This window comes from Manihot esculenta, chromosome 10 (assembly GCF_001659605.2).
Source record: "Manihot esculenta cultivar AM560-2 chromosome 10, M.esculenta_v8, whole genome shotgun sequence".
Taxonomy (NCBI): Eukaryota; Viridiplantae; Streptophyta; class Magnoliopsida; order Malpighiales; family Euphorbiaceae; genus Manihot; species Manihot esculenta.
The window spans coordinates 6,710,399-6,782,487 of NC_035170.2; the positions used below are offsets into that span (position 1 = coordinate 6,710,399).

At 35.8% G+C, this 72,089-nt stretch overlaps 2 protein-coding genes across 4 annotated transcripts; one reads left to right on the plus strand and one right to left on the minus strand.

The window, feature by feature from the left end:
- The first annotated feature begins 7,677 nt into the window (after positions 1-7,677).
- Positions 7,678-12,712, plus strand: LOC110624004 (mRNA cap guanine-N7 methyltransferase 2). Of its 3 annotated transcripts, none has more exons than XM_043961248.1 (12): positions 7,680-7,899; positions 8,010-8,255; positions 8,351-8,426; positions 8,949-9,043; positions 9,244-9,315; positions 9,451-9,560; positions 10,615-10,737; positions 10,838-10,927; positions 11,754-11,822; positions 11,939-12,027; positions 12,122-12,219; positions 12,355-12,712. In XM_043961248.1, exons 2-12 carry the CDS (start codon positions 8,106-8,108, stop codon positions 12,490-12,492), a joined length of 1,110 nt encoding a protein of 369 aa, XP_043817183.1. In that variant the 5' UTR covers positions 7,680-7,899; positions 8,010-8,105; the 3' UTR covers positions 12,493-12,712. The 3 variants fall into 3 exon arrangements, with proteins under 3 accessions (XP_043817185.1, XP_043817183.1, XP_043817184.1); XM_043961249.1 differs by having other exon boundaries at positions 7,680-7,844; XM_043961250.1 differs by having other exon boundaries at positions 7,678-8,255; positions 12,148-12,219; positions 12,355-12,489.
- An 844-nt stretch (positions 12,713-13,556) lies between these two features.
- On the minus strand, positions 13,557-49,307 carry LOC110625026 (pyruvate kinase 1, cytosolic). The gene is made up of 16 exons (XM_043961247.1): positions 49,136-49,307; positions 48,509-48,605; positions 46,396-46,493; positions 44,833-44,988; positions 43,463-43,540; positions 43,004-43,135; positions 41,436-41,516; positions 41,188-41,259; positions 40,994-41,083; positions 30,554-30,698; positions 30,235-30,323; positions 28,503-28,598; positions 28,311-28,378; positions 27,653-27,752; positions 15,103-15,162; positions 13,557-13,947 (listed from the first exon to the last, which is right to left on the minus strand). The coding sequence occupies exons 1-16, from the start codon at positions 49,202-49,204 to the stop codon at positions 13,795-13,797; spliced, it is 1,584 nt and encodes a 527-aa protein (XP_043817182.1). The 5' UTR covers positions 49,205-49,307; the 3' UTR covers positions 13,557-13,794.
- Positions 49,308-72,089: the final 22,782 nt, after the last annotated feature.

Sequence of the window (72,089 nt, forward strand, 5' to 3'; positions counted from 1 at the left end):
CCCTCCCTAGACCCTCCTGCCTCTCCCCCCTTTGAGTTTCCTGTAGTTAGAGAGGAGGATCCAGCTTTTGAGCCTTTTTCTCTCAGGTTTGTTCATCTTGGGAGAACAGTTCATGCTAATAGTGTTCAGCTCTTTCGCTCTCAGGGATTCCTTCAGCCCTTCAGAGCCCAGGGTTGGGAGCACCTTCTTATCACTCCATCAGACACCCATCCTAGGATTGTTAGAGAGTTCTATGCAAACCTACACACCTTTACCCGTCACACTCCCCCCCACCTGGTCAGTTTTGTAAATGGTCAGAGAGTTTTCCTTACTCCTGATATCATTGCTCGGCATCTAGGTGTCTCCAACTCTGGGGCTGTTGTCTCTACCACTCATAAGTGGATCACTGGTGAGGTCTCTTCCCTTCACCAGACTAGGATTGTTTCAGGAGACGTAGATCGTGAGGAGCCCTCTAGGCTTAAGGCCTGTGACCTCAACACTCTCCCTAAAGTTGTTCACCACATAGTCACCTATGAGATTCTCCCTAGATCGGGTCATAGGACTGCACTCTCCTACTCTGACATGTTTGTAGTGTCTTGTCTGCTAGAGGGTCGAGCCCTTAACTTGCCACATATTATGATTCACTCTATAGCAGACTCCCTTAGGCTGAGTCGAGGCTGTCTCCCCTTTGGTCGTCATCTTACTCTTCTTCTCCGAGCCCTAGGTGTTGACCCAGGTACCGAGTCGGCCTTACCTTTGTCTAGTGAGTACACCCCCTATACTGAGGCTACCCTCCACCACATGGGTTTGACTAAGAGAGGCAATGAATTTTATAATTCTAGGAGAGATTTTGCAGCTCGCAGAGCAGCACATGCAGCAGCACAGGCACATGATGGTTCTGATGAGGAGTCAGATAATGCTTCTCCTGCTGATCTTGAGACAGAGCGAGCTCCCCGAGGCGATGCTAGTACCGGGCGGTCCACCGAGCAGGGTACATCTTCACGGACTGCATCTGATCTGTATGATGCCATGGGTCGTCTAGAGCTGCAGGTTGCTCAGATGTTTGATCGCCAGGCTCAGATGTCTGATAACCAGACTCAGATATCTGATCGCCAGACTCAGATGGAGCAGCAGTTAACACGACTTACAGACCAGCAGCAGACCCTGATCGAGCAGCAGAGCCAGATTTTGCACCTTCTTCAGCAGTCATCTGGAGTGCCACCTCCTCAGCCTCCTCAGTGATCTTTTTGTTTATTTGGTTACTTTTGTTTTCCCCTTTTGTTATTGTGATATTTTTTTTTGTTTTTTATGATGTCAAAAGGGGGAGAATGGTATAATGGTATCATATATGTATATATTTGATGTTTTGGGTTTGGATATTGGCTATATTAGTTTAACTCTTTTGGTTTTATGGATTTTGATACATTGTGATATCTATTTTGACTCATGATTATTGTGTATAATTATAACTCTTCTTGAGATGCATTTTTTTGTTGGAACTCATTCATTCATATAGGATCCATCCATTGCATCTCATTGCATTGAGTCAAAACCTCCTTTATGTGCCTTCTCACATTTTAAATATGGCATAAAGTATTTTTGACAGGGGGAGCACATTAAGGGGGAGTAATTTTTAAAATGCACACACTACACCTATGATTATTATTTTATTGATTACCAATTGTTTGTCATCATCAAAAAGGGGGAGATTGTTAGACCTAAATGTCCTAATTCTTGTTTTGATGATTAATAAACAATTGGTGTGCTACTAATTATCTTCAAAGGTGTTTTGTATTGAGCTTGCAGGTCCCTTATTAAAATAAATGGAATTGCTTCAGTCACAAAAGTGAAAAGTGCTAATTATGGAAGCATACTACAAGAAATGGATTATAAAGTATTTTCTTTCTTATTATACATTGTCAATTTATTTATTGTGAATTTCAAGTAATTAATTGTGATGGCTCAAGGTTTCCTTCTTTTCTAAAAGTTTTTTAGATATGGCCATTTTTTTAAGTACTTGACTTTTAGGGACTAAAATGAAATTTTTCAAAAGAAGTGATTTTGAAATTATTCTTTATCAAAATGAAAGATCTAAAAATATACGTTACAAAAATTCAAACGGATTGAAAAATAGAATTTTATAGCCTAAGTTATGATTTTTCAAAGATTTAAAGAGGGATTTTTGTGCCCCCTAAACACAACCTTTGGCTTCCGAAAGTCAGGGACAGAAACGAAAGTCCCATATGTTCAGCCGCCGAACATTGACTTTCGGCCGCCGAAAGTGGATTTTCAACCAGTCCCCTAAAGTGCAACCTTCGGCTTCCGAAAGTGAGGGACAGAGACGAAAGTCCCGCACTTTCGGTCGCCGAACTTTTAACCTTCGGCCGCCGAAAGTATGTTTTAAGTCTGCCTCCGAAGCCAAAAGTTCGGCTTCCGAAAGAGAGGAACAGAGACGAAAGTCACCCAAGTTCGGCCGCCGAACTCTGACTTTAGGCCGCCGAAAGTTCTTTTTTAAAGGAATAGTTTCTTCACCTCAAATGGTTCGGCCGCCGAACTCTAAGCTTAGGCCGCCGAACCTGAGTTTTTCTGGACACGGTATAACGGTTATTTCTGAACATAAACGGCTCTATTTGCATTTAATGCATCCCCAACGGCCATATTTATGATAGAACTATAAATACAACTTGCTTTTGATGTTAAGATGTTACAACAACCATCTAAGCAAACATTTATTGAGATTACAGCGTTTTTCATTCTCTCTTTCTCTAAACCTTGAGCCAAAGCATTAATTTCTTGAAAGCTTATTTTTGAGTTGTAATTGGTTGGCTTTTCAGAGTGAGTAAAGGTTGTTGAGAGATTCTGTTGTTGTGAGTGTGGCATTGAGCAAAGAATTGCTCTTGAGTGAAAAAGAGATTTGTAAAGAGCAAAGACTTGCTCTAAGATTGTAAGGGTTTTAATCTTCACCCAAAGAAGATTTGATAGTGGAGTTGAACTCTCAAGGTGGACCATGAGGAGAGGACGTAGGCTTGGGATAGCTGAACCTCTATAAATCCTTGTGTTGATTATCCTCTTCCTTATTGCCTTCTAATTTGTTCTTTTGCCTTAATTTTGTTTATAAACCCAATTCACCCCCCCTCTTGGGTTGCCTCAAGGGACAACAGGTTGGTTCTGGGGTGGGTGAGCATAACTCGAGGCTTGAGCGTCTCCTTGTGACTCTCCCATACCCTCTTCTGACATACTCATGCCCAGACTACCATCTCTTCTCTGCTCATCCTCCTCTGATTCCCTCACATCAGCTGACATCCTTCCCGGATCCGTTCTCCTCCTATTTACATCAAAAGACCTTCTAGGGTCCCTTGATGTCCCTTCTCTGCTTGATCTACTTGACCTTGCCCTTGGTAGAGCAGGGGGAAGGGCATCCATGCCCTCATTCTCAGGTGGAACTCCAGTCAATCGTGCAGATCAACGAGTGCCTCGCATTCTATTTTCTGAGAAACAACATACATCACATAAACATTAGCATCATATGGTTCATGTGGAAACACATGAACCCACATCACATACATTACATATCATTAATGCACATGCATATAATCATGGCATTTCACATCATCATCAAGACAGGACTCTATATCCTATCCTAGTAGACATGAGTTTTGCTATTGTGCTAGCCCTTCTATAACCTCTATGAGCTCGACACTCTAGGTCTGACCATATGAACCTAGGGCTTTGATACCACTCTGTAACGACCCGGAAACCGGACCGCTACCGGCGCTAGGATTCAGATCGACTTAAGGTCGCCGGAATCCGTAGCAAGCCTAACATACATCCTGTTACCTGATAAAATCCCATACATGATCATACATTTTCATAAAAATTTTAAACTTTTCTTTTACCAAGCTTGACCTGTACATACATCATATTCTGAATACATAAAACCCCATACTAGAGCTCTCATCAAATGCTCTAGTAGGGTCAACATCTCATACATCAAGCTTGGTTCAACATTTATCATTAATAAAATATTTACATAAAGATCATGTACAAAAGGGATAACAACTTAACATCAGGGCCAAGCACAATTCTAATCCACAATACCTTACATGTCCACTACTAATCTATCACATAAACTATACCATCAACCTTGCTGACTTTCCCAGAGCTACCTATAATCCTGCAAACCTGGGGGTTAGGGGAAAAGGGTGAGCTACTAAAGCCCAGTGAGCAGAACAATAAAAACAGTTTAATAAACATATGCTTTCATGAAATGCATCACAACACAAACAATTCACATCAAGGATGGACTTGTCACTAGTAACCCTCTACATATCCAAGTAATGCCCGGCCCTTGACGGAGCTCCTCAGGACTTCCTCTTAACATAACATATCATTTCCAACTGTGCCAGGGGCGTAGTGCAGGCCACACCTGGTCTTTCCCTTACATATTGCCAGAGGCGTAGTGCATACCACACCTGGACTTCCATATCATATCATATCATATCATATCGAGGGCTAGTGGGTTATCCAATATCCATCCACATCAACAACAAATTATGTAATGTATCATATTCGTGAATTCTAATGCAAACAACCTATTATATAACATGGCATTCATGATGTATGAACATGCTTAAAAGTTTGATTGCTTTGAAAATAAAAGAAGTTCTGTTCTACTCACCTTTGGCTGGTACTTAACTGACTCTGAAGCAGCTATCTCACTGCTGGTCTCCTCGGTTCCTCGGGTCCGATCCTACACAGGTGGACTCAAATGAGAGACCAAACATACTCTATTAAGACTCTAAACAACTCCCCAAAAACCCCTTAAAACATCACAAAACATGCATAGAAAATGAGCAAAGGAAGGCTGGACAGGGGACTTTCGGCGGCAGGTTCGGCGGCTGAAGGTCCCTACAGATCCGAAAGTCAGGTACTTTCGGGGGCAAGATTCGGTGGCCGAAAGCCTTCACAGACCCGAAAGTCACCCACCTTCGGGAGCAGGTTCGGCGGCCGAAACTCCCCTCCAGAGCCGAAAGTCCATCTTTTGGAGGCGAGTTTAGGCGGCCAAAGCTGCCTCCCCTAGCAGGTTCGGCGGCCGAACCCTGCTTCGGCGGCCGAACCTGGGTCTTCCTGGGTGACAGAACCCGATTCTGCCTCGCCCATCCAGCCACCAAAACTCTCCAAAACACACATCTAACTATTCTAAAACATGCATACACATTCATTCATGCATAAGGGGTATAAAACTAGCCTAAACCCCTACAAGCATCAATATAGCATCACATTTATCATAAAGCTAGCATAAACCCTAACATAATATCCTACTAAAAAACATGCAATATATACCCTTAACCCCTTTTTAAAACTTACTTAAAACATAAGAATAGACGAGGATCTACACTTACCTCTTGAAGATCGAAGGTAGGCGTGACCCAAGCTTGGAGATGAGGAGGAAACAAGCTCCGGAGGTCTCCAAGCTTCAAAACTTTGGTCTTAACTTAAAATCTTCAAAACAAGGAAAAAACTTATCAAAACTTGAAGGATTTGAGGGAAAAACAGAAAATCGACCATGGAAGGGCAGAAACTCACCTATGCCCGTAAATGGAGAAGAAAACTCGCCCATTTTCGGACAGGGAGCCTTTTATAGGTGGCTGGCCAAACCACCTTCGGGGGCCAAAGGTGCTTCCGCAACCGCACCATGTTCGGCGGCCGAACCTGACTTTTCCCTCCAAGGCATTTTCTCTTCTCTTTTTAAACTTTAACTCAAAACCAACCATTAAAATCATGAAAATCATTTAGAAAAATATATTTTACCCTTCTAGGATGTTCTGACATCCGAGATTCCGGATTTCAATGGAGATTCCGCCGGAAAGTTGGAATTCCGATGCCGAGATCTAGCCGGGTATTACAGATTTATTTTCAGCTTAATATATATTTATATTGTTTTTGGGATAGCGCTTGATATACAGACAGCCTTTTGGGCGTATGTCAGTTGTCAGCCTTTATGACCAATATTTTATTAGTTTTTGAGCCAAAATTGTCATCGTAGAGCCTAAGATGCCAACATTACTCTCCGGCTGTCATTATTTTATCACACTTGAGATGCCAACATTATCTACATGGGACATGTTATGAGTGTATGCAGATTTTATTTTTCACAGTTATAATTTTTGGATTTATTATCTAGCAGTGAAATCTTAGCAATTTATATTCAGTTTATTTTATATTAATTGAATTAAACTGTATTTATCCAGCTGACTTATTTTAGCTAAATATTTGGTACTATTAAGTACCTAAACTTTATCTTTTTCCCTTTGTTATTTAATTATCCGCTCACTGAGTAGTTTGTACTCACCTCTTATACTTTTAATATTACATATCTTTTTTGGTGATTTACTCCTAGCAGTCTACATCTCCTAATTTTGTCATTTCTTCCACTTCGTCCGCTCAGAATCTAGTAGAGGTCGGGCCAATCCTAAGTCCCTTGTAACTTCTTTTGTAATTTTGAAAGATTATGTATATGTTGTATATTCAAGTGCTGAATGTATTTTGTTTAATGTAAATATATTATGAATTGACTAGATCAGCCATCGGTCCTCTTTTTTATGTTTAATATTTTTAAAATTATAGTAGGTTATATGTATTTATATGTATATTCAGAAGAAATTCTATCAGTTTTTCGAATCATATCCATCTCTATAAATTAGAAAATGGGTGTGACAGTTTTGATAGTTTCTCTTTAGCCACCGAGAAGGATTTTATTCAGATGTGATGTCAGTATTTTTGAAACCGCACCTCTACGTCCAGTAGCTCACGTTCCCGCGAGCCAATAATCGGCCATGAGCTCTGCGACGTCTCTTTCTCGCACGCTCTAGTTTCGTTTTGAGCTGTTTTTTTTCGATGTCCTCTTGGGTGTTCCTCTTTCATATGCATAACTTGTTTTTTTGATATTTCTTTCTCTTTTGGTGGTTGTTATGTGTATGTCGATGAGTTTTTGTTGCATTTTTACACTTATTAGTATGATGTCGGTGAAAGTTAGGAACTATTCTAATCATGCCGTGCATTGAGATTGTGGTTGGATTATGGGCTGAGCTGGGCTGTATGTTCTAAATTAGATTTGGATCGTTTTGTAGGTTAGGAGCTATTAGTTGAGTAATTTTTTTTGAAGTTTTTTTAAACTGAACATTGTTAATCTTTAGACCCTCTGTAATTAGTTTTCCTTTGGCTTTGAAATGTAATGATATGTTTGCAATATTAAAAAAAAAAATAAAATAGAGTATTTTATTAGTTAGGAATTAAGTTAAAGTCAAATGTACAAAATGGACCTTTTAGAATTTAATCAAAAGTTAAAGGGACTTATTTAGAATTTTTGCTAATTTTAATTGAAGAAAAAATTAAATTTAATGAAAACTCTTTAATTAGTTTTAATTTTAAAAAATATATTAAAAAATTTCTAAAATTTTAAAAATTATACTATTTAGTTATTTTATTAATTTTACTTATATTTTATTATTTAATTTCTATAATATAAAAAAATTTATTCATTATTCTTTTTATATTAAAAACATTTTAAATTTTTTACATATTTAATCATTAAAATTAATAATTTTTTTTTTAAAATATTAAAACATTTTAATATATTTTCAAAATCAACATGCTAATTAGTAAATTACATATATGACCATCGTTTAAACCATAAGATGCCTTTCTTTCCATGTCCTCGTCTTCCAGGACGGTGTGTATTTCCCTCTCTCGCCCCCATAAGCTCGTGAGCCTTTGTTGCTGCTGGTGTTTCTATCGCTTCTCACTCACAACTGCATGGTCCTCTCTAGCTGACCCAGAGTTTGAATGTGGCGGAAGAGGCTGAGGTATTAAGCGCAGTAGAGTCTATCGAGTCTTTGAGTTTCAGTTCCATCACTCAAGGTGTTTCCCTCTGTTCTGTATAGATTCATAGGATGTTTAGATTTTGATTGGCTTTCATTGTGCTGTAATTTTCTGGTTTAGCGAGAATTGGAAGTAAATTTGGGTTTCAGATGGGTTGGATTGTAAAACTGTGCGACAGATTCGGCTGAAATTTTGGGGCACACTACCGTTGCTATCCTTAGAAAAAATATAGTAATTGTGGAGAAATGAGTTTTCGAAATTTAGAAACTTGGAATGACCTTGGAACTTCCATGAGCAGTTCATTTGCGATTCCTAGGACCGAGTCGACTCACCATCGCCTGTATGAGTTCGCCAAATTGGCACTTATCAAGATCTTCGTCCATCCCTATGCCACCGTATGTGCTATTTTTCTTTATCTCTGTTTTTATATCGTACACACTCTCTATGTATATAAATGGTAATAATTAGGCTTTATTTTGGGGCTTTGAAGGTATGCGATTTGTATTGTGGAGGAGTGGACGCTGAGAAATGGGATGGTGCTCAAATTGGCCATTACATTGGAATAGGTACTGTATCAAATATACTCGGGTTACTTTCTAATTTGGTTCATCTTTGCATGGGAGTTCTAAGAATGACGAGAAAGACAAGTTAACATAGGTGGAGGAGGGGATAGATGGGATGTAATTTATCTTTTTATTGCACAATAAAGTTACTCTGAGATTATCAGTTCTAACTTCTATCTCTATTTGGAGTTGGAGTTTGGAGCCCGAGTAAAAAATGGGGATAGAGCTTAATTGCTATTTACATCCTACCCTTTAACTTTGTCTTTACTATTCACTTGTTTTAGGCAGATATGAACGACAAAATGTGATGTATTCCAAACTTTCCCTTTCTTTTTTTTTTTTTTTTTTTTTTTTTTTTGCGCTTTTTGTGATTCATAAGTGGCTTTTAAGTTTATATTCATGTTCACTATATGGTTAGACACCGCCCCACCAACTGCACATATCATTTTAGTCTTGACAGTAATATTTATTCTCTCTCTGACAGAGTATATAGAGATGATGGGATGTGATATGTGATTTTTATAGATGTATCATCTTCTGGAGTAAGTGAGATCAGAGAAGCATGGGAGAGTCGGAGGAAAAGTTACACTGCAGAGTTCTTTGAGGCTGATCCTTGCACAGTGAGCTGCTTTTGCCTATTCTAAACGATGCCATTTCCTTTTTTTTTTTTTTTTCCTTCTAATTTTTAGCTTTCAAATGAATGTTGTAAGATTTTGCAGGTCATGTTGCACTCAAACTTAGGAATGCTTGTAATTTTATTTTTGAATATTTTGTAGTACCATATATATACTCTTGACTTGACAAAGTATTTCCTCTTCAGGAAAATTTTGGAGTACAGCTACAGGAGAAGACCAACCAGGCTGATTTAGTTTGCTGTTTACAGAATTTGCAGGTGTATTTCGTGTTTTTATATCATATATTCTAAGCAGTTTTGACTCATCTACAGGAAAAAAAAATGATGAATTAATCACGTGTATATGTATTTTGTTTTTTAGTGTTCTAAGTGTAGTTGTGATTCCATTTGCAGTTGTGTTTTGAAAATGAGGAAAGTGCAAGGAAACTTCTACATAATGTGTCATCTTTGCTTAAACCAGGGGGTTATTTTTTCGGTATTACTCCTGACTCATCTACCATATGGTATGAATAAGAATCATCAAAGACATTTTTTTTCTTTTTGCCTTCTTTTTATCATGACTCTGGTCTGAGGTGCTAATGTGTATCAGAATCTGATTGTGCTCCATTCGGAGATTTATTTAGTACTTGTTAAAAGTTTATGCTATGCCTATGCATGTACTGACTATTATTTTTTATGTTATATTTAATACTTTTTACTATTATTATTTATTATGTAATTCTTTTATATAGTATCAAATTGTTTAATTATTTAATTTTTTTTCCAATATATATGTAGATGGAATTCAGATAAAATAGTTAAATTACACCACAGATAATTCTTATCATCATCATCATCATCATCATCATCATTATAAACGTAAATTATAACATGTGTTCTCAATAATTTTTACTATTTTCTTTTTCTTTACATGCTAAAGGATTTAACAAACGTGAGAATTGATAAAAAGTTAATTGGAATTATTTGTGAAGCAGTCACAACCACAATAAAGAAGCACATTTGTTATATATATATATATATTACCATAATTGTCCCTGATTTTATAATTAGTAATTACTGCAACGGATACATTAATTTAACTTTTACAATTACTATAATGAGTAGGTATATTAATGGGAGCCATAAAACTAATTAAGTAGCTTAGCAGGTCAGCTTTTCTTGGATGGTGTCAGTGTCACATGGCAGCACCAAGGGAAAGCTTAGTTCATTTCATTGTATCAGATGAGTTTCTTAGATATCTAGTTCATTTGTTTCTATTTGGTATGAAACAATTTGATTATTTGTTGAATGACTTGTGTGCATGTTTTAAGTAGCACATCATTGCACTAATGCACAGTACTGAATTCTTGATTGTGTATACATGACTATCGACATGTAATGTTCAAATTTTCTTGTGATTATTTATGAAGTCTTGATCTGATGTTTATTCCATTTTTTGTCATGTTTGTGCCTAAACATTTTTATATTTGAGATTCAATTTCTTTTTGGTTCTAATCAAGTCCCATATGCCTTTTGCTGAAAGGGGAGATGGTAATTTTAGCATTAATGACCATGCAGGGCAAAATACCAGAAGAATGTTGAAGCATACCACAACAGAAGTAGCAGCATGAAGCCAAATATAGTTCCCAATTGTATTCGGTCAGAGAGCTATATGATAACCTTTGAAGTTGAGGAAGAGAAGTACATAAGCATCTTATTTACTTTGGTATATTTGTGTATTCTCTTTTTAGATGATTTTGTGTAGATTCTGTTTTACATATTTTCCTCCTATTGAATTCAGGTTTCCATTATTTGGAAAGAAATACCAGTTAAAATTTGCTCATGACCCTGCTGAAACTCATTGCTTGGTTCATTTTCCTAGCTTGATCAGGTTCATGTCTTAAACTTATCATTAAATTATTGTGTTTTTCTTATTTAATTTCATGTCCATGCTGTTTTCTGATTTCTATTGTAACTCAACTGTTGTCCATGTTGAAGAGTGAAAGCTGCACAATGCTTTTTTCTTGTTGATTGACTTGACCGTAAAATTCTCTCAAGATTCATCTTCTTCGGAGACCAACAATAGTTCAAGATTCAGATTAGAGTTGCATTTTTTGGAACCATGCCTCCACAGAAGTGGGTTATGGAAGACATTTCTTTTTTGAACTTTTGATTGCACCCAATTGATATGTTTCCCTAATCACTAAACTGTGGTAACACTAATGCTCTCAATGAATTTTAATCATAGGTTCATAGTTTTAGTAAATCTTATTTTATTTCAACTCATTCTTAATGAAACATTTGGACTTATTTCAAATTTTCTTTTGTGTAGATTTTTAGCTAGTCTCACTAGCAAAGACTAAATAGAGTGATTAATAAAATGCAATTATGATGCAATGCAAGAGTACTGATCTATTCTTAGAAAATCCAAAAAGAAAAAAAGGGAAAACGAAGCAACTATGATTGGGATCAAGTGCAGCAGCCATTAGGTAGTAGCTGTAACAGTCACTGTCACAAGGCTCTTAAGTAACAGCACTATGGTGGTGATTTTGAGAGGGGCATTATGTAACACTTGAAAATGTAATTAACTTTAGAAGATTATGAACCTTTTTTTAACTCTATATAAAACATTTAGCAGGCTCTTTAGAATTCTTGCTAAATATTTTGCATGTTAATGTTACAAATGTTCTGATGTCTGTGTGACCATATGCAACTAGGTTGGCCCGGGAAGCTGGTTTGGAGTATGTGGAGATTCAGAATTTGACAGAGTTCTATGATGATAACAAGTATTTGATTGCATCTCTAACTTTGCCGTATACTTATTTCAAACTTTTTATTTATTTATTGGTTTTTGGAGACTAGCTATAGTCTATACTGATTTCTCTTCTTCGTTTGCTCAAAGAATGCATTTAGCAGGCATGCTATTGAATGCTGGTCCAAACCTGGTGGATCCCAGGGGAAGACTTCTTCCTCGGTCATTTGACGTGTTAGGTGCTCATTTTTCTCTTATTTCCTTTGATCCATTAATTGTGGACTTAGGCATATTGCTCAAATGTTCTTGCTTTTTTGGTCATTCCTTTTATAGGTCTGTATACTACTTTTATATTTCAGAAGCCAGACCCAGATGTTGCCCCGCCCCTTGCAACCCCATTATTGCAGGATGATAGTTTCAAGCACGATGAGGCAAGTATTTCTGATCTTACGAAGTCTATAATGGAAGAATCGCAATGCCGTGCTGCATGATTATGTCTTATACTTGTGGCCTTCTCTGTTTGCTTCGATGTTCAATTCAACTAGGATTTATTTTTGATGTTGCAGAGAGAGTGGCAGACAACTATATGGAGAGACGATGAAAAGCCTACAGAGCCACCACCTCTTGGACTGGGCAAGATTAGTGAACAGAAGGGGATATTAGGTCCTGGGCCAGCAGATTTACGTTTTGCAGAGGCTCTTTGACCTAATGATTGGAAGGAAGTAAAAAATGAACGTTGCACGCAAGACGGAAACACCTTAGAATGTGTTTATCTAACTTCATCATGGCTGATCATAGGATTAACTTGCATACATCCTTGTATTAATGATCTGGGAGATGTATGTTGTGCATGTAATTTAGACCAAATAAACAATATTTGGAACATTTCAATGGAAATAGTTTGCCTCAACCGGGTCATTTTTATTGACGGGTGTGAATATGTACTTCAATGCACTTATATGTTTCCGTTGAGCATTCAAATTGTCGACTCCTTTCCTCGAACTCTAGCCAGGACACCAAGTTATCATTCCTTCAGTCCTCAGAACTTGGGAAAAATTGAATATTATTATTTCTAAAATTTAGAGGAGGCTTGGTTTAATAGTTGTAGTCAGCTGTTAGCTGTCAATAGCCAGGGTTCAAATGCTAGCTGTTAATTACCAACGGTTAAGGACAAAAAGCTAATGGAAATCTCAATCTTGTATGGTCATAATTTTGAATTTATTAAAAATTTTGATAAACCGTTATAACCACAGTTTGCCGAGAGAGAGAGAGAGACTGTTATCATTGCTGAAAATTTCGATTCAATTATTGTGTTAGCAAACGCCTCCAACTAATTCAAACACTCTGCTTAAGAAGACTCGATTTATCAGTTGAAAATCTGAGGGCAGAAAGTTAGATATCTATCATATAAGAAAGTGGGCATTTGATATCCATTTAGTATTTTACTTTCCAATTCTATTTTTTATCAAAATTTTTTATACTGGCATAAATTTTTTAACAAATGTGATAAAATATACATGCACAAATTATATTTAACTGTTCACTTGCAAAAGCAAGACTTTATTTTGCTTCCAAGAATCCAAGGGTAGAAAGGGCCGCAATATTTGCACTCTCCTTCGATAATTAGTTGTATTAAATGGAGTTAACTCCTTGTCATAACTGATAAACTTAAGAGAGATGACCAAGTACAATGTTCACTGTCATAATGCAATGCATAGCTAACTTCACATTGAGCACCAATTCTATTATCCAAAACCTCAAGGAAAAAGACTCCAAGTTATTGAACATGTAATTTCCTTGCACCACAATTGGTACTTGTAAATGTCCTTTTCATTGGCTAAATATGTAACAAACATGTAGGACATGAGAATGATCTTCCATACAACCAATTAAGGCACAACAAAGAGAAATCTTCCCTTGTCTACTAGTTCAATTATTTAGTACCATAAAACGAGGAATACACATTCTCCAGGTTTCCTACCCACAACTTCGGCAAAGGCTTGCTTTTAATCTTCAAGCTCAAGGATCTTTACCACTGATGCATCACCAACCTTCTGGCAAACAACAACGCGATCATGTGACTTTATAACACCAATTGCCTTGCCATGATCTAAAGCAACCTTCAGAACTGATTCATTTGTCGCATTTGTAGATTCAGCCTGTAAAATCAAGTCATATCCATTTTATTTAATATAACATTCTATGATTGGATGTCCTTGTGCCATGAAACAAGAAATTAAACATGCTAAAGTAGATTATATCAGTCGTCGAAATGCTAGTGTGCCAACCAATTGAACAATTCATAGGCCACAGATGCATCCATGGCATTCTGCATATACTATTGCTATTACACTATATAGATATATGAAAATCCCCATTAAGAACATTTATTAAAGTGATCTAATTGATTATAATCATTTGAGGACAATGATTGTTTACTCCACAATCTAGAGCAATATACATCCCCATCTCTTCTATCCCATGCAAGGAGACTTCTGATTGACTTTCAATTGTGAAGATACCTCGAGACTGAAATTAGTTCTTAGGATTGCCATGGAAACACCCCAACGATTTGAACAGGAGAATTCTAAAAATGGAGAACTCAAGGTTCAAATCCCATGGATGTAAGAGAGGGAGGGGGGGAGGGTGGTTTACAAGGATGAGAGAGAGAAAGCCTCAACATATAGCCCAAGGCCTACTGAATTATATTTTACAGAGAAAGCTCGAATATCTAAATAAATAAAACTTTAGCATTTTGAATATGCAATGAAATTTAACTAGGATATGCAACATCAAAGTAACCTGAACTCTATTTAGATTCAAAGAATAAGGGTAAATTAAGCCAAGGTGTCAGCTGTTGGAAGAAAATTCCATACGCATTATACCTTTTGCATACTCATCTGAGATCTATATAGGATGAGAGCATCTTTTAACCCCTGACATTTACCTGAAAAGCTACCTCAACTTTCAAAAGTTGCATCCCATTTGAGAATTGAACTTTACGGAAGTCTAATGATCCAACATCCAACCCCTGTGATTGGTGTACTCATAGATACAACTTGGACAAGGGGTTTAAATACTACATTTATATAAAATTCGGGTATCAAACAAGATACAACTAAAATTAAGTGTCCTAATGACTTTTTGTGCAAAGCTCAGCGCAGCACGCACACACATATTTCAGTTAGAATTCCTCTCTTTCTGGTTTTGGTGATGACTTATGAATTTTTTTTTATCTTTTCTTTTTTAACATTTAAAATAGAATAAATAAAGGAAATGCATATATTGATATATATATATAAAGCAACACTTACTGGATGTCGAGGATCTGCGAGTAAGGGAAAAAGTCCTCTTACAATTAGTGACTGCCTTGCCTGCCACAAAATAATTAAGGGGCAACAAAGAGGAATAATGAGCTTCAGACCCAATCATGAAATAACAAAAAATGGATCCAAAACTGTTTTAGTTTTCAACAGAATTTGAAAAGAACAGAGACGAACACAAAGGAATAAGCAAATTGTTGGATGTTTCTCTCCTCAGAGAAAAAGAAACAGATTCCAAGAACTTTCTTTGTAGCTAATACATCTTTCCAGACATACAATTAGCATGACTTGTGAGTGTCCATCTACTTTCGTTTACATATTGCAAAAGCACTCCACAGTCCACATAGTCAAACTATTCACTGAATGCTCTTAACACAACCTGTATGTACATCATTAGCAAGTGAAAAATCATTGGCTTCCACAAAGCTACACCAGGCATGCATTAGGGAAGAGCAAAGCAACATCAGAGAAAATAGGGCAGTAACATTTTTCTATACTGAACTACATATTTTTGAATAGGTGAGACTTGAAAAGTGTATTACATTAAACCTGAGAAGAAGGGTCTTGATAATTAACCCTAAATGGAGCTTTCATGACAATTAGAAGCCACACTAGGAAGCATATACTTTTGCCATATCAACATGTATGCAGTCAGTTGCTTTTCATCATAATGAACATCTCAACCCTTTAATTTACCTTAGTATACCTCCGTTGAACTAGGACTTGGGCATTGATATGAAGTTAATCAAATTATTGGGAAAATAAATAAAAAGTTGGAAAATAGACAAGCCTGGCACATCATTTAAGTCAAACATACCAAAGGTAACAAGTGAAAATGGCTTCCGATATCCCCATTGAGGAAATTGATTCGCTTTATTAATGGTTAAATGTTTCCAAAAAGAGAGTGAATTATCCAAACCAATTATACAATTGCAAGAAGAATGAAATAGTCATAAAAAATCTTATTGGCCTTGTCTACGATCTAACTATAAGTTAACACAAAGACAACAAAAACACAATGATTATGGTTCCTTGTTCAGCATTAACCCAGAAATCAACATGAATTGAAGTGATGAAAATTGGTCTGATATCAAAGCTGTTAAATTTGGGGGCCAGGCCTAACTCACCACAAAAACTAGTTCAAGGGGAGGAGTGTATGGCTCATATAAGGGGCACATTACCCCTTTCCACAATTGACGTGGAATTCAACACACCCCCTCACGCCCAGAATTTTACTGGTGCGTAACAAATTTATGGGAAGCCCAACATTGGATGGGGAGGCTCTTATACCATGTTAAATTTGGGTTAGGCCTAACTCACTCCAAAAGCTAGCTCAAAGGGGAGGAGTGTCTATGGCTCATATAAGGGGCACATTACCCCTTTCTACAACCGATGTGGGATTCAACAAAAGCGATAAAGATGATTAGCCCCAAATATAGCTGACTGAAAGGAAAGAACCCATGCAGTCAACTCTAGCTATTTTGGACAGAAAACAAGAAACCACTTAATCTAAAAGCCCAAATTTGACAATAAGAATTTAAGAGTAGGTTATAAGTCTAATATCCTCCCTCATGTTAAACCATTTGGTCTTAGTGAGTGGGTAAGAACTCTTGCATTTTTAATTAACCAAAAAAACCTCAAGCTTGTACGTGAGTGCTCAAAAAATAGTTAAGAAAAAATTACAAAATACAACCCAATGCTTTAGAGCCTTTTTTAGATGTCATATAATTTAATTCACGTAAAAAAAAGCTCTTGTAATTTCACACTATTAGTGAAGTCGTAATGCTATAGATAATGGATAGCTTAAATCCATAACAAACAGATTTTATTTATCTAATAGTTTCTTTTCAGATTTTCCGTTATCTTATCTTAGCATATTTTGTATTATCTTATTCTAAATCTAATTGTTGCTTGTATTAGACTTCTACTTTGATTAGAAGATCTAGAACCTCCATTATAAAAAGAGTTTATTTTATTCAATAAAAACAAGCAGATTTATTCTAAGACTTGTGAGATTAAGACTCTCCTTTTTGAGTCTTGAGGTGTTAAGAGTTTTCTCTCATGAGCTCCTTTCCTATCAATCATCCCATGACGCAATTCGCTCCCCGGGACCATAATAACTTGGTATCAGAGTCTGTCGTCATGGGTGTTTCAACAAATCTAGAAAATAAGCTAAATTCTTTCATGCAACAATTTGATGGACGTTTGAATGATTTAACTCAGTAGATTTTTGAACTAGTTTGAACCTTCAATAGGGGATTAAACCAAAACCAAGATAGATCGAATAGCAGCCAATCAAATTTTGGTCAACAAGCGAATGAGAAGATAGAGGTACCTGTGGTGCTCCAAAATGATAAACTTGACTTTCCATCGTGCGATGGCACAAATGATACATTGTCATCCTACATTCCAAGATCTACAAGAGTGGGAGTAGTAGTTCATGTTTTAAAAGAACATTAGTTTCAAGTGAAGTTGTATTTGATCCAGACATCCAAGTTTGGAAAGTAGTAGGTAGTAGACAATGTTGTCCTGAATCTGAAGCTGCATGAAAACCTATCATTTATTTTTATGCTGCATATCATACGTTTGAGCTTGAGGACAAACTCCATTTCGAGGAGAAGAGTGATATTGTTATAAGTTATAGAAAGTAAATATGTTAATATAGGAAGTAAATATTGATAAATGGGTCAGTTACTTAATCTTAGGGATTGTATAATCATAGGCTTGATTTTCCTTCCTGTTTAGTTACCGTCTCTCATGTATAAATAGGTTGTAATCTCTATTGTGATATACAACAAATATTATCTTTCTACATGATATCAGAGCCTTTCTCGTAGAGATTTTTTTTCTCTTTTCTCTCGTAAAGTTTTAAAATTTTTTTGGAGACTTAGGGCTCCGTTCATTTGGGTTATCCATAAAGGGTAACATTTGGATCTCACCATCGCTGGAGTCGCCATACCGACCCCTTATCAGATTTGAGATTTGTTTGCCGTTCGGGTGTTGGGTGGAGGTGTTTTATTTGGTACTGTTCACGGTACTGTTCATCGGCACTGTTCACGGGTACTATTCATCGGGGTGGTACTGTTCACGTGGTACTGTTCATCGGTACTGTTCACGCCGGGTACTGTTTTCTGATTCTGTGTTTCTTTTGTTGCTATCGTTTTGGGTTGGTTGTCCTTATGGCTGAAATTAAAACCACCACCGTAACTGATGTGATTCCTATGATGACTAAAATCACGGAACACAAATTGAATGGATCTTCCGATCAGGGAATTTTGATATCTGCAGATGAGTATGCACAATTCATCCAATACCAGGCATCTATAAAATCCTCTAATTCCTCCTCTATCACTACAATTGCCGAGTCAGGTAACTCTACTGCATGTCTTGTGTCTTCATCCTCTAAATGGGTTATTGATTCTGGTGCTACCGATCATATGTCAGGTAATTCTACCCTTTTGTCCAATCTTGAGTCTCATACATCGCCTTCTTATGTTACTCTTGCTGATGGCACTAAATCGTCTGTCATGGGTTCTGGTCATGTCAACTTAACCCCTTCTCTTTCTGTACTTCTGTGTTATGTCTCCCTAAGTTCGCATTTAATTTGCTTTCCGTGAGTAAATTCACTCGTGCATTGAATTGTTGTGTCTCATTCTTTCCTGATCACTGTGTCTTTCAGGATCTTTCGACGAAGCAGATTATTGGTAGAGGAAGTGAGTCAGAGGGTCTTTACGTCTTAGATCAGCAACTACCTCAATCTCCTCGATCTCTGGTATGCTCCACACGTTTAACACCTTTTGATGTTCATTGTCGTTTAGGGCATCCTTCTCTCTCGGTTTTGAAGAAGTTATATCCACAGTTTCATTCTTTGTCTATTCTAGATTGTGAATCTTGTCAATTTGCCAAACATCATCGTTTACCTTCACTGTCTCGAGTCAATAAACGGGCTTCGTCTCCCTTTGAGTTAGTCCATTCAGATGTTTGGGGTCCTTGTCCTGTTGTGTCTAAGTCTGACTTTAAGTATTTTGTTACTTTTGTTGATGATTTCTCTCGTACTACTTGGTTATTTTTAATGAAGAGTCGTTCAGAATTATTTTCTATTTTTTGTGCATTTTATGCTGAAATCCAAACCCAATTCAATACTTCCATCCGTATATTGCAAAGTGATAATGCTAAAGAGTATCTCTCTGGGGAATTTCAATCTTATTTGTTACAAAAAGGGATTCTTCATCAGTCCTCTTGTGTTGCCACTCCTTCACAAAATGGAGTTGCTGAAAGAAAAAATCGACATCTTGTTGAAGTAGCCAGAGCCCTCTTATTCCAAATGAAGGTACCTAAATGTTTTTGGGCTGATGCTGTATCCACTGCTTGTTTTTTTATCAATCGCATGCCTTCCTCCGTCCTTCATGGTGATATCCCTTATAACATTTTATTTCTCACTAAATCTTTGTTTCCTATTGAGCCACGTATCTTTGGTTGTACTTGTTTTGTTCGTGATGTTCGTCCACAGGTTACTAAATTGGATCCCAAATCACTCAAATGTGTCTTTCTTGGCTACTCTCGACGTCAGAAAGGGTATCGTTGTTTTTCTCCTAATCTGAATCGGTATCTTGTGTCTGCGGATGTAACATTCTTTGAGTCCACTCCGTTTTTTCCGCCATCATCTGTTTATAACACCCAGGAGGAGGAAGATGACATCTTGTTATACACTGTTCGCTCTTCGTCTTCTCAGACTACTCCTACACCTTTCGCTCATGTGCCAGGTCGCCCTCCCATCTTTCATGTGTATTCCAGACGCTTAGAGGACTCTGACTCCGTTCCGCTACCCGCTTCTTCGTCGACCGATCCTGCTCCTACTGATCCTTCATTGTCTGATTTGGATTTGCCCATTGCTCTTCACAAAGGTAAACGTACTTGCACTTATCCTATTTCATCTTGTGTCTCTTATGATCAATTATCCTCCTCTTCTCGTTGTTTTGTCACTGCTTTAGATTCTATTTTAATTCCCAAAACTGTTATTGAGGCTTTGTCCCATCCTGGTTGGCGTGCTGCAATGGAAGAGGAAATGATGGCCCTTGACACTAATGGTACTTGGGAGTTGATGTCCTTGCCCCCAGAAAAGCGGGCTATTGGGTGCAAATGGGTGTTTGCAGTGAAAGTAAATCCTGATGGATCTATTGCTCGCCTCAAGGCCCGTTTAGTGGCCAAAGGTTATGCACAAACTTATGGAGTTGACTATTCTGATACATTCTCCCCAGTTGCCAAGCTCGCATCTGTCCGATTGTTTATTTCCTTGGCGGCTACTCATGATTGGCCTTTGCATCAACTGGATATTAAAAATGCTTTTCTTCATGGTGATCTTCAGGAGGAGGTTTATATTGAGCAACCACCTGGTTTTGTTGCTTAGGGGGAGTCAGGTAAGGTTTGTAGACTTCAAAAATCGCTTTATGGCTTGAAACAGAGTCCTCGGACATGGTTTGGCAGGTTTAGTGAGGTGGTCCAACAGTTTGGAATGAAGATGAGTAAGTGTGATCACTCAGTGCTTTATAGAAATTCTGATAGTGGAGTAATTCTGCTTGTAGTATACATGGATGATATCGTTATCACAGGAAGTGACATTGCTGGCATCACATCCCTAAAAGAATTTCTTAAAACACAGTTTCATACAAAGGATTTGGGTTCCTTGAAATATTTCTTGGGAATCGAAGTTATGCGGTGTAAGAAAGGCATCTTCTTGTCTCAAACAAAATATGTTCTTGATTTGTTGGCAGAAACAGGAAAATTGGGTGCTAAGCCTTGTAGTGCCCCAATGACCCCTAACCTTCAACTTACCACAGAAGACAGTGAGCCATTTGCATATCCTGGAAGGTATAGAAGATTAGTTGGCAAGCTGAATTATTTGACGGTGACTCGTCCTGATATTGCATATTCAGTGAGTGTGGTAAGTCAGTTTATGTCTTCTCCTACTGTTGCCCAGTGGGATGCTCTGGGACAAATTCTTTGTTACCTTAAAGGGGCCCAGGGCGAGGCCTATTCTATGGTAACCATAGGCACTCAAATATTGAATGCTTTTGTGATGCTGATTGGGCAGGCTCGAAAGTTGATAGGAGGTCAATTATTGGGTATTGTGTTTTTGTGGGAGGTAACTTGGTCTCATGGAAAAGAAGCAAAATGTGGTCTCCCGTTCTAGTGCTGAATCTGAATATCGAGCTATGGCACAAGCCGTTTGTGAAATCTTGTGGGTACGTCAACTGTTGGAAGAAGTTGGGTTCACAAATTCGGTACCTGCTAAGTTGTGGTGTGATAATCAAGCAGCTATCCACATTGCCTCCAATCCAGTATTTCACGAGAGGACTAAACACATCAAGATTGATTGTCATTTTGTTCGTGAAAAGGTCCAACAAAAGATAATATCAACAGGACATATCCGAACTGGAGAACAATTAGGAGATATTTTCACTAAAGCTCTAAATGGGACTCGAGTTGATTATATATGTAACAAGTTGGGCATGATTAACATTTATGATCCAACTTGAGGGGGAGTGTTATAAGTTATAGAAAGTAAATATGTTAATATAGGAAGTAAATATTGATAGATGGGTCAGTTACTTAATCTTAGGGATTGTATAATCATAGGCTTGATTTTCCTTCCTGTTTAGTTACCGTCTCTCATGTATAAATAGATTGTAATCTCTATTGTGATATACAACAAATATTATCTTTCTACAGATATTATGGATAATGGATAGTCTAAATCCATAACAAACAGATTTTACTTATCTAGTAGTTTCTTTTCAGATTTCTCATTAGCTTAACTTATCATATTTTCTATTATCTTATCGTAGATCTAATGGTTACTTATATTAGAATTCTACTTTGATTAGAAGTTCTAGAACCTCCATTATAAAAGGAATTTATTTTATTCAATAAAAACAAGCAGATTTATTCTAAGAATTGTGAAATTGAGACTTTTTTCTTTTTTTGTCTTGAGGTGTTAAGAGCTTCCTCTAATGAGTTTCTTTTTTATCAATCATCCCATTATGCGATTCGTGACCCGAGGCCATAACAACTTGGTATCAGAACCTATTGTCACGGGTGTTTCAACAAATCTAGAAGATAAGTTGAATTCTTTCATGCAACAATTTGATGGACTGATAATGCTGAGATTCGACGGAGCATCCAGATGAGGACACTAAGCAGAGGTCTAATTCGCTGGGTTGATTATCCATCTGTGATCGGTCCGTTGAATCCCTCCATGCTTGGCTTTAAGGAAGGGGACCTAGAAGATGAAGAACACGGTCAGGAGTCCACCGAGGAAGTTTCTAGTGGAAACCCTTTAACGCTCAAGTCAAATCTGGGAACTTAGTGAAGTTAAGGGAAGTAAAATAGAGAAGAGAAGAGAATAATGATTTTGGATTCTCTCTGTGTGACGACGAGAGAGAGAGAGAGAAAGAGGTCCTTTCCTAGAGAAGGAGAGATCCTTTTTTAGGGTTAGTTTGGTGTATAAACACCTCTGAATAAAGTTGATGTCCTTGTTGTTGTGTCCGCTCTGACGGGGCAAGGATGCTTTTGTACAAGTGTATCAGACAGTACATTAATGATGAGCTATAGGACAATAAATGCAGAACTGGCCGGTTTGTACCCTATGCATGCGCACTTATGATCCATGCATTGTACTAAGGAAGCGACCAGCTTGTAAGAGGTTAGCATCTTTGCCCTGACTTTATCAGGTTGTGCCTGATTCATCCGACCTACATAGAAATGAACTCCTTCACTGAGGTCGGCCACATCGGCATTCAAAGCCTTGTTGTAGTACACGCTTTTGAGGAGGCCTGTCCGTCCTCTCCGGTCTTTGAGGAGGTCGGTCTGTTCGTTTCGGGCTTTGGTAAACTCAAGGGTGTTGCTAGTCTGATTCTTTGTACTCGGTAGGTCGGGCTTATTACTGCCCGGTCCGACCAGATTGAAAGGCTTTCCATTCACGTGTACACGTGTCACGATCTTGAGGGGTCTTATTTTTTATACGTTATCAATTGCTTTTTCACTTCTCCGATGGTTATTTATGACCATCGGAGAAGGGAATCTGACCTGCTAATTCGACACCAACTGTTCATTTGGTAGACACTTATGAATTTCGAAAGGAAGTGCTATTAATGGAGTTGGTTAACTTAACATAGACCGAACCAAGAGAGCAAATTCTATCTTGATAATCTTTCCTTTGGGAGATCTGATCTTAGTGGTCTTCTTCATGAAAAGTGACTTTGGTAGTTTTTTCTTTTGAAGAGTCGAATTTGGGTGCTCTACCCTTCCAGTCTTGCCTTTCCGACCTGACCTTAAATGGTCTACTTTTTTGGGTCTTCTTCTGAGCATTTTACTCTGAGACGTCTTCTGGGCTTTAAACCTAGGTCTTTTAATAAATGTTTCTGCTGATTAGTTTCACGAGCAGTTTGGCTCTTTGTTGGGCTCTCTAACCCTGAACATTCGTCCGAATTTTTTGGTTTTCTATATTATTCTGGACTCTTTAGCCCTGACTATTTTTATGAGCATTTTAGCTCTTTTCTTGGCTCTTTTGCCTTGATTTTTTGCCTAAGCTCTTTTGGCTCTCTATATGATACTCCAGCCTTTTTAGCACTAATTTTTTCTTTCAACTTTTTTGACTTTTCATAACTTCCAGACATTTTTGCCCTCAAGCGCTTTCCAAACAATTTTTGCCCTTATTCACTTTTCGGGCTATTTGCCATCAAATGTCTTCCGGGCATTTTTGCTCCTCTGGGCTATCTGCCCTTAAGCATTTTGGGGCTCAAAACCCTGATTCTTCATTCCGGACTATTTGCCCTTAAGTGCTTTCCGGGCTATTTAGCCCTTATTTTCAACCAAACTTTTTACTCTTAACGAGATTTCGGGCTTTTTGCCCCAGACCTTAGTCCAAGCATTTTTGGACTTTTTCTTGTTTCTTATGGGGGCATGCTCAGCCCTGTCATTTATATGAAATCTTAATGTCTTATTAGGTCGGCAGGCCATTTACGACTTTGTTTTAGCCATGATGGCCTAGCAAAATAACTATACTTTAAGATTTATATAAATGATCTTAAAATAAACAAAAAGAGTAATAGACAGAATCGTGGTATACTTCACCCTATCATTTTGTGTTGTCAATCCATACTCCTTTTGGAAGGGATCTTCTGGTACTTGGCACTAGATCTCATTCGAGTGCTCTTGCTCTTTGTCATTCGAGCTCTTTGGCTCGCTGATTTGCTTTCAGACTTCTTTTTCCTCAACTCGGCTTTTTAGTGTCGGATGTCAATTTCTGAGACCCGCCACCTGCCTCATTGGACTTCTTTACTTTCTTAACTCAGGTTTTTAGTGTCAGCGGTTTATTTTCGAGACCGGTCACCTACCTTATTGAGATCTTCATTTTCTCAATCGGTTTTGTGGTGTCGGTGGTCTATTTTCGAAACCGGTCACTCATCTCATTGAGGTATTCATTTCCTCAACTAGTTTTGCAATGCCAGCGGTTTATTTTCGAGACCGGTCACCCACCTTATTGAGATCTTCATTTTCTCAACTGGTTTTGTAATGCCGGCGGTCTATTTCCGAGACCAATCACCCACCTCATTGAGGTCTTCATTTTCTCAATAGACCGAGACCGATCACCCACTTCATTAAGGTCTTCATTTCCCCAACTGGTTTTGTGGTGCCAGCAATCTGTTTCCGAGACCGATCATCCACCTCATTGAGGTCTTCATTTCCTCAATTGGTTTTGTGGTGCCGGCAGTCTATTTTCAAGACTGGTCACCCACCTCATTTCATTTCCTCAACCGGTTTTGTAGCGCCGGCGGTCTATTTTTGAGACCGGTAATCTACCGCACTGAGGTCTTCATTTTCTCAACCGGTTTTATAGTGCCGACGATCTATTTCCGAGACTGGTCACCCACCTCATTGAGGTATTCTGGTTTTATGACCGAGGCTTCCAGACTTTTTAGCCTTGTTATTACTTTTAAAATTTATCTGTAAAATAAAAGCTTGTACAGATTGTATGTAACAAGAATGCTCATTGTTAATTTGAATAGCAAGATATTTAGCTTCATATTTCAACTGAATGCAAAATATTAATTTTATCCAACTATATCATCTCATATAATTCTAAAGAATCTAATAAATAATGTTTCTCATTCATAAATCATTCTACAGCTTTTAATTCTCATAACAGTATACTTAAGCAAATAATCCTCTTTTTAAGGAATTCATATCAATATTAATCACCGATAAAAGCTTTTTAAGCTGTTTCTAAAATACTATCATGTCCAAGCATATATTCAAAAGGACTACTGTTTGAAACTAGTCATGATGACAAAAATACTTTGAACTAAACAGGTAACTGTATAGTTTGGTTAACTCGCGCATGTCACCTCTCTTTCACCCTGGACGGATTACCCTTGTGTCGCATTCCCTTCTCACATTGCAGTCGACCTTTTTTTGACTTTACTGTGTGATCAGCCATTCTTAGGTCTTTTCTCCATCTCTCTTTCCTTTGGTCCTTTTTTGCTATTTGGCTATTAACTTTTCTTTATTTGCCATGTGAATCTCAACGGGCTTTGTTTGGAAACTTCAGTGATAAGATATTCTCCTTCGTTTCCACAGACGATGCCACTTGATAATACTAAGATCTGGCGGGACGTTCAGATGAGGACACTTAAACAGAGGTCTGATTCACTGGATTGATCATCCATCTGTGATCGGTCCGTTGAATCCCTCCATACTTGGCTTTGAGAAAGGGGACCTGTAAGATGAAGAACACAGTCAACAATCCACCGGGGAAGTTTTTAGTGAAAAACCTCCAACGCTCAAGTCAGATCTGGGAACTTAGTGGAGAAAGGAAAGCAAAATAGAGAATAGAAGAGAATAGTAGTTTTGTGTTCTCTCAGTGTGATGGCGAGAGAGAGATAGATCATTTCCTAGAGAAGGAGAGATACTTTTTTAGGATTAATTTGGTGTAAAAATACCTCTGAATAAAGTTGATGCCCCTGGTGCTGTGTCCCTTTCTGACGGGACAGGGATGCTTTTATATAGGTGTGATAGACAGTATATTAATGATGGGCTATAGGATAATAAATGCAGAGCTGGCCGGTTTGTGCCCTTTGCATGCGCACTTATGATCTTGTGTTGTACCAAGGAGGCGACCAACTCGTAGGAGGTTAGCATTTTTGCTCTGGCTTCATCAAGTTGTGTCTGGTTCATCTGACCTACATAGAAATGAACTCTTTTTTGTCATTGAGGTCGGCCACATCGGCAATCAAAGTCTTGTTGTAGTACGGGCTTTTAAGGATGTTTGCCCATCCACTCCAGTCTTTGAGGAGGTCGGTCTATTCGTTCCGAATTTTGGTAAACTCAAGGGTATTGTTAGTCTGATTCTTTACACTCAGTAGGTCGGATTTCTTACTATCCGGTCCGACCAAATGGAAAGCCTTTCGATTCATGTGTACACCTATCACGATCCTGGGAGTCCTATTTTTTATACATTATCATGGACTATAACCAAAAAATATAAATCATGTTACTATTCAATTAGTGCTAATGAAGTATCTAATATCGGCAACTAATGCTAATGTAGTATTCAATATTCAATTAAATAAAATTTTTAACTAGTAAACTACAATTAAAAATAATTAGTAAAGTTGCAATTTTAACTCTAATACTGTCAATTAATGCTAATGTAGCGTTCAATATTAAATTAAAAATAATTTTTAACTATAGTACATTACAATTTAATTCTTGGGATTTAGTAAAACCTACAGTTTAATCTCTTTATTTTCAAATTTAGTCCATAAAATTTTTCAATTACAATTCAACTTTATATTTTTACAAATAATCCTTAAATAATATAATTTTTCATAAATAAATATGGAAATCACTTTGTAATTATAAGGATGAACTTTTTAATAAAAAATAGGGGTGAACTATAACTAAAAGATATAAATCATGTTACTATTTTATTAATAGCATAAAACCTAATGAACTAACTTTAAGAATATAATGACCAAAGTGATGTTTCACTAAATCTCAAGAATTAAATTGTAATTTAATATTTTTAACTGAATATTTAATGCCACGTCAACAGTATTTAACACCAGAAAAGTCTCATTTTGCTAAGGAAGTGAAACCAAAGGTATTTTTTATTAAAAAATAAATCACAAGACCTTATTTGAAAAGAGCTAAATCATATGATAGTTTTTTATAATTTTCTGATAGTTTATATTTTGACATACTCTCTTGCGCAAAGCACAAGAGTTTATAAGAGATATTGTAATTTTAATTAAAAAATGGGGGCACTCAAGAATTGAACTCTAGATCTTTTGATCAAAGAGACTCAAATAATATGAAAAACCACTCAACCTAAAAGCTTGTAGAAAGGGGGGCCAAGAATAATTTGTCGAACAAAGTAAAGTTCAATAAAGTATTCAAGCATTGATGTAAAGGGGGGAAATGTCAAGGCAAAGTAAATAGCTACAACAAAATCTATAGCTAAGCATATTCAATAGCATACCTCAAAAGCACCAGTGAAGGTCCAACGTAGTTGATTTGTCTTAAGTCGAGGGATAACAACAGATATCACAGGCATTGTTGGCCTATACTTTGAGATCAACCTACGTTGATGAATTAGATCCAAAATTCAAAGAAAGTTACATGTTAATAATTTCTTTTAAGCAATATCTTGCCATCTCAAAGTGATTTCAAAGGACAGTAAAAAAAAAATTTAGTGCACTTACATTTTAAATAAGAAGAATTATTATCATGTCTTTGAAATTTTATAAAATTCAATAGTTTTTCTCTATTTCAAAATTACTCAATTAAAACGTAATAGTATTTAATCAAACTTTGTAGTCATTCTGTCAAAAAAAGTCATTAGCTACTTTGAATATTTATACTATTTAGTCTCTCTAATATTCATTATACATATTATTTAATCCCTATAATTGTAAATATCCATGATATTTCATCCCTCTGACCAAAGCAAAACAAGGCAACTAAGTTTCTTTGGCAAAAGGACTAAACATTTAGATTTTACAAAATAAAGAAGCATTTTAATCAAGGTATTTTGAAATGGGAATGAACTAGTAAATTTTTTAAAATCCTAATAGTAATTATTTCTTTTAGATAGAAGTATAAACAAAAAGAATAAAAATAATAGAGAACTAGAAAACCTTGCAGCTCTTCCTGTTGAAGTGAAGCATATAAGGACAGAAGCCTTCACCTTGATAGCAGCACGTACCTAAATGACCAAAAATGTAATGACAAAATAAGTATAGTACAGTAAATGAAAATATTCCCAGGCCTTTAATGCATCCAATGTTATAAAACAAACATAACAAGTAAATATCAAACTAAAAGAATACCGCAGAAGAAGCAATAGATTCTAAATGGCTCATTGGTTCTCCAACATATTTTACAGTCTTCTTGAAATACAAATCTTGATTGTAAACTTTCTCCGCCTGCAGATAAAAATTTCATTTAATAACTAGTAATTACATAAGAAAAACAGAAGATCGAAGAACAAAAGTCATGATATATACCATATAACACAAATTATTTAATAGCTAAGAAATTTGTAGACCTTTTCTTTGCCCTCACCATGTTTTATGACAATCAGCCCAAGCCAACTAAATATCATGATTGAACATATCAAGTATAGGGTCTAGAGGTGATCTGCAAATTCTCATATAGTGAGATGTGGATTTGATAAAGGATATCCTGGGTCTGACAGGTAGAAGTAACTTAACCATTTCGTACCAGATGGTTTAGGACTTTAAAGTTATTTGGGACAATTGAAATGGGTGTGACAACTTGCAGTTGGTATCAGACACGCCTTGAGTCAAATATTCTAGAGTTACAGACAGATTTGTGAGCATGACTTATGACAAGAATGTCATAAAATTAAGTGGGTAAGATTATAATGTTCAATCAATTTGCCTCATGATTTTTAGTTCTCCTATGCATAAACGAAAATTTTCATGCATGATTTCAACATTTTATCTCGGAAAACTATGAATTGAAACTGGGGGTGTAAATTATTCAATTATAACCGAATAATCAAACCAAACTGATAAAATTCGATTGCTTTGATAGAGGTAAATTCAATTTGGTTCACTTATTGATTAATGATATTTAAAAAAAAAAGATAGTGCTTGGTTGCTAGTTCGGTTAGCTTTGATTTAGTGAGCAAACTAGCTTAAATAACTGAATTTTACTAATCAAAATTATAATTAAATTTATAATATTTATTTCCTAAAATAAGTTATATTTATTATTTGACTAAAAGGCCATATTTGCCTTTGAATTATATAGCGGGTCAAAAATATCAAATTTATTTTTTAATTTAAATTTACCCTTAAACCATCATTAAAATATTAAAAAAAAAGCAAATAAGACCAGATAAACAAAATAATTGGATTGAAAAATGAAATTGGGCATTTTTTACCCCTATGGTAATCCACAGCAAAATGTATAAATAACAAATTATAATATATATATTTTTTATTTATATGTTTAATTTATTAATAACATAAAATATAATTTATATTTTTAATTAATTTGGTTATAAAAACAACCAATTGAATATTTAGATTTTAAAATTTCAGTTCGGCCTGATTAATATTTTAAGAAAAATTTTGGTTTGGTTGACCGAATGCTTAGCCTATTACTTGTTTCTAGCCATCCTCGAGTTATCTAACTTAGTGCCGTAAAGAAGAGGAGAGGCTCAAGCATTTTTTCTCATGCGCTAGTGGTGTAGCTCAATAGAATATTATTACAACGACAAAATCTTTCAAGCCTCACTTGACTTTCAGGCACCAAAGTATATTTTTGAGCAATCCAAACATAGGTTAGGCAGATAAGGAAATTTGCTCCAGGTCTCAAGCCTTACCATAGTTGAACTGTTGAAGGAAAGAATTATAAATATTTGTAGACATGAAAGGAAAAAATCTCTACAGCAATCCAAAGACATTCAAAAACAAAGCTCTGGTGACCGTGTGTTTGTGCATATGAGAGAGAAGAAATCATGGATAACTTAGCAACTTAAGGAGAAAACAGAAGTAACAGAGATATTTGAGTTACATAATAAGAACTTACCTCAGCACAAATTCTTCCGACGATTGAAATGGTCTCAATAGGGTACGATCCCCGCAGGGTCTCTGCACCTAGAAGAATTGCATCGCTGCCTAAAGCAAGAGAAAAAAAATATCACGATAAGTCATGTAAGTGTGACAGTATACAATAATAGTTGCAACTTATTGGGAAATGCTAAGAGATGAATCATTAATAGGCCATAAGCAACTATACTCTTTTCCCATGACAGAAGATAGCATAACACAGTGCACAGCAGCATAACATGATGGAAATTCATTGAAAGTTACACAAGGTATCAAAACGTTGGACCACTGAAATTTACCATCCAAAACTGCATTGGCAACATCAGTTGCTTCAGCACGAGTAGGCCTCAAATTGTCAGTCATACTGTCGACAACACGAGTTACCACAGCAGGCTTTCCAGCCATGTTGCACTTGTATACAGCAGCTTTTTGAAATAGAAATACCTGTAAAGTTCATAGGAAGAACTCTAGTAACATATCAGAAGTTGATTATCCCTATTTTAACACTCTTCCAGTTTTTTCTGGATAGGTGGAAAATGAGGAGGAAAGGGAATTATTGGAATAAAATAAGTTTGATTTGACACTTTATTTGGATAGAAGAAGGAAAACTAGGAGAGAAAAATAAACCATATTTTCCCCTTGGCTTTTTTTCCTCTCTAATATTGAGAAAGAAGTAAGAAACTATAGAGAAAAGTGACCTTTTCTTGTGGAATACATATCTGTCCCATATTTATTGCCATTTTCCTTCCTGTCGCTTTTTATTTTCTAATTATCCAAACAAAATGAGGGAAAATAAACAAAATGTTCCTCCTATTTTCATTTGCCTCTTCCAATTTATCCATTGTGAAAGTGCAAAAAGATTCACTTACAAATAAATGGATATCAATGTTAGCTAACATGCTATTTTTATTCTTGCAATTATCAACATAATTAGAAAAAATTACTTAGTCCCTATGGTATGGAAAAACTCACTGGTTAGTCCCTCTATTTTGAAAAATGCACTAAAACGTCCTTGACGTTTTAAAAAATATACTACTTAGTCTCTTTGCCGTTAAATATTTTACTACTTAGTCCCAATGGTTTTAAAAAACTTATTAGTTGGTCCCTCAAGTTCTTAAAAAGTTTATTAATTAGTCTCTCTGTATCAGGGGCATTTTAGACTTTTTTGTAATATTTAACGTCTAAAACTAACGGAGAAACTATATAGTAGACTTTTTAAAATGTCAGGGATGTTTTAATGCATTTTTCAAAACCAAAGGACCAACTAGTAAGTTTCTTCATACTATAGGGATTAAGTAGTAATTTTCCCATATAATTCCTCCATAAATTCTTATAATTTTCCCTCAAAAGTTACTTCATATGAAAATAAGATGTATAATGACATTTAGATCCAAAAGGCAATTATCTAAGATTTAGGAGATTTTTCATGGTTTTAAACAACAGCCATTATGTTACATCACAGGTGTCATTTATAGATATTTAGAGAGACCATTACTACCCCCATTTTCCAAAGTAAATCCTAAGTTGCATCTCTAAAGTCTATTACAACTGGTACTTAATGGTAACTGCCATAATTTACCGTTAAGTAATGGTAACAACTGTTACCTCAATAATTCAGCCAAAAGGCAAATGAGCAGATAGTGTCTTTTCATGTTCTTTGTATCTTGAAATCTTCTGTTTCTAACATTTTCTCCCAAATCTCTCGCTTATTCTCTATTAAGCGAAAATCATCATCAATATTTCTATTCTAGACAACTAATTAAGCTAAATCATCATCAATATTTCTATTTTACACAACTAATTCTTGCAAAAGACTAGTATTTTCTGCTTTTCTTGCATATTTATTGAAGAAAAATTGATGTTAGATTTATTCTTAAATTAATAGTGTGAGGCATTAGTTTTTTACTATCTGCACAATTATGTTACTTGAAATCGTTGACATTTTTAGCTTGATTTGCTTGATTTATATGCTTGTTCTAGGAAAAAAACTAAGGGTCCTTAATTGTGGAGAATATTTGTAATTATTTATTTTCTTTTTTGTTGAAATTCTGTGTATAAATTGTTATGTAAAATATTTATAAATCTCAAGTTAGAAATACAAATACATTCAGACATTCTCCCAAAATCTCCATGGTATCAGAGCCCAAAACCTGATTTTAGTGTTTGAATTTGAACCAATTTAAAATTTAGGTTTTTGAAACCCTAAGCTACTGAATTGACACTACCATATCTAGGAGCCTCCTTTCTTCTCACCACCGGTCCCACCATATCTAGGAGTTGAGTAACGACTGTTACCTCAATAATTCAGCTGACTAGATCTCTAGGTCCTATGTTTTTTCTCTCTAAGTCTCTTAAGTCCTATTTATTGCTTCATAATGCTACAAAGATATGGAAGGCACTACCCTGACTTATTCCAAAATGGAAAACGACGCCTAAATTTATGAAATTTGAAATAAAATTCATAGTATCAAACAAGGAGACATGACGATCTCTCAGTTTTTCTCCGAGCTAGGTGGCTTATGGCAGGAACTTAATTACTATCAACACTTCCATGCAGGATCACTTTAAATTTAGTAAGAAAACAACTGGATAGCAATGGTCCAACCTATACTCAGAGGACTCTGAAAATTCTCTTATTATAGCACGGTTACTCAACTCTATGCAACTCCAGATCTCTAAATCCTATATATTAGTTGATAATGCTGTAAAAATATGAAAGGTATCGTCCTTGACTTATTCCAAGGTGGAAAATGATGGCTAAATTTATGAAATACCAAATAAAATTCATGGTATTAAACAAGGAGAAATGATGATCTCTCAATTTTTCTCTTAGCTAAATGGCTTAGGGCAAGAGTTTGATTACTATCAATACTTTTAGGCATACTGTACTGGAGATGCAGTTAAATTTCAAAAAGTTAGAAATACAAATAAATTCAGACATTCTCCCAAAATCTCCATGGCATCAGAGCCCAAAACCTGATTTTAGTGTTTCAATTTGAACCAATTTACATTTTCAGTTTTTGAAACCCTAAGCTACTGAATTGGCATTACCATATCTAGGAGCCTCCTTTCTTCTCACCGCCAATCCCACCATATCTAGGAGTTGAGTAACGACTGTTACCTTAATAATTCAGCCGACTAGATCTCTAGGTCCTATGTTTTTTTTTCTCCAAGTCTCTTAAGTCCTATTTATTGCTTCATAATGCTACAAAGATATGGAAGGCACTACCCTGACTTATTCCAAAATGGAAAACGACGCCTAAATTTCTGAAATTTGAAATAAAATTCATAGTACCAAACAAGGAGACATGACGATCTCTCAGTTTTTCTCCGAGCTAGGTGGCTTATGGCAGGAACTTAATTACTATCAACACTTCCATGCAGGATTACTTTAAATTTAGTAAGAAAACAACTGGATAGCAATGATCCAACCTATACTCAGAGGACTCTGAAAATTCTCTTATTATGGCATGGTTACTCAACTCTATGCAACTCCAGATCTCTAAATCCTATATATTAGTTGATAATGCTGTAAAAATATGAAAGGCATCGTCCTTGACTTATTCCAAGGTGGAAAATGATGGCTAAATTTATGAAACACGAAATAAGATTCATGGTATTAAACAAGGAGAAATGATGATCTCTCAATTTTTCTCTTAGCTAAATGGCTTAGGGCAAGAGTTTGATTACTATCAATACTTTTAGGCATACTGTACTAGAGATGCAGTTAAATTTCAAAAAATAGTTGAGAAGGAGTGGGTCTATATTTTTCTTGTTGGCTTAAACAATGAGTATGATCTTATTAGGATCTAAGTTCTAAGTAAAGGTCCATTTCCTTCATTGGAATAAGCCTATTCCTATGTTCAATAAGAAGAAAACAAGAGAGCTATGTTCTACCCTGCACTAGTTGAAAAGGCTTTAGTTTTAAAACACCAAAAGCTCCTACTTCTAAGAAAGACCACTTACACGACTATTATGAAAAACTGGGGCATACTAATGAGACTTACTGAAAATTACATGGTTGCTCTGCTAGAGGCCATAGGGGAAAACAAGGCACCTTAAGAGCACAAGCTCATTAGTTTGAAACCATGGAGCCTCCAAGGAGACAGCTGCTGCTGAGATTTTCTCCTCTCATGGAATTCAGTCTCAAGCACTTCTCATCCCACCTTGACTCCTCTTCTAGTGGAAGATCCAATTTTGTAAAATTAGATAATGCTTTCAATTGCTCTTTTGATACTATTTCCAAAATTATTGATACTGGAATGAATAGACATATGATAGACTTGTCTAAAGACTTTATTAATTACTTTTCTTCTCTAATTAAAGATAGCGTCAGGATAGCCGATGGCTCTTTCACCCTTGTATCCAGAATAAGTTATGTTGTTTCTGCTCCCAATATTAAGCTATCTTCTGTTTCTCATATTCCTCATTTTCCATTTAATCTTTTATCTATCAATACTATTACTAGAGTTCTAACTGTATATTGAATTTTTTTTTTCCTTGATTATTCTGGGAAGAATATTGACAATAGTAGACTATACGATGACTTATACATGTTGGAAGGGAATCCAAACTCTCATTCATTTCAAGCTTGTTTTGGAGAGAATATGGATGTCAACTAGGAAATAATATAATAGCATAGACGATTAAGGAATCTATCCTTTTTCGTCTTAGAAAAATTCTATCTTAGTTTGTTTTCTAGAACTCAATTTGACTTTTTATTTTGTGATACTTGTGAGTATACTATACATACCAAAAACTCCTATCCTTTGACTTATAATAAAAGTATAATCCCTTTTGTGACTATTCATTTTGATATTTAGAACCCTACTCAAACTGTATCATTATTAGGTAGTCACTGGTTTATCACTTCCATTGACCCGGTTGACTTGAATTTATTTGATAAATTCTAAAATTGATGTATTTTCTTGTTTCCAATATTTTCACAAAATGATTTGTACTCTTTGAGATTAAATGAAAATTTTGATAATTGATAATGAAACAAAATACATGGACAATAGGTTCTTTGCTTATTGAAGTCCACTAGAATAATACATCAAACTAGTTGTCCCTACACTAGTGTACAAAATGGAGTTGCTAAAAAGAAAAATATGGATTTGTTGGAGGTAGTTCGATCTTTTTAGCTCACCATGAATCTTCCAAAGCATATTGGGGGATTTCAATCTTAGCCTCTGCTTATCCTATTAATAGAACGCTGCTCAAAACTCTCTACTTTAAGAGTCCTTTAGAGGTACTGAGGAAAAAATTATTTACATTGTTCCTCAAAAAATGTTTGTGTGTGTTTGTTTTGTCCATGCTAGGATAACTGAGAAATTAGTTCCAAAAGCCCTTAAATGTTTGTTAGTTGGATACTCTCCCACGTAGAAGAGATACAGGTGTTATCACCTTCTATCTCAAAAGAATTTCGTTAGTATGGATGTCACCTTCAAAGAAATTAAAAAAAAGGTGTTAGGTCATGTACCAAACACTATTTCTATCTTTATTTCTTATAATTCCCTATCTCCCTTCTATAGAGTTTTTGTCTTATCTATTTTCTCTATTTCTATTACATAGAATTGGAAAAAAACTTATCGAGATTCTAAGTAGAAAGGAGTGATGATTGAAGAGATAAAAACTTTGGATAAAATGAGATCTAAGAGCTGGTCTCTTTTCCACTTGGAAATAAACTAGTTGGATGCAAATGGTGTTCATTGTGAAACACAAATATGATAGATCAATTGAAAGGTTCAAGGTTAAATTGGATGCCAAGGGATTTACTCAAACTTATGATATGAATTATCAAGAGACATTTGTCCTGGCTACAAAACTGAACTCAATCTAATCTTGTTATCCTATGCAGGCAACTTTGGACTAGGACTTAAAACAGTTTTGTTGAATCCAACATTACTTTGAGATAGGAGTCATGTGCTCCTTATAAGAATCTTAGGCACTCCTCTTAAACTAGCTTTTGGAGTGAGTTAGGCCTGATCCAAATTTAATATGGTATCAGAGTCTCTCTATTTGATGTTGGACCTCCTTTTAAGTATTTCATACTCCAGTTTATTCTTGAGCATGAGGGATGTGTTGAATACCACATCAGTTTTGAATAGGGGTCATGTGCACCTTAAAAGTATCTTGGACACTCCTCCCTTAAGTCTCTCCTTAAGCTAGCTTTTGGAGTGAATTAAACCTGATTCAAATTTAATAAGTTTAATAAGAAAAATGCATTCTTCTATGAAAATTGTTGACCAACATAAAAGGTTCATAATTAGGAGTAAGATCTTTAGAATCCTAATTAGGCTTGATTATGGGGATTTTATCTTTATTATAAATATTCTTAAAATAGATTGATTTTATGTATAAATACTCAAATCTTGTAAAGATCAATTTTATTGAAATATAATTAAAAATTCCTCCCAAAATTCTTCTTGGTATCAAAGCACATACCTAATTTAGGGTTACATTTCAATTTTGAATCTTCAAAACCCCAGGCAGCCAAATTTGGTACTCTCCTACCTAGGCTTATTTTTCTTCGACATTGCTACCTCTAGAAGACTCGCCGCCTCCTTGCTGGCTGTTACCCAGATGTCGATGCCATTCTGCCGGCGCGTGTGTCATGCGCCACCTACTACTGGTGTGATGCTGTTTCCAATGGGATTTTTTATCGTCCGGTCATTGCAACTCTTCCAGTCTCTTGTTTTCAGCCTGTTTTGCTAATTCTTGCTGAGTTGGGTGTTGATTGGGTATTTTTTTGTTGTTGGGCAGCTCCTTCCCGTTGTAGTGCTTACTTTATTTTTTTTTTTCTTAATATGACAAACAAGAAAATGACTAGTGGGGATAATGTACGTGCTTCTGATAGTGCTTTCTCTATCTCTTAATACTGCTCCATGGATAAGTGACACTAGTGCAAATAGACACATGACAAGCTCTTCTAAAAGTTTCCTTAATTACCTTCCGTGTCTACAAAAGGACACCATCAAAATAACCGGTCTCTAGAACCGGATTGATTGTTTATACTTCTAACACTAAGCTATCCTTTGCTCTCCATGTTCCTCATTTCTCTATTAATCTTTTATCTGTTAGTGCTCTTACCAAAGATTGGAAGGGAGAAATGATTGAAGTACTGAAAGCCATGACTAAAAATTAGACTTGGGAGTTGGTGTCTCCTACACCTAGAAAAAAACTAGTTGGCTGCAAACAGATGTTCACAGTGAAACACAAAGTAGATAGATCAATTGAAAGATTTAAGGTCAGACTAGTTGCTAAGGAATAGACTCAAAACCTACATAGTGGATTATTAGGAGAAATTTGCCCTTGTTGCCAAAATGAATTCAATCAAAGTTTTGTTATCTTGCGCTGCCAGTCTTAAGTGGAATCTACAATAATTTTAATGTGAAAAAAGCATTCCTCCACAGAAACTAAAAGGAGGAACCGAGGAAGTGTATATAAAAATCCCTTTTGGATTTGCTGATGAAAAAATACAAGGGCGTGCATGCTAAAAGAAAGCTTTGTATGGGTTGAAGTAGTCCCTTAGAGCTTAGTTGATCGATTCAGTAGAGCTATGATTTCTTTTGGCTATCAACAAAGCAATATTAATCATACTCTATTTACCAGACATTACAAGGGTAAAATTACTCTTCTCATAATCTATGTTGATGACATAATAATGATAGAGGATGACACTAAAAGAGATGACTCGATTGAAACAACTTTTAGCTCAAGAGTTTTGAACTTAAAGATCTAGAAAAACTTCAATATTTCCTGGGAATTGAATTGAGGTTGTCAAATTAAAGAAAGAAATTTTTATTTCTCAAAGGAAATACATTCTCGATTTTTTAGAAAAAACTGGCATGTTAAGTAGCAGAAACTCCCATTGAAAACAATTATATCAGTGGATATTAGCAGATATCAGAGATTGGTAGGCAGACTGATTTATCTTTCACATACTCAACAAGACATAGCATATGCAATTAGCTTAGTCAATCAGTTTATACATAATCCTCGTAAGCCTCACATGCAAACTATTTTTCGCATTTTGCAATACTTGAGGTTTGCTTCTGAAAAAAGTCTCCTATTCTCTAAAGATGGTCATCTCCGCATGCACGCATTCACAGATGCAGATTGGGCTGATTTCCTTGATAATAGAGGGCCCACTAGTAGTTATTGCACACTTGTAGAAGGAAATCTTGTCACTTAGAGAAATAAGAAGCAAAGAGTTGTTGCTCGATCAAATGCTAAAGCGGAATATAGAACAATAACATAAAGTGTTTGTGAACTCCTATGGTTGGAGAGATTGTTAAAGGAACTGAAACTATTAGAGAGGGACAAACTGCTCTTGTACTGTGACAACGAAGCTGCCATCAGTATAGCTCACAATCCAGTTCAAAATAACCAACGAAACACATAGAGATTGATCGGCACTTCATTAAAGAGAAGTTAATAAATGGTGTCTTGAAATTAGATCATGTGACTTTCGATGAACAACTAGCTAATGTGTTTACCAAAGGGCTGAGCATCAAGACCTATCACACCTTAGTTTACAAGTTGGGTGTGTGATATCTATGCACTAACTTGAGGGAGAGTGTTGACCAACATAGAAGGTTTCTAATTAGAAAGATTCAGATTTTTTAGATCCTAATTAGGCTTGATTATAGGGATTTTATCTTTATTATAAATATTCCTAAAATAGATTGATTCTTTGTGTATAAATAATTAAACCTTGTAAAGATCAATTTAATTGGAATAGAATTAAAATTTTCTTCCAAAATTTTTCAAAAATTTAGAGGAAGAGGTATTTGTGAATATTTATTGCTAATGAAAAGACACAAGAAAAGGCGTGCATATTAAAGGCAGCTTTATAAGGGCTGAAGTGGTCTCTTAAAGCTTGGTTCGATAGGTTTATAGAACTATGATTTCTATTGGCTATAAAAGAGCAATGTTGATCACACCTTTTTTTAAGCATTGAGGGGTAAAGTTACTCTTCTTACAGCATATGTTGATAATAAAGTTGGCAACAGTAGGCCAGAAGAAGAGAGCATGGGCCGAGAATCTGGGACTTTAAAGGTATATTATAGAAAAAGGCTGAGAAGGAGTATTCCACTGGAGAAAGACAATCATGAAGTAATGATGACAGCATTAGTTAGAGGGAATACTAAAGCAAAGTAGATGGAAATGATGAGGCAATAATTATCTATCTTGTGTATAAATAACAAAGGGAATGAGAAATAGGGCATGCTACTTTCATTTTGAATGTAATATAGTTTTAGCTATGGGCTAGAATTGTCTAGCAGAGGAATTGCCATTCCTGAAACTTTATGTAATTAGAGATTCCTAGTAAACTTCTCTTGAAATCCCTCTCTCCCTTTCTCTTTATTCCTATTGATTTACTTTCTCTATTCTTCACTCTATCAATAGTAATGACAGGAATGACAAAAAAGAGATGACTCGATTAAAGAAGTTGTTGACTCAAGAATGCAAGTAGAAACTGGTGAGTCAATGGATATTGACAAATACCAAAAATCAAAAAGAAGATTGATTTATCTCACACACTCGCTCAGATATAGATTCAAGTAGCTTAATCAGTCAATTTATGCATGATTCTCGTAAACTTCATATGCAAATTTCTTCTGCATCTAGCGATATCTAAAGTATACTCTAAGGAAAGGTCTTCTTTTCTTCAAACATTCACCTTTGAGTAGAAGTCGTTAAAATCTTGATGAGAGGAGTCAACCCCTCAATACTGCATAGGTGTGAGAGAAAATGTTGTCACTTGAAAAAGTAAGAAATAAAATGTTGTTACTAGATCAAATACTAAAGCTAAATATAAAGCAATAGCTCAAGATGTATGTGAACTCCTGTGGTTGCAAAGGTTATTGGAGGAATTGAAATTGTTCGACAAGAACAAAATAGTCTTGCACCGTGACAATAAAACTGTCATCAGTATAGTACAAAATCTAATTCAACGTAACCAAACGACGCATATTGAGATTGATCGGCACTTCAATAAAGAAAAAACTGACTGATGGTGTCTAACAAGAGGCTAGCTAATATGTTTACAATAGGACCTACCATAACTTAGTTTACAAGTTGGCAATATGCAATATCTATGCACTAATTTGAGGGGAGCGTTGATTTATTTAGCTTGATTGGCTTGATTATATGCTGATTCTAGAAAAAAAAATTTAAGAGTCCTCAATTCTTAGAGATTATTTGTAATTATTTGTTTCCTTTTCTATTGACATTCTTTGTGTACAAATTAGCAGATAAAAATATTGGTAAAAATTAAGTTAGAAATACAAATATATTCAGAAATTCTCCAAAAATCTTCAATAATTAATGTTAATGCTATATAAGAATGACGGCTTAATGTCTTTATTTGATATACCCATGCTTAGGATTTCATTATCTACCTTATGTACTTAGTTATTTAAATATGTATTAGTTTCATGAACTTTGAAATTTTCAAATAATGATTGGCCATTACAGTTACATTATAAACGTTACAAGCCTATTTTCTTTACCTACAATTGTGATCGCAAGCAGAGTCACAACTGCGATTTAAAACCATTTTCCCTGCCAGAACAGGGGGTTGGTTGTGATGATGTGATGATTAAAAAGCATGCCACCATTAAGGATCATTATTATGCCCCGCATAATCTCTTTACTTTTGGTATTTAATCTGTAGTCTCATTGTAAATATGTATGATAACTTGAATACATAATGGGCATAAAATTTTCACCTTCTCTGGTGGGAGATCTATACCCAAATTTCCACGAGAAAGGATGATACCATCTGCTTCTTGAAGGATTTCATCAAAATGAGTCAATCCCTACAGCCATGCAAAATAAGAAAAAATCAAAAGTGAGAATTCAGAGTGAAATTCAAACATAAGAACAATACCATAGCATAATGGAAAAGCTACTTTGTAATCACCTCTATGTTCTCAATTTTCGCAAAAATTTGAGTTTGACAAAGGTCTCCAAGTTTAGAAAGAAACTCTCGGGCCTGTATGTTAGAATGAGTAACCATTATTGAGTTTATAAAGGAAATTAATAAGAAAGTACTTATTAGAGCTAGAAATTGATAATGAAACAAAAAAGATAGAGAAGATGAAAGAAAAGGAGGGTTGATGATAAACCTAAAAAACAAAATACATAACCCTGCCCGTAGGAAATCCTTACTTGGCGAACATCTTCTGCATGCCGAGTATATGACAATGAGAGGAAGTCTATATTGTTTCGTACACCCCATGTGCTAATGACCTGACAATGACAATTGAAATATCATAAAAGCACTTAAAGACAATAGTAAGCATGAAGTTTTAACAAAGGAAATATTATGCCCACATTATGCATTTAATTGTCACCAGACAAATTGGTGCACCAAAATACATTACAAAGTTCTATAGTTATGAATGTGGTTCAACAAACTATTCAATGAGTCATAAGAATAACTCGAACAATTGATTACTCAACAATGCCACGATCATTTTCAGATAGAAAAGATAAATTAATAAAGAAAAATTGAAGTGGTGTATGTGCCTTTGCAATCAAAACAAGAAGTAAAAAGGAAAAACATGATTTAAAAAAAATAAAACACAGAGAGAGAGAGGGAGAGGGAGAGAGAGAGAACTGATATGTACAAAATTTTATGAAAAAAGTTAGAGGCTCTTCTAAAAGCCCCTGAAGCAAAAGAAGCCAGCAAAATAATTTTATTCTTTAGTAACTGACATTGGTTTTCTTTGATTCTTAAAATCAATAAATGTTCTTTGCTACCTAAATACTTCAAATAATCCCAAGTTTCTTTAAAATACCTAAAAGGTGATAGTAAATACACGTGTAGCAGCAATGAGAAACAAAACTTCTCCCCTAAAACATTTAATCTGTTACAAGATAAATGCCCCATAGATGAGGCTTTACTTTCAAGACTGATAATATCAAGTCAAAGAGAATGCAATGAAGAGAAAAAAACATAAACAACAACAAAGAAAGAGGAAAGATGACTGAATTTTCAAATTCACCATCAATCTACAGAAGGCAGCCAGATATTAGAGAGCCCATAAGATGACACTTGTATGGTCAACCTAACTCAACAAAGCCTTACTCCCAACCTAGCAAAAGTCAGCTATATGAATATATTTCCTCCATTCCAGTCAGTTTAGTACAACATCTTCAAAAAGATATAACCACTAATATCCTTTTCTTTCTGCTTAACGAGACATCTTCCTACCCCAAGGTCTATCCCTCACTTTCTTATCTCATAAAAAATCGATGTGCTCAAACTTGTGTACTGGTGCATTTGCTGGTATTTAGTGTTCGTCTAACCCATCTCACTTTTTTTTTTATCTTGTATAACTTCAATATCCTCATACTTTTGAACTGGTGCTTTTGCTAATCTTTTATCATAAACCATCTGAATCTCCTGCCTCTCAACTCTTCCTTAATAGATATCACTTCCTCTCTTATATGAATGCATTAATTTCTTATCCTGCCATCTTTACATTCTGCATGTTGTTTCTAATTTGAGAATTACTTATATAGGGACCATAAAACAAGCACCAAGTCGAAGTTGAGAAATTTCAGTCTCTTCCCAGCCCAAAACTAAAACAAAAATGGAAAGCAGTTCTTGATGAGAAATACAAAAAAGGACAGGCTACCGACAATACCAGCCAATATATATATATATATATATATATATATATATATATATATATATATATATATATATATAAGCAAGCAGAAATACCAACCTCCTTATCTTTATCAGTGAGGGTAGGCTGCTCAATACGAATTTGAGAAACATGTAAAGTGTACAATGGCCCACTCAAGGTTGCAGAATTCTTTATAAGACAAACCACATCTTCACCATTTACTTCAGTGACCTACAATATAAAATTGGAACTTCAGAAATGCATTCAAGCATTCATCATGTTATCAGTAGTACATCCGAAGTTGAAAATCAGAGAATGTTTATTTTTCAAGCATAGGTTACCTGGCTTGCTTATCAAATATCAAGTTTACTGGAAACGGTCAGACAACTAGAAAGTCAAACAATTGTTTTCTTGTTTTAAGGAACTGACTGATATATCTATGAAATTGAAGACTTGGCATGCCTTAATTAAGTTAAACTTAAATATTATTACCAGTCAGCTGAATATAGCAAATTAAGCATTCAAGAACTGAAGTCAAAAACACAAATCTTGCCCTACCTCGAGCCACACAGAAGTAGTTTCACTTCCTGTAAACAAGTATTGACCAATAAAAATAGTATCTCCCTTCTTCACTGCCTGCAAAACCATATTTCCAGTTGTGGCAATGGAAGAGAAAAAAAGTCATAGCTCGCAATCACTAGATAAAAAAAATATCAACAATGAGCACATAAATATTCAATATACAGTTTGTATAACATAACTTAAGAGGAGAGGTAGAAAGGGTAAGGAATAGAAAATAGAACATGGGGAAGAACTGTATGAAAGAAAGAAAAAAACGAGCAGGAATATTTTTCAATGGGTCAGAAAAAAAGAGCAGGAATATTCTTCAATGGGTCACTCAGTGGTTAAGATCATCTTCTAATCCAAAAATCTAAAACTGACATCAAAAGTAAAGAATCAAAGTAAAAGCATCCATAAAAAATAAAGCAAAAAAAGTAAGGTTTAAGTCAAAGTCTTATAAAGTAAGCTGTAAACGGCTTATATTTTTCTTTTCTCTTATTTTACTAATTTATGCAAATAATACTTCTTAAAGTATCAGACCAGTCTCATCAATCCAACATCTAAGTAATTCAAGGTGATAATAAAGGAGATATAAAACCAAAAGTGACAAAAATACTACTATAATTTCTAATCCAATCAAGGATACCAGTCATAGGGCTCATAAATCCTAATGAATCCCAAGTTCAACAGGTAACAACATTGTTGAAACAAGCCCACAAATCTAGACATACATGCACTCAATAATTGCAGTATAAGAGAGAGAAAGAATGGACACAGAGATTCAAACGTAGTTCAACAGTAAAATTTAAGTCTACAAACAAGATGGAGATAAAGTTCCAATATGATGAAAACGAGTGTGATTCAATCTCTTAAAGCTCTCAAACCTTAATTTTATTGTGTTTCCTGAAAATCTCGTAATATAGCCCCAACAGGCAGTACAATATTTATCTTATATCCTCCGTGTACCACTACAAATCTAAAAAAATATTCTTTCAGGTTATAGTTCGGAACTTTCAGATCAGATCATAATTCAGCACATGAAAAAAAAAAATAATCCAAAATTCAAGCTACATAAATTAACAAGTACAAATAAAACTCTTGGTATTTTGAAAAATCTCAAAGTCAATACATTGTTCTTTTTATCTTTTTGTTTATAGGTAAATAGAATTTCTATCAAATATGGGAAGTCATTTTGTTGATGCAACAATTAATACAAACGGTAACTCAACCAACACTGGATTTATTTGCTCAGACCCACATTAAAGGCATAATCAATATATTTTATGAAATGTTAAAATTATTCGAGAATGAAAAAAAATATAACCAGTGAAAGCCAAATGGATCTTTATGACATATAATTACTATACCTTTGATAGGCCAGTAAAATTAATAGGTAGCAGATTTGAAGTGGCTTCTTTGGCTTGATCTGGTGTTAGGACAACAGATGTGTCTGCCTGAAGGGAAATTGGATGCTCTGTTTTATTTACTACTTGCAACTCTGGACCCACTGTATCAAGCATAACCTGGAATAAAAACCAGAAAAAAAAAAAAGAAATAAGAAAAAATACGATAGAACAAATAGTATAGCGAAGTTGCATGAGTGAAATATATCAGCTAGTTTACATAGAAAAGATGATAAAAAGCTCATGACCTGCTAAAGTAAACTATAATACAAGAGAGCTACAAAGTGGGAGCAGTTATTCAAGGAAATAATTTGTCAAATTTCATAATATTTTGAATTTTTTTCTAGGATATATTCAAATTGTTATTTTAGGTTGGAAATCCAAGACCAGATAGAATTGGATTATCAAGTAGAATTTGATTTAAGAAGCAATTTATGAAAAGAAAAGGAACGTTTGTTATTTTAGGACCTGGATTTGTAAGTCCATCACGTGTGGCTATAAAATTGTGCTCCTTTAGTTTAGAGGTAGATGAGGGCTACTATAGTTTAGTAGACGGTTTTTATCATGTGAGTTGTGGTTTATTGTTTTTGGAGTGTTGAGAATTAGAAAAATAATTAGCGGTTATAGTTTTTTTCCTTGATCAGTAGATTGGTTGTAAAATAGACTTATGTCGAAGCACATTAAGAATTATGTTCCTTTTTTCATTATTCATGAACTATACAAATATATTGATATCAGAACTGAGATTCATAATGTCAAAGATAGCGAGTGCAGCTTGAGGTAGTTTCATTCGACGGGAAAAATAATTTTACTTTGTGGCAAACCACTATGAAGAATCGTTCATGGACAGATAAAATATTTGAATGAGAAGCAACTGGCGATTATTGGGAGAAGCTTCAAGAAAGGGCAACAAATACAACTCCATTGATGTTAACTCCTATTATGAAGTACAATGTCTAAGAAAAAGACTTCGCCAATTACATTATGAAAGAAAATTGATGGTTTATACGTATTAAAGCCGCTTACCAACCTATTCTAACTAAAATAAAGAGTTACACCAATTAAAATGGAGAAGGTATGAATTTGAGAAATCATTTTAATATTTTTTAATAAATTAATTATTCAATTGGCTGGTGTAGTTATGAATATTAATAATGAAGACAATCATATTAATAATAAAGATAAAATTCTCATACTTTTAACTTCTCTTCCACGATCTTATAAAAGTTTAGTGACATCGCTGAGAATTGGAAAGGAGACATTGAAGATGGAAGAGGCTACTAAAGTAATCCTAAATGATAATAAGTTCAAGAAGATAAATGGTAATAATAAAAGTGGAGCTTTTTGTACTGATTATGCTTATGATAGAAGTGATTCATGTAAAAAAAAATATTCGAGTAGATTGAGTTTGAGACCACAAGTAAAGCCTGTAGATAAGGACTAATTTAAATATATGCCTCAAAGCAAAATGAGATGTAAACAATTTAAACAATTGACACATTATCAATGGAATAGCAACAAGCTTACCGCACATAGCTTCTTGGTGCTTTTGACTGCTGTTTTCAGATTATCTATTGTCTCTTGATGATATTCAGCATCACCCCATGAAAAGTCAAACCGTGCCACTAGACAAGAAAATTTTAGAATGAACTGAAAGCAATTAAGATTACATATAAATCCAAAAATGTACTACGGACTTCATTCTGATTTTCATATTTTCTGAAAATAGGCATATGTATCTGCTCAATATCATTATCAATTAAACTTAAATGAGAAGTTAGCTTGAACCATTTAAGTCTTTGGATTTTATAAGGTCCAAAATTAGCATGGTACGAGCCCTCATATATATATTATTTATAAAATTTCAATATTTATTTTTTTAAAATATTGTTATATTTAAAACCTAAGAATTTTACTTGATGATGCTTTAAAAATTATCATATGATATTTTTTAACTTTGTTTATTCTTTTGTTGATATATCAACTAATTTTAAAAAAATGAATAATTTATTAATAAAAAAATTAAAGGGTATATAATTTTATATCTTTTATCAAATATCATATTATTATATAAATTACCACCGGAGAAATTTATATATTAATACTTGAAATAAAATTATAATTAATTCAGACTTTTTTTATAGTATGATTTTGAAAATATTAAATTATATCATTAAAGTAAAATAATAAGCAAACCGCGTGTTACAACAAAATGACTAATATATATACACATAGATAAAAACATACATACAATCTCTCTCTCCCTATCTTCTATCTATCTATCTATCAATCTATATATATATATATATATATATATATATATATATATATACACACACATACATATGTGCGCGTGTGTAATTAAAGCTAAACCTCAAAAATTAAATGCCAATTGGCATAATTAAAGAATAAGATTTTAATTAAACTTTTAAAATTTAAAATTCAAATGTATAGAGTATATATATAGAGGGAGTTTAAAAATTCAAATAAATAACACATGATTAATTTATTCAAATAATATTTATAAAGTTTTTGAATTTACGCTTATGGTTATTTAGATCAATTTATATATATTAGTCAATTATTTTAATTATTTGAAAATTTTCAATAAAATATAAAAATAAATAGTATATTATATATATCAACCAATATAAAAAAATTGAAAAGATGGGTTATATATATATGTATATATATATATATATATATATATATATAACCAATATTTATATATAGCTTTAAACATCACTCATTTATTTAATTAACAATTTAGTTGGATTAAAAAAATGTTATTCTCTAAGCTCTTTAGTTTTCTTCTATTACACATTTAAATATATTTTACTTTTTCAAAGATTATACTAATATTTATTAAATAATTATCACTAGAAAATTAAATAAAAAAATAATTTTTTTAAACATTTATTACATTTAAAACTTAAAAATTTTATCAATGATATTTCAAAAATTAGCATACAGCACATATATGTTTTGTTTCCTTTACTTATTAAATATATCAAATAACTTTAAAAATAATATAAATAAAGTAATAATCAACTTATTTTTAAATTTTAAAACGATGGTATATATTTTTATATTTTAGCAAATATAAAACTATATAAATTAATTTATTTTGTAATACTTGAAAAAAAAATATAATTATTATTACTATAACTTGATAAGATTTTATAACAAAAAAATATTGCATTATATTATTAAAATTACATTATAAATAATATGCAAAACAACCAATTTGAGGGTGTTAAATTTTATAAAATATAGTTTTATAAAATAAGGTTTTTCACAATTTTCAAAACTTAATAATTTTTTAAGGTTTGAGAGTAAAAAAGTTTTTAGAGGTATTTGGAGTTTTTCAAGTGGATTGAAATTAGAGATTTTTGAAAGTTTTTAAAAATCTTCAAAAACCTTCATTTAGAAACCTTTGAAATTAAAATTTTAAAAATATAGATAGAAATCTCCAAACACACATAAAACTTTTAAAACCCTGTAAAACATTCCATCACTTTAAAAAACTCCTCTCAAAAAGGGTGAAATTTTCAAAAATAAATATAGGAGAATGAAAAGGAAAAAAAAAGTCAAATTTAGAGGAAAGATATTTCAAACTGAAGTAAGATGTGGAGAATACCAGACATCCCTGCGTTCAAACAACCAGAAATGATCTCAACAGTGCGCGATTTTGGACCAAGTGTCCCAACAATCTTTGTCATCGCAGCAAAGAAAGTCTGCAACAGTCAACCCAAAATTACAACATATGAACCCATTATCTTGTCTATGAGCATAATTCCAAAAGACCACCGATAAAGATTGCCACTATTATAAAACCCGTAATTTATCTAAATAAAAGAACTCTCCCTAGATGCCAAGAAAATCCTTTTAAAAAAGTTAGGATGGAAAAAAATAATAATAACAATAAAACAAATCAATTACTGGTACTAAGCTCTGATGAGAGGTAGTCAACCATTCCAAATCCAAAACATCGAAAATGCATGATTTCTAACATTTTCTAGGGAACCAAACAAATCACTAACTAAAAGGGCGAAGGGAAGAAAGAAAATGAAACTTCGATTCTGCAAAAGAAAGGAAAAGTCAATTTTCACTTAATCAAACACTGGCAGAATACATAATCATCAGAACACTAAAGAATTCAGGTTCCTCTCCTTACACCATATTCTTCCCGCATTTTCTCAACGACCAAACACAAAATCAAATCACAAAAAAATCCGAGAAAATCAGATCATCACAACACACTTACTGATTTTGATGGCTCGAGAATTGAAGCCATCCTTATAGGCTCCTCAAGAAGCAAATGATGGGAATTCATTTTCGACCAAAATCTACCGATCAAATCAGAGGTGACGACAGAATTGGAGAGAGAGAGAGAAAGAGAGGGGGAGGGAGAGAGAGCGCAGAGGGCGAAGCAGCGAAGCTGGCGTGATTTTATAATTTTATAGCACCTTTTGTGATGTGATGGCCGCTTTCATCGTACTGTTGAATTGTTTAAATTACAACTTACTCCCTATAATTTAAGTAAACTTTTTATATTACTTTCGCATTTCAAAAAATTACTTATCTAATTTTTAATTCAAAAATTCCATAAATTAGTCTTATAATGAAAAAATACAGTTAAAATTCTTTTTATTTCATTCATAATTTTAATATATAATTTTATGTATATTTGTAATTTATTCCTTAGAAAATAATATAGCAAGTAAATAAAATATATAATAATGTAATTATATGTTTTTACTATTTTATTTGTTTTTTAAATTAGCTGACTTTATATATATATATATATATATATATATATATATATATATATATATATATATATATATATAATTTTGATCAAACTATTTATATAAAAAAATTTAAAATTTTTTGTAATTTAATTTAAAATAGAAATTACAATTTTAAATAATTTTATGAAAGTTTTTAAATTAAAAATTTAGTAAATTAAAAGTTTTAAACTCGAATATAACTATAATAAAATTTACAATTTTATATAATTTTATCAAATTTTAAAATTTTGAATTTAATTAGAAAATAATAAAAACTTTTAAACTTTTCATTGAAATAGACCTAAAAATTAATGTATACATTTTAATTTATTAAATTATAGGAACAAAATAAGGTTTATCATATTATGGTAAGAGTGTCTATATGTTTAAGATATTTCAAAAAAAAATGATGAATTAAAAATGATTTTTTATCAAATTAAAATTAAAAAGTTTACGGCATGTCAATATACTCTTTCTGTCACACAGCCATTTAATTTTCAGTGCGTGTGTTGATATCGGTGCGTGTTGATGGGGCTGTGAGGTGGCTAAATCTGCTCTCTTACCTCTTATCACGTTCTTGCTGAACTATTTTCAGGTGAATCTGCGAGCGTGGTCAATTTGGCCTACTTCATGTCATCAGAACTGGAATGCGCAATATTGGACTGATCCGCTGGATAACGATCTAATGGACTTTAAATTTGTATTTTTCTCTAGAATACGGCCTCACCCCAATATATAAAAAGTCCTACCGTCATCACAATCTAACAATAAATTTATTAAAAATAATAATTAAACATAAAATAAAATTATTTATTTAAAGTTAATAACGAATCAAATAAATATTTAAAAATATTTTAATGGGATGGAAAACTGAAGTCTTGTACTTAATTAAATTTTTTAAATTTTAACTAAATGCACATCAGACTAATTCGACCAGTGTAAAATTTAAAAATATTAAAAAGTAAAAGATTTTAATATTGTTTAATTATTTTGTTTATATTAATATAATCAACCCTTTTTTTGGAATAACCAGCTTTGTGATAATTCAAAACAATTGATTTGTTTTCTTTTAACTTTTGTGTTTAACAAACCTAACAATATAAAAATTCAATTAAAAATGACAAAATTATTAAAATTTTACGAGAAATTATTTTATTTACATTTTATTTATATGAAAATTATTTAATTAGTTTTTCAGAATTTTTTTTATTTGTTTATACTTTTTTAATTAATAGTTGGTTTTCTTTTTAGAATTTAATATAATATTGAGTATTAATATTTAATGTATTTATAATTTATAATAAAAAATTCATTACATTATTTTGTTAATTTTTGAAAAAAAGTCTAAATTAATTTATATTTTCTAATAATAACAAATTTATGTAAAAATTAGATTTTATATTATTAAAAATATAATAATTTTTTTAAAAAAATATTTTTAATGTGATAAAAATAATTGTTATTTATAAATATAAATATTTATATTTAATTTAAAAATAATAAGGATGATAAATAAAATAAATCTATTTAAATTAATTATTACTTTATTTAAAATAAAAGAGTTCAATTGTATTTTATTATTTTAAATATTTTTCTTACCAGAAATCATTTTCAAACAGAATGTAAATAACATAGTATATTGTGATTTTTAAATTAAAATTTAGTTTTTTGGGACAAATAAAATTTTTAAAATTTAAATGAGATAAATAAAATTTTCAAATTCTAAAACTAGATCAAGTAAACCTTACTTCCAATTTATATCTTTTAATTATATTCTATTTATATGTCTCTGGCTAATTAACTTCTTTCAAAAATGTATGTAAGCTCACACTGTCTGCATCTATTTATTAATACCAACAAGCTAAGAGGCAAAAACACAATTTGTCAAACTCTTTCAACCACTTAAAAAAAAAATTGCAAACATAATGAAAATAAAAATTTAAATACAATATTATGGAACATATTGAATAAAGGAAGAATATAAAGAATAAAATAAAATTAAAGGTAAAATAAAATAATAACACAATCATATCTCAGAGTTACAAATATATATATATATATATATATATATATATATATATATATATATATATATATATATATATATATAAGTGATATGACAGATATTAAATTGATGATGTAATCGGAATGGAATTACGTTGTGATTGGCTAGATCTGCAGAAAAGATACGTGAAATGGTGAGTGCCCATTACAGTCATTCCAATACTTAAATTAGTATACCGAAAAAAGAGTGAACATAATGAATTATTTAGAATTTAAGTAGTACAAGAAAATAACATACCTTCATTTCTGTGATCCTTCTTATTTTATATTATAAAAAAAAAAGAGATAAATATAAAATTTTTCGATAATCCAGTAATGATATAGCCGACTGCATGATAAGTAATATCGCCAGCTAATAAATTATAGACGCAATGGGAATATGCTGAACTGTATTTGATAACGATAATTTCATACCGAGACTCACCTTGTCGAGAGAATGGTGAGTCTTAACGATGAACCGAGTGTTAAATTGTCTGAGTTAAACCGTGTTTCTCACTTACCAAATCTTTACTACGTGATCTTCTCTTATAGTGATAACTCGTAGTTTATTTTGGACGATTATCATGTAATATCAATAAATTTTATGAATTTTCTGAAAAAAATAAAATTTTATACATATGCCATTGGTTGAGGTTTGATGCCCATCATGTGTAAGCTAAATGTATCCAAAGACAATTGATAAGATATATGTATTCAAAGATTGTCGTGTATACAATTGGTAGGATATATGTATTCAAAGATTGTTGTGTATAATTTTGATATGATTCAAATTAAAAGCAAGTTATAATCGAAGTCTTATTTTTAATCTATTTTAAAGTTAAAAGTTTATTTAAAATATTTTGTAGAAACTCTCTTCCGTGATTTTGTTCGAAAGATTTTAATGATTTATACTCGAGAAATGAGAAAGAATGAGAATTATTTTTGCCAAATTATTTTATGTAGGGATTTAGACCGATACTTGAAAAACATCTTTGCCAAATTATTTTACGCAGGAGTTTAATTTTGAATGATCGTAAATTTTTGTTAAACTCTAGAACTGATATTTTTATTAGATGGATTCGTCGTAATACTACTCTAACTGCTTATACTTTGGCTAAAAAATCTATTAGGCATAATCATCTCTTTGTTTGGGATGATATTTCTCTTTGTTTGATGAAATTTTATTAATACAATCACGCTTTCAAAAAAATGAAATGAATTTGTTTTAAATGAATTAAATAAATTATATAATGCAATATTTGGCTAAAATTCTAAATAAACTTCTAGACATGAAATTTCAAATAAACATAAATTTTTCATTTTTCTATCAAATGAAAGTTTGAGTTTTACTTTTAGATAAAGGGTTGATTTAGGCCCTTAAAATTTGGGCAGAATAGTCAAATAAGTCTTAAATATTTTTGGTGGCCAAACAAGCTCTTCATATTTGCAATAAATAAATAAATAAATATTTTATTTTCTATGTTTCATCTCTCTTCTTCAGAAATAATGAATTGATTCAGATGATACGTCTTGAATGTATTATTGATAATAAGAGAATATAGAAAATAGAAGTTCTTAGTATTTTTTTGAGTGATGGAAGTGAATAAATGAGATAAGATTTCATTTGTTTGTAGTAAATAATTTATATTTAAAAAATATTTTTTTTGTTCATTTTCATCTAAAGTTTTATTTATTTACAGAAAATTATTTGTATTTGAAAAATATTTTAGATAAAAAATGTTTTCTATAGATCATTTTTTTTTAATAAAATAATTTATTTTTTATTATTTAATTTTAATTTTAAAAAAATATATCAATAATTTATATATAAAAATTTTAATAAAATTTTAAAATGTAAAAAATAACTTATTTTAAAAAAATTAATTTAATTTTTTATTTGATGAAGAGAATATTTTCAATTGATTAATTTTTTTTACTGTCTCAAACATTAAAAAATATAAAATGCATTTTAAAATTTTTTATGAAATAAAAATATATTTAATAAATTTATATATATGTATTAATAAAATTTTTAAAATAAAAAAATTAATTTTTAATTAAAAAATATTTTTTATCAATTAATTTTTATTGAGTCTTTTAAATATTAAAAAATATAAAAAATATTTTTTCAAAAATTATTTTTAGTGAAACAAAAGAGAGCCGTAAATTGAAAAAAAGTTAGTCACTGACCATATAAACTAATATGTAGGCAAATAAAGTTAATAAAAAGAAAGAAATAAATAAATTAATTAATATATGTGTGAGAGAATTCAGTAAATATCTATTTAATTTATTTTTAAAATCTAATTATTTATTTGTCTAAAAAAACTTTATTTGAAAATGAGAGAAAAATAAAAAAAAGGAAAATAAATGAAAATAAAATAAACTTATTTTTCTAAAAAAAAAGAAAAATATTTCCTTCATTTATTTTCTTATTCTTCCCCTAAAACTATCTAAATACAATGTTAGTGTCTAAATAACTATTTTGTCTCTTTAAATTCAAATAATTTATTATCTAATAAAAATATTATTTTATTAATAAAAATTACAATATTTTATTTATCAAAATTAGGTACATTTGTAGCGTCGGTGGTTGAACCGCGGGTTTGCACTAAAAAGTGGAAAACCGTGGACCTCTATCCGTACTTGCAATGACAGATTTGTGGGTGGTTTTGATGTCGTGGAATACATGGTGCGGGAAACAGAGGATTCCAGCTCCTTGTTTTTAATTATTGAAACTCTGTTTTAGATTGATTTCACCTAAACTATAGACATACTGATATAGTCACCAAACACGAGATTCTTGCGGACTTTAATAAATTATTTTCTTTTATGTAGGAAAATAAAAGAGCAATTCATCACATGTTTTCTATTTAGTACATGATTGATGGATCATCCACATTTAATGCGGAACATCCACTAACATGATTTTTTTTTTTTAGTCTTCGCTTCCACCTAAATTTCCTTTTTTTTTTATTAAATTTCTTTCAATTATATATTTTATTTTTTATCGACTAGTAATATATTTGTTTTGTACGAAACAACCAATAAATTATTTATCATTTTTAATACACAATAAATAACTACAAAACTTAAAAAAAAAGTTATAAAACACTTATTTTTTACCTTCAAATGGAGAGAAATAATGTTTACATATAATTATATTTATTAAAATATAACATAATTATATATATAAAAAAAAGCTGAGAGTCCACCTTGACAAGCGACCGAATTGAGAGGAATCAAAAGACTCGGCTAGTGCTTTGCGGCGAAGAAATTTGAGGTTGATTTGATTGAGATTTGTTCTGCTTTTTTTCTTTTCTTTTCTTTCTCTTTGAAAGTTCGGTTTAATGAAATTTGGAGCTGGTAATTTTGGGTATGCTTTGTCCATTGCTTGACAGCAACCAAGTCTCTGTCGATTACGCCGGTCTCATTGCCATTGGTGTTGCTGGCGTAATGTTCAGCAAAAGTTGCTAATTTGGTTTCAATTCCCATATTTGCCTTAGGAATTTTGGTCTTCTGAGATGCTCAGCATGATTGGGTGCTCTTCAGGTAAGCTACTATTTTCAGATTCTTACACTTCTGAGAAATTGAAATTGCGCTATGCTAGGTGTTGATTGAGATGGAAATTAATGGTGGTTTCCCAAATGGAATCTTCCTTGAAGATGAATATGGTGTACAAATGCATCAAAAAGTTATGTATGAGTTGAAACCTATTAGATGTCTAAATTGTATGGTTTTGGGCATGAGACATCCAATTGTAGGTCGCAGGCTAAGCAGGAGGGACAAGGAAAATGTGAGGATGCGATTGAAAAGGAGGAAGAAAATAATGAGAGGAGAAAGGTGTTCTCTAAAAAAGTGTGAAAAGGAGGGTGATGGGGAAAACTTTAATGAAATAGATGAGCACAAGAAAAGGATAGATGTGGAGGAAAAAGTAAAGCGGGGGTTTTGAGTACTAATAATAGTGAGGGGATTGCAATGTCACTTAGAGTTGGAAAGGGAGATGGAGGGAGGGGAGGGGGAAAGATGAGGATTTTCCCGTTAAAGGGGGATGATTGACTCCTGAAATATAAAGGGTCTTAATGACCCCTAAAAGCAGTCAGAAGTCCGCTCTATGATTGCTAGGCATCGTTTAAAGGTATTAGCAATTTTGGAGACAAGAGTTAGAAAATATAATAAAGAAAATATTCAAAGAGGCTTGAGGCTTGAGGTTATGTGGATGGAAGGTGTTCTGTAATTACTAAAATGCGGATTTGGAATGGATTTGTGTGTGTTTTGATATCCGTTGTATAAAGTTGCATGTAATTTTAACTACAGATTAGCTAGTTCACACTCAGGTTGAGGAGGAGGGTAAAAGGTTTTTTTTCGACAGTTGTGTATGCAAGTAATACTAGTATGGAGAGGAGTAATTTGTGGGAAGAGATTGAGTATATTTCTAGTGGTATGGAAGGAGCATGGTTAGTCTAAGGTGATTTTAATACTACCCTTTTTGTAAGCGAGAGTGATAAAACATATTTTAATCCTTTTTATCTTGATATTATTGATGATTATTTACATGATTTTTGCTTAATTTAATGCTTTTGATATTATTTTGCTGAAAATGGTGTGAAAGGACATTTTGGAGAAAATCCCCCTAAAACTGTCTTAATTGGAGCAAAGGAGAGCAAATCTGCCAAGTTGAATTCAAGTGAAGCTAAATAAGGAAAGTGGCAAAGAAGGAAAGAACATTCAGCCAAAGCAATTTTGAATTTCAAGAAGCCAAGTCTCAAGTTGTCACATATGAAGAGCCAAATAAGGAAAGTATTTTGAAATTCAAATCTTCAAGATTCATATTCAAATTTTGAATTTCAAAATCCAGCTTATCAAGGAAGCCAAATCCAAAGATCACATGCTTGCCACCACATGCCTTGCACATTCAAAATTCAAATTGCAAAGGAGGCTCCACCTTCCTTATTAGTGCATGGGCGGCAAGGAGAGTGTGAAGGCAAGTCTTGAGCACCTTGGGCAGCATCTTGAAGACACTTGGGCAACAAACAAAGACCAAAAGACCCATTCTTGCACAAGCCACACATGCCCCACGTTTTTCCCTTCACATATGTGCATGGATGGCACATCTTGGACTAAGGGCATTTTGGGCAGCCTTTTAAAATGTGGACAGCCTCTTGAAACCCTAAGACAGCACCTTAAAACATATTTAAAGATCTCAAAGAGGCCATCCAAGACAGATTGGAAGAAGACACCATTCGGCCAAGGCAAGGAGGAGTGGCCGGCGCTCTCCCTTCTCCATCTCTATCTTCGGTTCTTCATCTTTTGCTTTCCCCTTTTATTTTCTGTTTTGTTTCAGCCATGAGTGGCTGAAACTTTTTATTCTAGTTGAAGATTGGTTGAAACTAAGGTTGTTTTATGGATTGTGAGATCTGAACATAAACTATTTGTCTTTGATTTGTTCAATATTCATACAATTTGGTGCTTGAATCTATGATTATTTTGTTGTTTTGATCAAATTGGCCACTTGATTCTTGATTGCAAGGTAATTGATTGTTAGTTGGGATAATTTTTAGTCCGTAATTACTGGAATTATTCTAACATAAGAACACTTGGTGTAATAACTAAGGAATTGTATGATCTAGCAACATCTCCATGCGTTTGGGTAGCTAGGATTGGATCTCTCTATTTCTTCATGCAATTGACAATTGTTTTGATGTCTAAAGCCCAAGGGCGTTCCTTGGCAATTTATTAATTAGTAATTGATTAGAGGACGTTCCCTAATTGATTTAATCATAAGGAGAGACATGGTGGTGAGAAGCGTTTTCCATCTCCACAACTAATCTATTGAATCAATCAAGAGAACATAAGTTTCAATGATCAATCCAAACAACCAAAGTGGATCCATCTATTCAACTAGACCTTTCTCATATTGAATTTCTCTTTTATTTTAATTACTTGCTCATTTAATTGCTTTCAGTAGTTTGCTAATCAAATTAATCTCAAAACCCCCCTTTTTACTTTTATTGCACTTTACTTTTGTTCCGCTTTCAGTTTCTCATTCAGTTTAATCTCTTGATTTTGTTGAGAAAAATAGATAAGTTTACAATTCTCTGTGAATTCGATCCTTTACCACTATCTGCAGTTGTAAAATTATTGATAACCGGAAAGGTTATTTTTGACCGGCTTCGACAACCGCGAGTCAGAGAGGTTGGGAGGACAGGAATCTATAAGTCCATATGAGAATTTCAAAGACTGCATTGAGAATGCAGAGTTGGTAGAGGTGTGCACAAAAGGATGTTTTTTTATATGGACAAACAACCAAGCTAGGGAAAATGGCGGAGGCTAGACAGATGTCTGGGTAATGTCCACTGGATAGATGAAATGGAAATTGTTTAATGTGAAGCTATGTCGGCAGGTATCTCAGACCACTCACCATTAATCATGAAAATTTTGGGTGTTATTAATAGGAGAAATGTCCCATTCAGATTCTTTAATATGTGGGTGTCACATCCTAAGTATGATGGGATTGTGGGAAGAGAGTGGCAAGTGGAAAGGAGGGGCAGCTATGTTTAAGCTCTGGTGTAAGCTAAAGGAGCTCAAATGGGAATTGAAAAAGTTGAATAGAAGAGAGTTTTTTGATATCTCAAGGAGAGTTGATAACTATAGGCAGATGATAGAGCAACTACAAGAAAGCTTACAGAGCGACCCGATGAACCTTGTATTTTTGGATGAGGAGAGGGCTGTGATGAGTTATTTTAGAAATCTGTTAGAACACGAGGAAGAGTTTTACAAGCAAAAGTCAAAGCTCATTTGGGTCCAATATGAAGATTTCAACACCAAATTTTTTCATAATTCAATGAAAATCAGGTGGGTAAGAAATTCAATTCCTAATTTGGTGGTTGAGGAACGAGCTCCGGGGGTCTCCAAGTTTCAAAACTTTGCTCTTAGCTCAAAAAATCTTCAAATCAAAGTAAAAACTCATTAAAAACTTGAAGGGATTGAAGGAAAACAACAAATCGACCATGGAAGGGCGAAATCTCACCTATACCCGAAAATAGAGAGAGAAAACTCGCCTATTTTCAGACAAGGGGCTTTTTATAGGTGGCTGGCCAAACCATCTTCGGGGGCCAAAGGTGCTTCCACAAGAGGCCAATGTTCGGCCGCCGAACATGAGGTTCGGCGGCCGAACCTGGCTTTTCCTTCCTTGATCTTTTCTTTCAAAACCCAATTTCTTTCTTTATTAAAACTATAAAAACACATGAAAACACTTTAAAAAACCATAATCTACCCTTCTAAAGGGTTTCGACATCTGAGATTCCGCCGAAAAGTGGGAATTTCGATGCTGGGGTCTAGCCGGGTATTACAAAAATATTTTAGAAAACCTTTATTTTATCCTTCTAGAAGACTCCGACATCTGAGAATTTCCGATTCCAACGGAGATTCCGCCGGAAGGTAGGAATTCTGATGCCGGGGTCTAGCCTGGTATTACATTCTTCCCCCCTTAAGAACATTCGTCCCCGAATGTTCAACAAACAAGCAAAGCATGTCATAACACACATAAAAAACATATAAACACTAACCTTAAAAGAGATAGGGGTATTGCTGGAGCATGGACTCCCGTGTCTCGCAGGTACACTCTTCCATGTTATAGTGATTCCAAAGGACTTTCACCATCGGGATTTTCTTGTTCCTCAACTTTCTGATCTGCGTGTCTAGGATCTGCACTGGCTGCTCAACATAGGTGAGATCTCCTAGGATCTCCATATCTGGCTCATTAAGAACCTTGCTAGGATCTGACACGAACCTTCGCAACATGGAAACATGGAAAACCGGATGGATTCTCTCCATTGAAGCAGGTAGGTCCAGCTTGTACGATACATTCCCAATCTTCTGTGAGATTTCAAAGGGTTCGATGTACCGTGGAGCTAGCTTACCTTTCTTCCCAAAACGAATCACCCCTTTCATAGGAGACACCTTGAGCAACACCATATCTCCTTCCTGAAACTCTACATGCTTCCTGCGGACGTCCGCATAGCTTTTCTGCCGACTCACAGTAGTTCTAATCCTTTCCCTAATAATGGGCACTACCCTGCTGGTGATCTCTACTAACTCAGGCCCTGCTAAGGCCCTTTCTCCCACTTCCTCCCAGCAGACAGGTGACCTGAACTTCCTCCCATACAGAGCTTCATAAAGAGCCATCCCTATGCTAGCATAATAGCTGTTATTGTAGGCAAACTCCACCAAGGGTAGATGATGCCTCTAAGAACCGCCAAAATCTAGCACACACATTCTGAGCATATCTTCAATTGTCTGGATGGTCCTCTCTGACTGTCCGTCAGTCTGTGGATGGAAAGCAGTGCTAAAGTCTAACCTTGTGCCCATAGCATTCTGCAGACTCCACCAAAACATGGAGGTGAACTGGGGTCCCCTATGTAACGACCCGGAAACCGAACCGCTACCGGCGCTAGGATCCAGATCGGCATAAGGCTGTCGGGACCCGTAGCAAGCCTATCATACATCCTGTATACCTGTTTAATCCCATACATGATCAACACATACATAAAAAAAAAAAATTGAACTTTTCTTTCCATTCATTCATTCTTTCATTCACCAAACTCAACCTGTGCATGCACTATACATAAACATAATCATAAACATTAACCCCTCTTTGGGGTCTCATCAGTGCCCCAATAGGGTGACATAACATGTATCGAGTTTGGTTACATAAGCATCATTAAACATATAAGATCATGTACTAGAAGGGATTAACATCACACTATGGTCAAGCACAACTCTAAACTTCCATAATCATCATTACATTACATTTCTATACTATACTTTTACATGACTGTACTAAACATAACATATCAACATTTATCATGTCCACACTAGCTATTACATGACCATAACTTCATTACTCTTGTTGATCTCCTGGTCTACCCTGTACCTGCAAACCTGGGGGTTAAGGGAGAGGGGTGAGCTATAAAGCTCAGTGAGCAGAATAAATAAACATTCAATTTAAATTTCATGCTTTCATGAAATGCAACACATCACAAACAAATCATATCAAGGATGAACTTGTCACCAATAGCCCACTACTCATTCCAATAGTGCCAGGGGCGTAGACTGGGCCTCACTGGTCTTTCTCTTTCATTACATTCATAACATAACATTCCAATATGCCAGGAGCGTAGAATGGGCCTCACTGGTCTTTCTCTTACATAGTGCCAGGGGCATAGAATGGGCCTCACTGGTCTTCCATACCGTATCACATCATATCATAACGTAGTGCGGCTAAAGGATCATCCAACATTCATCCACATCAACAACATATTATGCAATGCAACATATTCGTGAATTCTAATGCAAACACCCTAGTATATCTCATGGCATTCATGATGCGTGTATCATGCTCAGAATTTATTTATTTACTTTGAAACAAAATAAGGTATTCCACTCACCTCTGGCTGAAGCTCTAACAGACTCAGAAGCAGCTGAACTCACTGTTGGGGTCCTCGGCTCCTCGGGTCCGAACCTACACAGGTGGACTCAAATGAGGGACCAAACATCCATGAACATGACTCTAAAATACTCCCCAAAAAACCCCCTAAAACACCTCAAAACAAACATAAAAAACATACAAAGGAGGGCTGAACAGGGCACTTTCAGCGGCAGGTTCGGCGGCCGAAAGGCCCTCCAGAGCCGAAAGTCATGCACCTTCGGCGGCACTTTCGGCGGCCGAAGGTTCCCTCCAGAGACGAAACTCATGCATGTTCGGCGGCACCTTCGGCGGCCGAAAGTCCCTTCCAGAGCCGAAAGTCTACTTTCGGGGGCAGGGTTCGGCAGCCGATACATGCTACCAAAGGCAGGTTCGGCGGTTGAAAGAGCCTTCGGCTGCCGAACCTGAGTTCTTCCCAAAAGGGCAGAAACTCAGCTCAACATGCATAAATGCCTCCCAACTCATTCAATCATGCATTTTCCTATTCTACAACATGCATTCTCAAGCATACAAGCTCCTAGGGGCTTTAAACTATCCTAAACCCCATCTACAACACATCAAACATGCATATCCAACATACATTGCTCATAAACACACATTAAACCCATAAACTCCACATAAACCTACACATGCATTTCTACCCCAAGAAACTTCATAAAACTTACTTAAAACATTAAAGGAATTATGGATCTACTCTTACCTCTTGAAGAACGAGAGGAGAGACGATCCACCTTGGAGATGGGAGAGATCTCAACTCTTTGGTCTCCAAGCTTCCAAAACTCGCTCTTTTGTTCAAATATCTTCAAATCAACATAAAGCTTATTAAAACATGAAAGATCGAAAGGAAAAACATTGAAAACAACCATGGAAGAGCAAGAACTCACCGTGGCCGAAAATAGGGAGAAAACTCGCCCGTTTCGGCCATGGAGCTCTTATATAGGGGCTGCCAGACCACCTTTCGGCAGCCGAACGTGCCCCCACAACTCATGCAAGTTCAGCGGCCGAACATGAGGTTCGGTGGCCGAACCTTTGCAACTTTCGGAAGCCTAACATGCCCCCCTAAACCATCCAATGTTCGGCGGCCGAACTTGAGGTTCAGCGGCCGAACCTGGAAATGCCTCCATAGTCTTTTTCATTCAAAACTCAATTTCCTTTTTACTTAAAAACATAAAATACATTAAAACAATTTATAAAAACATGATTTTACCCTTCTAGAAGTTTCCGACATCCGAGATTCCACCGGACGGTGGGAATTTCGATACCGGAGTCTAGCCGGGTATTACACCCTATCTGACACTATTGAAACGGGAGCCCCATGCAACCTGACAACTTCATCCACATACACCTGCGTCAATTTGTCCACAGAGTAGCCACTCCTGACAGGGATGAAGTGAGCAGATTTGGTCAGTCTGTCCACAATCACCCATATGGAGTCCAATCTGTTGGACGTTGCCGGTAATCCCACCACGAAATCCATAGCTATATTCTTCCATTTTCACTCTGGAATCGATAGTGGGTTGAGCATTCCAGCCGGCTTCTGATGTTCCACCTGCACCCTCTGACATACTTCGCAGGCGGACACGAACTGTGCCACTTCTCTTTTCATAGCTGGCCACCAGTAAACTCTTTTCAGATCCTGGTACATTTTGGTGGCTCCAGGGCGAACACTGTATCTAGCATTATGAGCTTCCCTCATAATGTCTCCCTTCAGGCTCACGTCATCTGGTACACATAACCTATTCCCATAGCGGAGGATCCCCTTGTTGTTAAATCTGAACTCTTCATTCTTGCCTACTTGAACTGCTCTGGCTATCTTCACCAACTCGGGGTCCTCATGCTGTTTCTGAGCCACCTGCTCCAGAAACACGGGTGTCACTCTCATCTGGGCTATCAAAGCACCTGTACCAGAAAACTCCAACTGCAACCCTTCATTAATGAGCTTATAAAATTCCCTCACCACTGGTCTTCTCTCTGCTGTAATATGGGATAGACTGCCAAGTGATTTTCGGCTTAGGGCATCTGCCACCACATTTGCCTTATCCGGATGGTACTGAATTTTGCAATCATACTCACTAAGCAGTTCTACCCACCTTCTCTGCCTCAAGTTCAACTCTCTCTAACTCAAGATGTACTGCAAGCTTTTATGATCTGTGAAGATCTCACATTTAACCCCATAAAGGTAATACCTCCACATCTTGAGCGCAAAGATCACAGCTGCCATCTTTAGATCATGTGTAGGATAATTCAACTCATGCTTCTTCAGCTGCCTAGAAGCATAAGCAATTACCCTCTCATTTTGCATCAACACACAACCTAGTCCCACCCGGGATGCATCGCAAAACACTGTGAAGTCTTCATTACTGGTAGGTAGAGCTAACACCGGTGCTGATGTCAACCTTTTCTTCAGCTCTTCAAAGCTTTCCTCACACTGATCTGACCAAACAAACCTCTGATTCTTTTTTGTCAGCTTGGTCATAGGAGCGGCAATTTTGGGGAAGTCCTGGACGAACCTCCTGTAGTAACCTGCCAAACCCAAAAAGCTCTTAATCTCTGTAACTGTAGTGGGTCTGGGCCAATTAGCTACAGCTTCCACCTTCTTGGGGTCTACTTCAATCCCCTTTTCTGACACAACATGTCCCAAGAAGGAAATGCTCCTCAACCAGAATTCACACTTGGAGAACTTGGCATACAAGCCATGCTCCCTCAGGGTCTACAAAACTATCCTCAGATGATGGGCATGCTCCTCTACGTTTCTGGAATACACTAAGATATTATCAATGAAGACAATAACAAAGTGATCCAGATACTGGCTAAAAACTCTGCTCATGAGATCCATGAATGCTGCAGGGGCATTGGTTAGCCCAAACGGCATCACTAGGAACTCATAATGCCCATATCTGGTCCTGAACACCGTCTTCGGCACATCTTCTTCTCTGATTCTCAACTGGTGGTACCCAGATCTCAGATCTATCTTGGAAAAAAAACTTGCTCCTACTAGCTGGTCAAATAGATCATCGATCCTAGGTAAGGGATACTTGTTCTTGGTAGTGACTTTGTTCAACTGCCTGTAGTCGATACAAAGTCTCAAGGATCCATCCTTCTTCTTTACAAACAGCACTGGAGCACCCCAAGGTGAGGTACTCGGTCGGATGAAACCTTTGTCTACCAACTCTTGCAACTGCTCCTTTAGCTCCTTCATGTAACACCTAACCCATACCTGGTGATGTCACTATTCTAGCTATGGGTTTGAGGATGTTACACTTCAACTCTGCTGGTGCCATCCTGTAGGGAGGGATAGAGATTGGTCTGGTTCCAGGCATCAATTCTATTTTGAACTCTATCTCCCTAGCAGGTGGTAGTCCTGGAAGCTCGTCTGGGAAGACATCTGGAAACTCTCTGACCACGGGCACTGAGGCAGGCATCCTGACCTGACTATCAAGCTCTCTCACATGAGCTAGAAACCCCTGACAACCCCTCCTGAGCAACCTATGAGCCTGCAGGGCTGATATCAGACCTTTAGGCATACCCCTCCTGTCTCCCCTAAAGACAACCTCTGACCCATCCTGATCTCTGAACCTGACTACATTGTCTCTGCAGTCCAAGGTAGCACCATGAGCAGATAGCCAATCCATCCCTAGAATGACATCAAAATCCATCAAATCTAGAACCACAAGGTCGACTGGAAGGTATCTACCCTCAACAAATACTGGACTGAACCGGCAGACTGACTCTGCCACTGATGGGTCACACTTGGGTCCACTGACCTAGAGGGTACACTCTAACCCAGAGACTATCAAACCCAACCTCTCTATGGCTCTCGGAGCAACAAAAGAATGAGAAGCACCAGGGTCCATTAAAGCATACACATCTGAACAACCAATGATGAGATTACCTGACACCACGGTGTTTGACGTGTTTGCCTCCTGCTGTGTCAGAGTGAAGATCCGAGCTGGAGTTGATGGACCTTCACCCCGGGAACCTGCTGAAGAAGAGGCTGCCCCTCTCCCTCTGCCTCTGCCACTGCCCTGGGTCATGACTGGAGCTACTGGCTGAGCCACACTACCTGAAGCCGTCTGCTGGGACGGTGCCATAAAAGTTGCCCTAAGACACTCCCGTGCCATGTGTCCTTCCTGCCCACACCTGAAGCAGGCTGTTGTCCCAAACCGACATACTCCCTTGTGTGGCTTACCACACCTCAAGCATTCTGAACCATCTGAACCTGAGCTCGAGCCACCACCTAAACCCATACCAGACTTTAACCTGTTCCAGAACTTATTCTTCTTAGGCTTAGCTTTACCCCACTTTTTACTGCCTAAAGCTGCTGCACTCAGAGAAGAGGAATCTAACTTTCCCCTACCTAGGATCTTGGATCTCGAAGACTGTGCCACTGATTGCTTAACTGACCCCTCAATGATGGCACTAGCCTCCATCTTCCGTGCTGCATCCACAATGGTGTGGAAGCTCTCCCTTTCTGCTGTAAGGATCAGGGAGGAATACCTAGGGTGGAGCCTCATGGTATACCTCCTAGCTTTCTTCTGATCTGTGTCATATGCCTGACCCACATACTGCAGCAACTCCAGAAACCTGTCGGTGTACTCATTGACACTCATATCTTCTGTCTGCCTTAGCTGCTCAAACTCAACAACTTTCAGCTCTCTGGAACTGTCTGGAAATGCCTATTCAGCAAACTCATTTGCAAACTCCTCCCATGATAAGCTCTCCAACCTCGGGTCCACATAATTTTTGAACCATTCTCTTGCTTTCTGGCATTTCAGCGTGAACCCCGCCATCTGAATGGCCCTACTATCATTTGCCCCCAACTCATTTGTTATCATTTTAACCGTTTTGAGATACTCAAACGGGTCATCACCTGTCTTGAACTTGGGAGCATCCAGCTTCAGGTAATCCGTCATCTTTACCTTGCTTCCCACAGATGAGCTAGGTTTAGGTATTTAGATGTAATACCCGGCTAGAGTCTGGCGTCGAAATTCCTGTGGTCCGGTGGAATTCTGATATCGGAATCCTCTGGAAGGGTAAGGGATATGTTTTCATATATTGTTAAAGAGTTTTAATGTTTTAAAGTGTTAAAAGAAGTGAGTTTTTGAAAGAAAAGCAACAAGGGAGAAATGCCAAGGTTTGGCCGCCGAAGGTCACTTTCGGCCGCCGAACATGCATGGCTTTCGGGTTTCACGTTTGGCCGCCGAAGGTGGTCTGGCCAGCCACCTATAAAAGGCCCTAGGTCGGTCAAATGGATAAGATTTTCTTTCCATTTGCACGAGCTGAGGTGAGACTTGATCTTCCTTGAGTGATTCATGTGTTTTCTCAAATCCTTCATGGTTTTACTGAGTTTTATGGTTGTTTTGAAGTTTTTGAGCAAAAGATCCAAGTTTGGAAGCTTGGAGAATTTGAGAGAGGATTTCTCCATATTTCCACGTTGGGATCGTTTATTCTCTTGTTTGGAAAAGGTAAGTGAAGATCCTGAACTTCCTTTCTTGATTTTTGAAGGTTTTATGGGAGTTGTATGCATGTTTAGGTTAAGGGAGGTTTTTGATGATTTTTGTGTATAAGCATGTTTAAGTGTTGTTTGATATGTTTGTTGGAGGTGGTAGGATAGTTTTGGACCTCTTTTTGCATGTTCTATGGTATATGTTAGTGGGGAGTAGTTGATATGCATGTTGGGTAAGTTTTGGGTCAAGTTTGCATGAAACAGAGTAGGTTTCTGCCCAACAGGCAAAACCAGGTTCGGCCGCCGAACCCCTTGTGGAGGCAGTTTCGGCTGCCAAAGCTTGCCTCCGAAAATTGGGACTTTCGTCTCTGAAGGGAAGGTTCGGCCGCCGAAAGTGCCGCCGAAGGTTTGAGTTTCGTCTCTGGACGAGACTTTCGGCTGCCGAAGGTGCCGCCGAACATGCATGAGTTTCGTCTCTGGAGGGGGGTTTCGGCCGCCGAACCTGCCGCCGAAAGTGCCCTGTCCAGCTTTCTTTTGCATGTTTTATGTGATTGTTCTAGGATGCTTTAGAGGGTTTTTGGGGAGTTTCTTAGAGATGTTCTTGAGTTAGTTTGGTCCCTTATTTAAGTCCACCTGTGTAGGAACGGACCAGAGAAACCAGGGAGTTCAGCAGTAAGTCAGAACCTGCAAAGTCAGTTTAGAGTCAGCCAGAGGTGAGTGGAACTAAACTTACCTTTTTTTTTAATATGAGAAATTAAATGCTTTTAGCATATTTCATGCATCATGACTATGTTTAGGTTGATTGCATTAGCTATCACGAATATGTTGCATTGCATACTATGATGTTGATGTGGGTAAATACTGGATGATCCAATAGTCCCTGACAGGAAGACCAGGAGCCTTTGGCCGCCGAAGGTGGTCTGGCCAGCCACCTATAAAAGGCCCTAAGTCAGTCAAATGGATAAGATTTTCTTTCCATTTGCATGAGCTGAGGTGAGACTTGATCTTCCTTGAGTGATTCATGTGTTTTCTCAAATCCTTCATGGTTTTACTGAGTTTTATGGTTGTTTTGAAGTTTTTGAGCAAAAGAGCCAAGTTTGGAAGCTAAGCTTGGAGAATTTGAGAGAGGATTTCTCCATATCTCCACGTTGGGATCGTTTATTCTCTTGTTTGGAAGAGGTAAGTGAAGATCCTGAACTTCCTTTCTTGATTTTTGAAGGTTTTATGGGAGTTGTATGCATGTTTAGGTTAAGGGAGGTTTTTGATGATTTTTGTGTATAAGCATGTTTAAGTGTTGTTTGATATGTTTGTTGGAGGTGTTAAGATAGTTTTGGACCTCTTTATGCATGTTCTATGGTATATGTTAGTGGGGAGTAGTTGATATGCATGTTGGGTAAGTTTTGGGTCAAGTTTGCATGAAATAGAGCAGGTTTCTGCCCAACGGGCAAAACCAGGTTCGGCCGCCGAACCCCTTATGGAGGCAGTTTCGGCTGCCAAAGCTTGCCTCCGAAAATTGGGACTTTCGTCTCTAGAGGGAAGGTTCGGCCGCCGAAAGTGCCGCCGAAGGTTTGAGTTTCGTCTCTGGACGAGACTTTCGGCTGTCGAAGGTGCCGCCGAACATGCATGAGTTTCGTCTCTGGAGGGGGGTTTAGGCCGCCGAACCTGCCGCCGAAAGTGCCCTGTCCAGCTTTCTTTTGCATGTTTTATGTGATTGTTCTAGGATGCTTTAGAGGGTTTTTGGGGAGTTTCTTAGAGATGTTCTTGAGTTAGTTTGGTCCCTCATTTAAGTCCACCTGTGTAGGAACGGACTAGAGGAACCAGGGAGTTCAGCAGTAAGTCAGAACCTGCAGAGTCAGTTCAGAGTCAGCCAGAGGTGAGTGGAACTAAACTTACCTTTTTTTTTAATATGAGAAATTAAATGCTTTTAGCATATTTTATGCATCATGACTATGTTTAGGTTGATTAATGTAATACCCGGCTAGAGTCCGGCACCGAAATTCCTATCTTCCGGTGGAATCCAGGATGTCGGAATTCCTGGTAAGTCGTCTGGGAACACATCAAGAAACTCTCGGACTACTGGTACTGTGGCTGGTTCCCTAACCTGACTATCTAGCTCCCTCACATGAGCTAGAAACCCCTGACAACCCCTCCTAAGCAATCGACGAGCCTGCAGGGCTGAAATCATACCTCTGGGTGTACCTCTCCTGTCTCCTCTGAAGACACACTCTGACCCATCCTGGTCTCTGAGGCTAACTATCTTCTCTCTACAGTCCAAAGTAGCACTATATGCAGATAACCAATCCATCCCTAGAATGACATCAAAATCTGTCAAGTCTAGAACCACAAGGTCAGCTGAAAGGTATCTACCCTCTATGAACACTGGACTGAAACGACAGACTGACACTGCCACTGATGGGTCGCACTTAGGTCCACTGACCCAGAGAGGACTCTAACTCAAAACTGATCAAACCCAATCTCTCTATGGCTCTCGAAGCAATAAAGGAATGAGAAGCACCGGGGTCCATCAAAGCATACACATCTGAACACCCAATGATGAGATTACCTGACACCACTGTGTTCGACGTGTTAGCCTCCTCCTGTGTCACAGTGAAAATTCGTGCTGGGGCTACCGGATTTCCACCTCGGGAACCTGCTGCTGAAGTAGAGGCTACCCCTCTCCCTCTACCTCTGCCACTACTCTGAGGTACGGCTGGAGCTGCTGGCTGTACTACTGGCTGTACCACACTGCCTGAACTCATCTGCTGGGATGGTGCAAAAGTCATCTGAGGACAATCCCGAGCAATATGCCCTTCCTGTCCACATCTAAAACAAGCGGTAGATCCCATCCGACAAGTCCCTACATGTGGTCTTCCACATCTTCTGCACACTGGAGCTGTGCCAGAGCTTGAGCCACTACCTATTCCCAGACCTGACTTGACTTTACTCCAGAACTTACTCTTTGTGCCTTTTGCTCTATCCCATCTCTTGCTACCTGACGCTGCTGCACTGGGGGCTTTAGAACCCGAAGCCTGTGCCTTTGACTGTTTCTGAATATTGGCACTAGCTTCCATTTTCCTGGCTACGTCTACTATAGTGTGGAAACTCTCCTTTTCTGCTGGAAGAATCAAGGAAGAATACCTGGGATGCAGTCTCATAGTATATCTCTTTGCCTTCTTCTGATCAGTATCATAGGCTTGACCCACATACTGAAGCAAATCCAGGAACTTATCTGTGAATTCATCAACACTCATCTCATCTGTCTATCTCAACTGTTCAAACTCTATTACTTTCATCTCCCTGGAGCTATCAGGAAAAGCCCACCCTGCAAATTCATTGGCGAACTATCCCCACGACATGCTATCAATCCTGGGCTCCATATAGTTCTTGAATCATTCTCTGGCTTTCTTACACTTAAGTGTAAACCCTGCCATCTCAATGGCTCTACTATCATCAGCTCCCAATTCACTGGTTATCATCCTAACTGATCTGAGGTATTCAAAAGGATCATCTCCCGTGTTATATTTTGGAGCATCCAATTTCAGGTACTTTGTCATTTGCACTTTACCTCCAGATGAGCTAGGTTGAGGTATTTGGGCAACTGGGGCTACTGGTTCTGTTTGTGGCTATTCTGTGGACAAATTGGCGCAGGAGTATGTTGATGAGATCGTCAGACTACATGGGGTTCTTGTTTCCATAGTGTCCGATAGAGGGCCCCAGTTCACCTCCAGGTTTTGGCGGAGTCTGCAGAATGCCATGGGTACTAGGTTGGATTTTAGCACTGCTTTCCATCCACAGACATACGGACAGTCGGAGAGGACCATCCAGACCATAGAAGATATGCTCAGAATGTGTGTGCTAGACTTTGGCGGTTCTTAGAGGCAGCATCTACCTTTGGTGGAGTTTGCCTACAATAACAGCCATCATGCTAGCATCGGGATGGCTCCATATGAAGCTTTGTATAGGAGGAAGTGCAGATCACCTGTTTGCTGGGAAGAAGTTGGAGAAAAGGCCTTGGCAGGGCCTGAGCTAGTAGAGATTACCAGCAGGGTGGTACCCATAATCAGAGAAAGGATTAAGACTGCTGCAAGCAGACAGAAGAGTTATGCAGACAGAAGAGTTATGCAGACATCCGCAGACGGCAAGTAGAGTTTCAGGAGGGGGATCTGGTATTGCTCAAGGTGTCTCCAATGAAAGGAGTGGTTCGCTTCGGGAAGAAAGGTAAGCTGGCTCCACGGTACATCGGAACCTTTGAAGTCCTGCAAAGGATTGGGAATGTATCGTACAAGCTGGATTTACCTGCTTCAATGGAGAGAATCCATCCAGTTTTCCATGTTTCTATGTTGAGAAAGTTCGTGTCAGATCCGGGCAAGGTTCTTAGTGAGCCTGATGTGGAGATCCAAGAGGATCTCACCTATGTTGAGCAGCCAGTACGGATCCTAGACACCCAGATCAGAAAGCTGAGAAACAACGAAATCCCGATGGTGAAAGTCCTGTGGAACCACCACAATCTAGAAGAGTGCACTTGGGAGACACGGGAGTCTATGCTCCGGCAATATCATCATCTCTTTTAAGGTTAGTCTCTATGTGTTTTATGTGTATGATGTGATGATTCTATGCATGTACTAGTTGAGGAACATTCGGGGACGAATGTTCTTAAGGGGGGGAGAATGTAATACCCGGCTAGACTCCGGTTTCAGAATTCCTACCATCCGGAGGAATCTCGGATGTCGGAGACCTCTAAAAGGGTAGAACCATGTTTTTATAAAATATTTTAATGTGTTTTATGCTTTAAGCATGGAAGAAAATGAGTTTTTGCATGAAAATAGCTTTGGAGGAAAACTCAGGTTCGGCCGCCGAACATGCATGCATTTCGGGTGTGCCTTAGGCCCCCGAAGGCATAAGTGAGGAAGTCCAGGTTCGGCCACCGAACCTCAAGTTCGGCCGCCGAACATGGCATGCATGCGGAGGCATGTTCGGCCCCCGAACGTGGCCTGGCTAGCCACTATAAAAGGGTCCCTTAGCCGAAAACGGGCGAGCTTTTTCCCCATTTTCGGCCAAGGTGAGCTCTCCGTCGTCCCTCACCAATCTTTGATGTTTTTCCTCTAGATCTTTCAAGATTTTCATTTGTTTTAACTTTGTTTTGAAGATTTGAGCTTTTGAGCAAAGTTTTGGAGCTTGGAGGTTCAAGAACCCAATCTCTCCCACCTCCGAGTTTTTGGTCGTCTCTCTCTCGATCTTCAAGAGGTAAGAGCCGATCTTAAGCTCATTGCATGTTTTAAGCAAGTTTTAAGTAGATCTATGGGGTAGAATGCATGTTTAGGTTATGGTTATGTTTATGGGTTTAATGTGTGTTCTTGAACAATGTGGATGCTTGATGTGTTATAGATGGGGTTTATGATGGTTTGAGACCCCTAGGAACATGTATGCTTGTGTATGGGTGTTGTAGAATAGG

Excerpts from the sequence above, each read along its gene's own strand:
- LOC110625026 (XM_043961247.1), bottom strand. The coding sequence starts at position 49,204 with ATGAATTCCCATCATTTGCTTCTTGAGGAGCCTATAAGGATGGCTTCA. Across the intron at positions 30,699-40,993 it reads TAGATCTCCCACCAGAGAAG|GTATTTCTATTTCAAAAAGC; the intron begins GTGAAAATTTTA and ends TGAACTTTACAG. Across the intron at positions 27,753-28,310 it reads TCAACAGGAAGAGCTGCAAG|GTTGATCTCAAAGTATAGGC; the intron begins GTTTTCTAGTTC and ends TCATCAACGTAG.
- LOC110624004 (XM_043961248.1), top strand. The coding sequence starts at position 8,106 with ATGAGTTTTCGAAATTTAGAAACTTGGAATGACCTTGGAACTTCCATG. Across the intron at positions 9,316-9,450 it reads GCTGTTTACAGAATTTGCAG|TTGTGTTTTGAAAATGAGGA; the intron begins GTGTATTTCGTG and ends TTCCATTTGCAG. Across the intron at positions 12,220-12,354 it reads ATAGTTTCAAGCACGATGAG|AGAGAGTGGCAGACAACTAT; the intron begins GCAAGTATTTCT and ends TTGATGTTGCAG.